The sequence below is a fragment of the Schistocerca americana genome, chromosome 6 (assembly GCF_021461395.2).
Source record: "Schistocerca americana isolate TAMUIC-IGC-003095 chromosome 6, iqSchAmer2.1, whole genome shotgun sequence".
NCBI lineage: Eukaryota > Metazoa > Arthropoda > Insecta > Orthoptera > Acrididae > Schistocerca > Schistocerca americana.
Window position 1 is genome coordinate 600,373,707 of NC_060124.1, and position 71,524 is coordinate 600,445,230.

At 51.5% G+C, this 71,524-nt stretch overlaps 2 protein-coding genes across 2 annotated transcripts; both read right to left on the minus strand.

The window, feature by feature from the left end:
- Nucleotides 1–22,398: 22,398 nt before the first annotated feature.
- LOC124620331 (male-specific sperm protein Mst84Db-like) lies at nucleotides 22,399–22,725 on the minus strand. Its single transcript, XM_047147005.1, has one exon. It carries the CDS (start codon nucleotides 22,723–22,725, stop codon nucleotides 22,399–22,401), a length of 327 nt encoding a protein of 108 aa, XP_047002961.1.
- Nucleotides 22,726–36,931: 14,206 nt separating this feature from the next.
- LOC124620332 (uncharacterized protein DKFZp434B061-like) lies at nucleotides 36,932–44,663 on the minus strand. The gene is made up of 5 exons (XM_047147006.1): nucleotides 44,617–44,663; nucleotides 38,643–40,231; nucleotides 38,019–38,279; nucleotides 37,455–37,838; nucleotides 36,932–37,359 (listed from the first exon to the last, which is right to left on the minus strand). Exons 1-5 carry the CDS (start codon nucleotides 44,661–44,663, stop codon nucleotides 36,932–36,934), a joined length of 2,709 nt encoding a protein of 902 aa, XP_047002962.1.
- Nucleotides 44,664–71,524: the final 26,861 nt, after the last annotated feature.

Genomic DNA, 71,524 nt, shown 5'->3' on the forward strand with positions numbered 1-71,524 from the left:
CCTTTTTCACTCTGTGTAGTCGTTTGACTGGCGTGGAGGTGGAAAAATTGTGACCACACTATTGCCATTTCATCTGGTAACTACTATATTGCTTGGCTTGTGACACTTGAAATAAATTGTTTCCTGAGCTGATTTCTTCATGTTGTTCTCGTTTAGTAGGGGGCATCTGAGATCAGCTTCCATCTAATTGTCCATGTATCTTGGATTCCTTTATCATATAATTCAATAAGGAGGGGGAAATGATGTGATGCAATTGTCAAAACCAGGGAAAATAGTATTTCCCCAAACTCAGCAACACTGAATAATACTGAAGAACGATACTTGCTCCTAAGCCCAATTGTTTGTAGTTCTGCAGTACAGTGGTATTTTAATTTGGGCAAGGATACACATTTTTAAAGTATCAAGTCCTTGCAGCTTCAGTCCAAGTTTTGTAGCCACACTATATTTGTTTTTCTACAATGAACTGCTTGCACCACTTTTTACTGAAATATGGCACCATTCTTTTATCAGTGCTATGATTTCCTTCATGGAGTGGATTGATTGTTTTGGAATCACTTGCCAAGCAAGTGAAATAACTGCCTCATGTCAGTCAGCCTGTTTCGCTTATTTAGATCATCACTCTGACATAAGTAATAAGTCTAATTTAGTTACTATGAATTTGAATCTGCAATGGGAAAAAAGTTGCAGCAACATGTTGCACCTCAATTCTTCAATATAACTGCTAACTGAAATTACTTCAATAAATGACCTAATTTCAGTTGAAGTCACATCACCGAGTCTATTAAGCTGGAAACATATTGGTTTGTGACTGTAACAGTCATTATTTAAAATGACCAAATCATTTGAAACGGTCTTCAATTGTTGGGAACATAATATTGGTGAGACCAATCTTTATTAAACTCAGCCAAGTTACCTTCCTCCCAGTAGCACCAATTTCATTCTGTCTCCTTTCCCTTGCACCTACCATTTCTCCTCTTGTTCCATTCATTCCCCAAGTGTGTTCACATTCGATATCTAGTTGTTGTCCTTTAACACATTCAATTACTCTATCTGCTTTACCAGTTCTCAATAGTTTTCATGGAGAATTATCTAAATCTGCACTATTTTCATCACCTGAATCCTCATCAGTCACACCATTTCATGGATTAGTGGGACAGAGTGCTGTTAGTGAAATTTGCCTGCTGGTGTTCATAGTGTCGTCACTCTATACATCATTTCCAAGGATTCTCTGAGACTGATCCAAATTGAAACACATATGTAAGAAAAATTATAGTACATTAACATTTACTATAAATGAACTCCCTTTTTTGTGACTGACACAGTATATGTAATAGGGCAATATATAACACTGAACGCTGTGTATCACTGTTGGCAACATAATATTTTAACACAACATAATAAATTGTTTTGCTTTCAGTTTGCGGATATAAAACTAACAGTTTCACACAAGTAAAGTGTAAATTACACAAAAGTGTTTGTATAGAATGAGGTGCCACTCTGCCTGTTTTGAAGCATGGGAACATTAACATGGAAATTAATCAAATATGATTTATGATGCCAGTAAACTCCACTGCAACAAAGCTACATGTAAAACATCACTATGAAATAGAGGAACACTAAAAACTAGATCCAAAGGGAATGACAAACTTACCTAAGATAACAGACGTCCATGCTCTACAAGTTATCATCGGATGCCACAGTCACGCCACAGGCAAAGTCTAGTGGGTATGGTGGCAAAGCTGCAGGGTCAGCCGTATCAGGTGCGGTTGGCCAGGCCACTCGAGCACAAAAAACTACTGGGGTCATATTAACCCAAGTCAGAACTACAAAACACAGATACAGAGAGGAGTTAAACAACTATATGTCAGCCCACAATGGACAGAATAAGAGAGAGCTAGAAATGGACGTGTAAAAAACTCTAAAAAAACACCATACGGAAATGTAGGTCATAAACTAAAAATTAAATGGCTTTTACTTTGGCAAATAAAATGTAAAAGCCAGTTACAGCCCGCAAACAATGATGGCTAAAAAGGCATTAACAATATGCTGCAGAGTTACAATAATCTCATCCCCACAGGTGAGATAACACCATCCATGATGCTGGGAGAGGCTTCATAAGCCGACAATGTGACAATGTTCCCGTGAAGCGAGCACCATTGGTGATGGAAAAAGGACACCACTGCCCGACAAACAACAACAAAGACCATCGGAGGGAACATAGTAACAAGTGGGCTGATGTATGAGCACTGCAGCTACCACTAACGGGTGCAATCGGCTGGGCGCAAGGCATTTCACTCACAATGAACTGCACTCACAAGGCACAGTGCTCGCGAGATACTGCACTCCTGAGGCAGTGCAGTTGACCAGAACCATCAGGTGTGGTTGTGAGGCAGTGTACTTGGCCAGACACAAGAGATGCAGTGGAGATGCTGTGCAGACGGCCAGGACAATCAGGGTAGGTCGTGAGGCAGTGCAGTCGAAAGGCCTTCAGGTGGGGTTGTGGGGCAGTGTGGTCAGCCCAGACAATGGGGTATGGTCAAAGGCAGTGCATTGGCCATGCCCTTCAGCTGTGGTCGTGAGGCAGTGGAGTCCGCCAGTCCCTTCAGGTGTGTTCACGAGGCAGTGCGATCAGCCAGGGTCATAAGGTGCTGGTTGGTTGGTTGGTTTGAGGATTAAAGGGACCAAACTGCAGAGATCATCGGTCCCTTGTTTCATAAACACAGACAGCACAGGGAAATCATCCATTAGTCATTCGAAGCACAAGATAAAAATTCCAGGGGACGAAAATCCCCAATGTCAATAATAAAGAAACATGGGAAACGGAGCACAGCAACAAAAACAACACAGAAAGGAAAGGCAGAAGGAAGTAAAACTGTACAGCAGAGGACTGAGGCTGGCTGATCACGAAAATAATAGGATGAGACAGCCACCCTGCAACACGTTAAAACCTCCAGCCTGAAAGTTTAGGGTGGAGTCGGATGACAACACAAAACTAATTAAAACATACAGCACAAAAGAGGGTAATGCAATAAAATTAGAGGGACCTATAAAACCCACTTGCTCGAATAAAACTTAAAACACGATCTACCATAGAGACATTGTCACCTAAAAGAGATGATAAATCACCCTGGAGATTAAAAGTTCGCCTGAGGGCGGTTAAAAGACGACAGTCCAACAATATATGGGCCACCGTCACATTCACACCACAGCGACAATGAGGGGTGTCCTCTCGACGAAGCAGATGACCATGCGTCAGCCAAGAGTGGCGAATGCGGAGCCTACACAGAACAAAAGAATCCCTGCGAGAGGCCCACATGGAGGAACCCCACACAGTTGTGGTCTCCTTTACCTGCCGCAGCTTATTGGGTGCAGACAGAGTGCGCCATTTGTCTCCCCACATTCCAAAGACCCGATGGCGTAACACCGATCGGAGATCAGTTGCCAGGAGGCCAATCTCCAACGGCAGTTTGGGGGTGGCTTCTTTAGCGAACTTGTCGGTGTGTTCGTTTCCCGCGATCCCAACGTGTCCCGGGGTCCATATGAACATCATCGAACGACCACGCTGTTCAAGAGCGTGAATGGACCCCTGGATGGCACCAACAGTGGGATGGCGCGGGTAGCACTGGTAAAGAGCCTGCAGACTACTGAGTGAGTCACTGCAGATGACGAATGACTCTCCAGTGCTGGTACAAATACGCTCAAGGGCACGAAAAATGGCTGTCAGTTCTGCGGTGTAAACAGTGCAGCCTTCCGGCAAGGAGCATTGGTCGACATAGTGCGCATGAGCATAAGCGTACCCCACACGGCCATCAACCATCGAGCCATCAGTATAGATAAACTCTGAGGCATGGTATGCGCCTAGGAGAGCAAGGAATTGGCGGCGCAAGACTGCACGAGGAACTGAATCTTTTGGCCATTGGGAAAGTTCCAGCCGAAGCTGCGGCCAACGAATACACCAAGGTGGTGTATGTTGGCGGACCTGGAAAGCAGATGGAAGGGGCAAACACTCGAGTTCACTAAGGAGCAACAAAACGCGGATCCCAATTGTATGGCCTGATCGCGGCCGCCGGTGTGGGAGATGGACTGTCGCATTAGCGAAAAGGAGACGATAGTTAGGGTGACGGGGCGAACAACAGATGTGGACAGCATAGTTGGCTAACAGCTGTTGACGCCGAATACGAAGTGGAGGAACCCCAGCCTCAGCAAGGAGGCTATTAACAGGGCTGGTGTGCTCCTGTCGCCTGTCGAATCCCACAGTGGTGAACGGGATCCAGCAGTTGCAACACTGAGGGCGACGCTGACCCATACGCCACACTCCCATAATCCAGTCGGGACAGCACGAGGGCATTATAGAGCTGCAGCAGCGTATTACGATCTTTTTTTTTTTTTTTTTTTTGTTTGTGGTTTTAGGGCGCAAAACTTCTATGGTCATTAGCGCCCAGCCCGTCACGTAGAAAACAGGAAAAAAACGAAATTTAAAATCAGCAGCAATGGGAACAAAGTCATAAAATTTGAGAAACTAAAGGCAGAAGGAATGCTTAAAAATCCACTATAGAAAGGGGTTGGTTGTCCCCCAAAAAGAGCTTCAAATGACGGACGTCATTTCACTGTCACTAATAAACTGTAGAACGTGGTCAGCTGAGCGCGTGTCATCTGCTAAAATCGACGATAGATCAGGCGATAGCTGTAGACGGGAACGTAACGGATTAAAATAGGGGCATTCAATTAAAAGGTGTCTGACCATCCACAGCTGAGAGCAGTGGGGACAGAGTGGGGGAGGATCACCGCTTAAAAGATGTCGATGACTAAAAAGACAGTGCCCTATCCGGAGTCTAGCTAAAATTACCTCCTCCCGACGACGCGTTCGGGAGGAAGAGGTCCAAGCGCAAGGAAGGGCTTTCACTTCCCGCAATTTATTATGGGGAAGTGTTGACCAATGCGCATGCCATAAATGAGCAACTTGGCGACATAAACCGCTCCGTAGATCGGTAAACGGAAGAGACTGAATAGCTGGCCGAGGAAGAGAGACTGCAGCCTTGGCCGCTATATCGGCCGCCTCATTTCCACAGATACCAGCATGTCCCGGGAAGCAGAGGAACGCCACTGAGACGCCCCCCAGGTGGAGCAAGCGCAGACAGTCCTGAATCCGGTGGACCAGAGGGTGCACAGGGTAAAGAGCTTGGAGACTTAGGAGAGAGCTGAGAGAATCTGAGCAGATTACGTACTGTATCCGCTGATGGCGGCGGATGTAGTGGACAGCCTGGAGAATAGCGTAAAGCTCCGCAGTATAAACCAAACACTGGTCGGGAAGCCGAAAGTGATTTGGGGTGTCGCCAACAATATAGGCACTCCCTACACCTAACGATGTTTTCGAGCCATCGGTGTAAATAAATGTGGCTTCCGTCATTTGTGCACATAGAGCAGCAAATGCCCGACGGTAAACAAGTGTAGGGGTACCATCCTTGGGAAATTGACATAGGTCTCTGAGCAAGTCGATCCGGGGACGGAGCCAAGGCGGTGCTGTACCCCAAGTTGTCAAGAAGGTTTTAGGAAAGAGGAAGGAAAGAGAATGGAGCAGTTGACGGAAGCGGACTCCCGGGGGTAGTAGGGAGAAGGAGCGGCCTGCATACCCGACATCAAAGGAGGCGTCGAAAAAAAGGTCATGGGCTGGATTAGCAGGCATGGAAGACAGATGGCTAGCATAACGACTCAGAAGGACTGCCCGCCGATTGGACAGCGGAGGTTCAGCAGTCTCAGCATAAAGGCTTTCCACAGGGCTGGTGTAAAAAGCTCCAGACACTAAACGTAATCCACGGTGGTGGATAGAGTCGAGACACCGAAGAATAGACGGCCGAGCAGAGGAGTAGACTATGCTGCCATAATCCAATTTCGAGCGCACTAAGGCGCGATAGAGGCGGAGAAGGACCACTCGGTCTGCTCCCCAGGAGGTACCATTCAGGACACGGAGGGTGTCAAGGGATCGAAGACAGCGAGCCGAAAGATAGGAAATGTGGGAGGACCAGCACAGTTTTCTGTCAAACATAAGACCCAAGAATTTAGCGACGTCGGAAAACGGAAGGTTGACAGGACCTAGATGTAAGGAGGGCGGAAGAAACTTCTTACGTCGCCAAAAATTAACACAAACGGTCTTACTGGGTGAGAAACGGAAGCCGGTTTCGATGCTCCACGAGTGGAGGCGATCGAGACATCCTTGAAGACGTCTTTCAAGAAGGCTGGTCCGTTGAGAGCTGTAGTAGATCGCAAAATCGTCCACAAAGAGGGAGCCCTAGACATCAGGAGGGAGACAATCCATAATTGGATTTATGGCGATGGCAAAAAGTGCAACACTCAGCACGGAGCCCTGGGGTACCCCGTTTTCTTGGGAGAAAGTACGGGAGAGAGTAGTGTTCACCCGCACCCTAAATGTGCGCTCTGCCATAAATTCGCGAAGAAAAAGGGGCAGCCGGCCTCGAAAGCCCCAAGAGAACAGTGTGCGGAGGATGCCTGTCCTCCAACAGGTATCATATGCTCTCTCCAGATCAAAAAATATTGCTACCGTTTGGCGTTTCCGGAGGAAATTGTTCATGATATAAGTGGAAAGAGCAACAAGATGGTCAACGGCAGAACGATGCTGTCGGAATCCGCATTGGGCTGGTGTTAAAAGACTGCGGGATTCCAGCCACCAAGTTAAATGGTAATTCACCATACGCTCCAAAACCTTACAGACACTACTCGTGAGAGAAATGGGGCGATAGCTAGAGTGGAGATGTTTGTCCTTTCCAGGTTTCGGAACGGGAACGACAATAGCTTCCCGCCATCGCCTGGGAAAGGTACTGTCGGTCCAAATTCGATTATAAAGGTGAAGGAGGTAACGCAGGCTATGGGTTGATAAATGCAGCAACATTTGGACATGGATACCATCCGGTCCTGGGGCGGAGGAGCGAGAAGAAGAGAGTGCATGTTGGAGTTCGCGCATGGAGAAAACAGTATTGTAGCTTTCGCGATTGTGAGAGGAGAAAGCAAAATGTCGCGCTTCCGCTGCACGTTTCTTCGGGAGAAACGCTGGCGGGTAATTTGAAGAGCTCGAAATCTCAGCAAAGTGCTGACCCAATGAGTTAGAAATTGCGACGGGGTCCACTAAGGTATCATGAGCGACAGTGAGCCCAGAGACCGGGGAGAAACTAGGTGCGCCTGAGAATCGTCGAAGCCGACTCCAAACTTCCGAGGAGGGAGTGAAGGTGTTAAATGAGCTAATAAAGAATTTCCAGCTCGCCTTCTTGCTATCGCGGATGACGCGACGGCATCGCGCACGGAGCTGCTTATATCGGATACAGTTGGCCAAAGTTGGATGGTGACGGAAAATGCGGAGAGCACGTCGCCGCTCACGTATTGCGTCACGGCATGCCTCGTTCCACCAAGGAACTGGGGGGCGCCGGGGCAATTCGGAGGTGCGTGGTATTGAACGTTCCGCAGCTGTGAGCATAACGTCGGTAAAATGTGTGACCTCATCGTCGACGCTGGGAAAGCGACGGTCATCGAATGTCGCTAGAGACGAAAAAAGTGTCCAATCGGCTTGGGCAAACTTCCAGCGTCGCGAGCGCATATATGGCAGTTGAGGCTGCAGTCGAAGAACACATGGAAAGTGGTCACTCGAGTGTGTATCATCAAGGGCGAACCATTCGAAGCGCCGAGCTAGCGGAATAGTACCGACCGCAAGGTCCAAATGAGATAAATTTGCCGTGGATGCAGACAAAAATGTGGGGACCCCAGTGTTGAGGCAGACTAGATCCGCTTGGTGGAAGACGTCTAGCAATAGTGAGCCACGTGGACAAGGATGTGGAGATCCCCAAAGCGGGTGGTGGGCATTGAAAAAATGGTTCAAATGGCTCTGAGCACTATGGGACTTAACATCTGTGGTCATCAGCCCCTAGAACTTAGAACTACTTAAACCTAACTAACCTAAGGACATCACACACATCCATGCCCGAGGCAGGATTCGAACCTGCGACCGTAGCAGTCGCGCGGTTCCGGACTGAGCGCCTTAACCGCTAGACCACCGCGGCCGGCGTGGGCATTGAAGTCCCCAACCAGCAAATAGGGGGGTGGAAGCTGATCAAGAAGATGAAGGAGATCAGCTCGTGCCAGTGGTGTAGACGATGGAATGTATACAGTACAAAGAGAGAATGTATATCCGGAAAGGGAAAGACGGACGGCGACAGCTTGGAAGGAAGTGTTTAAGGGGATTGGGTGATAATGGAGAGTATCATGGAGCAGGATCATGACTCCTCCATGGGCTGGAGTGCCTTCAACAGAGGGGAGGTCATATCGGACGGACTGAAAATGAGGGAGAACAAAGCGGTCATGGGGACGCAGCTTTGTTTCCTGAAGACAGAAGATTATCGGCGAGTAGGATCGTAAGAGGATCGACAATTCATCCCGATTGGCGCGAATGCCGCGGATATTCCAGTGGATAATGGACATAGGGTGAACAGAAAAGGGAGAAACGTGACCAAGGGTGCTGTCAATTCAACGACTGCTCAGAGCTTGCGACCGACAGCATGGAATGGCATTCAGTCGACGGCAGAAGATCCTGATCCATAGGTTGGTCAGGAGCAGCTCCTGCCACCAACGATCGGCCAGTTGACCGGCCACCAGCAGTGCGCCTCGGCGACACAGAAGATGGCCGAGGGCGATTTCCGCCAGGTGGTGCTGTAGATGGGACACGCCTTGGCGGAGAAGGAGAGGAACTGTGTTTCTTCGTAGCCTTCTTGGAGGTATGATGTTTAGATGAAGGAGGAACCGATGGTGGTGAAGTTGCAGTACGTAAAAACTCTTCACGAGAATGCTCTTTTTTCGAAGACTTGGCGTCTGACTTTTGGGCTCGAGATTTAGCAGAACCCGACGAAGGATGAGCCATAGAGTGGGCAGGCGAAAGTGGTGAGGTTGAACGGGCGATCTTTGCACTGGCCGATCTGACGACCGTGGTACTAAATGTGAGGTCGCAAGTCTGCGTGGCCGCCTCCTTTGTTGGCCGAGGAGAAGCAAGGACAGTGCTGTATTTTCCTTTCTGAGGCACGGTGGGCTGTCGACTGGCGAGTAACTTTCGAGCAGCAAAGGTCGACACCTTTTCCTTCACTCTTATTTCCTGGATGAGCTTTTCATCCTTAAAAACAGGGCAATCTCGAGAGGAAGCAGCGTGGTCACCCATACAGTTGATGCAGTGAGGGGATGGAGGTGGACAAGCACCCTCATGGGAATCCTTGCCACACGTAACACATTTGGCCGGATTGGAACAGGACTGGCTGGTGTGATTGAACCGCTGACATCGATAGCAACGCGTAGGGTTTGGGACATAAGGGCGAACGGAAATTATCTCATAGCCAGCTTTGATTTTTGATGGGAGTTGAACTTTGTCAAATGTCAAGAAGGCAGTGCGGGTTGGAATGATGTTCGAGTCAACCCTTTTCATAACCCGATGAACAGCGGTGACGCCCTGGTCAGACAGGTAGTGCTGAATTTCTTCGTCAGACAATCCACCGAGGGAGCGTGTATAAACGACTCCACGCGAGGAATTTAAGGTACGGTGCGGTTCCACCCGGACAGGGAAGGTGTGGAGCAGAGAAGTACGCAGCAATTTTTGAGCCTGGTGGGCACTGTGTGTTTCTAACAACAGGGTACCATTCCGTAATCTGGAACAAGACTTTACAGGACCTGCAATTGCGTCGACACCTTTCTGAATAATGAAAGGGTTGACCGTGGAAAAGTCGTGACCTTCGTCAGACCGAGAAACAACAAGGAACTGTGGCAACGATGGAAGAACCGTCTGTGGCTGAGACTCAGTGAACTTACGTTTGTGAGCAGACATAGTGGAAGGTGAGGAAACCATTGCGGAAGAATCCCCCATGATTACCGGCGTCTCAGATGGCGCGCTCCTCCCTTGTGGGGGCCCTCACCGAGGGCACACCCGCCTTAGGTGATTGTTCACACCTCAGGTCACACCTCCCGACAAACGGACGGAGGGACCAATCGGCACTTTCGGAAGGTATCAGCTCGGGTAATCACCCCTCCCTGGGCCTGGCCGTTACCAGGGGGTACGTACGTGTCCTACCTGTCTACCCGGGGCGGGGAATTGCGCGTTACCCCGTCACCGGCTACGCATGGAAGTGCGTGGGTCGGCCTTCAGACACGCACAGGGAGGAAAAAAGAGAAAGGGAAAGGAAAGAAAAGGGGGTCTCAAACGCCGCAGCGGAGAAAAGGGCAAGGAGAAGAGGGAAGGAAAAGAGAAGGACAGAGGAAGGACGAGGACTTGCAAGTGTGAAAGCAAGGAATTTGGAACAGTTTCGAGCGTCCGTCTCCGGACGTAGGCACAAACCATACTCCCAGAGGGGGAGAAAGGGAAGGAAAGAGACAGAGGTGAGGGGGGGGGGGGGCGAAGATGGGGAACGCGGAGGGATGCGGAAAGGGAAGGGAAGGTATGCAGCCCGGAAAGGAAGGAGGGCCACATTAGCTCGGGGTCCCATGCTCGCTACGCACGTGTCCACAAAAGAGTTGTGGACCCCCTGGGGGGTATTACGATCTGCACCCCACGTTGTGTTGCTGAGGCAGCGGAGGGCATTCACATGCCACCAGCGCTGACGCTTGAGCTGACGAATATGTGGAAGCCAAGTAAGGCGGGCATTGAACAGCAATCCCAGAAAACGGTAAGTGTCAACAACCCTGAGAATGGCATCCTGAAGATAGAGCTCAGGGTGGGCATGGACAGTACGACGCCGACAAAAGTGCATAACACAAGTCTTCGCAGATGAAAATTGAAACCCATGGGCTAGGGCCCACGCCTGCGCCTTGCAACCGACGTTCTGCAACACCAATGGCGGAGGAGCTGAAAAAGATGCAGAAATGGTCAGCATATAACGTGGGTGAGACAGACGACCCTACTGCTGCTGGAAGGCCATTAATGGCCACAAGGAAAAGGGGCACGCTCAATACAGAGCCCTGTGGAACGCCGTTCTCCTGGATATGAAGTGAACTATGGGATGCGCCAATTAAAACGCGGAATGTCCGAATAGATATAAAATTCTGAATACAAATGGGGAGAGAGCCCCAGAGACCCCACCCGTGCAACGTGGCGAGAATATGGTGGCGCCACATCGTGTCATATGCTCTGGAGAGATCGAAAAAGACGGAGACGAGGTGTTGGCGCCTGGAAAAAGCAGTGCGGATTGCAGGCTCAAGAAAGACCAAAGTATTGGCGGTGGAACGGCCCTGACGGAAGCCGCTCTGGCACAGAGCCAGAAGACCCCGAGAATCGAGCAGCCAACACAGCCGTCGACTCACCATGCGTTCCAATAGCTTGCACAGAGTATTTGTCAAGCTGATGGGCCGAGAGCTATCCACATTAAGCGGGTCCTTACCAGGCTTCAGCACCGGAATGACGGTACTCTCCCGCCACTGCGACGGAAAGATACCATCGCCCCATATGCGGTTGAAGACAGCAAGAACACACCGCTGACAGTCTGGGGACAGGTGTTTGAGCATCTGATTGTGGATGCCATCTGGCCCAGAGGCTGTATCGGGGCACTGTGCCAGGGCACTCTGGAGTTCCCACAAACTAAATGGGGCGTTATAAGCCTCAGGGTGGCGAGAAGCAAAAGAAAGCCGTTTGCCTTCCTCCCGGCGTTTGAGCGCGCGAAACGCAAGCGGGTAATTCCCCGACGCAGAGGCCCGAACATAGTGCTGTGCGAAATGCTCGGCGATTGCATCGGCATCGGTGGATACCGTCCCGTTGAGGGTAAGCCCTGCGACACCTGTAGAGTGCTGCAATCCAAAGATACGCCGAATCTTCATCCACACCTGGGAGGGTGAAGTACGGGAGCCAATAGTGGAAACGTACCTCTCCCAGCACTCCTGTTTCCGCCTTTTGATGAGCCGCCGTGCCTGAGCATGGAGACGTTTGAAAATAATGAGGTTCTCCATAGACGGGTGCCGCTTATGTCGCTGAAGAGCCCGCCGACGTTCTTTAATGGCTTCAGCGACCTCTGGAGACCACCAAGGCACTGACTTTCGCCGGGGGCATCCTAACGAACGAGGAATGGTACGTTCTGCAGCGGAAGCTATCGCTGCAGTCAGTGTCTCAACAGCTTCATCGACGGTACTGTGGGGGAGAGTGTCAACAGTGGCAGCAGAGTAGAACGTTTCCCAGTTCGCCTTGCTAAATGCCCATCTAGGCAAGCGTTCATGGGAGCGAAGCTGGGGTAGTGAAAGGAAGATTGGAAAATGGTCACTACCACACAAGTCGTCATGGACTCTCCAGTGGACCGATGGTACAAGCCCTGGGCTGCAAAATGACAGATCAATGGCCGAGAACGTGCCATGCGCCACACTGAAATGTGTGGTGGCGCCAGTGTTTAAGAGGCAGAGGTCGAGTTGGGAGATGAGATTCTTGACATCTCTGCCTCGGCCAGTAATCTTCGTTCCACCCCACAGGGGATTGTGGGCGTTAAAATCCCCCAAAAGAAGAAAAGGCGTGGGAAGTTGGGTGACAAGTGTAGCCGATTCGGTCAGGGAGACTGTACCACCTGGAGGGAGACAGACACTTTAGACGATTATGTCCTGGGTAGCCCTATCGCGGACAGCCACAGCTTCCAATGATGTTTGAAGGGGCACAGGAGCAGTATATACAGAGGTAAGGACATACACGCAGGCTCCACCTGACACACTATGGTAAGTGCTACGGTTGCAGTAATAACCCCTGTATCCACGAAGGACAGGGGTCCGAATTTCGGAGAACCAGGTTTCCTGGGGGGCTATGCAGAAAGCAGGTGTCCTGCTTAGAAGCTGACGTAACTCAGGTAGATGGCTAAACTAACTGCCACAATTCCACTGGAGGATTGTACAAAGCGTTTCCTGTAGGGGCATGCAGGCACTGAAAAATCAAATTACTTTCCAGGGTCACATGCTGCCGCCGACTGAGAGATGGACGTTGCTACGTCCATCGTTTCTGAGGAGACGGCGAGATCTAGGTCATCAGGGGACGCAAAGAGCTCGACCTCATCCTCAGAGGCTGAGCTGACAGGAGGCGGTGGCGCGGGAACCACTGGGTCCTTAGGCTTCTTAGAGAGCTACCTCTTCTCTCTCTTGTCTTTTGGAGGAGGGTTTACATACTGGGAGGGCTTTCCTGACGCATTATCAGGAACAGATGAAGAGCGTGAAGGCCTTCGAAAAGCAGCTGGTAGCTTCTTCAGCTACTGGCTAGTGTCTTGTGAGACACTGGGGAAGTCCTTGGAAGGGACTCCCTCAAGGGATCCCTTCCGAACAAGTGAGGCCGGAGAAGGCCCGCGCGTCACCGGCTGATCAGCCGGAGACGGCCGTCGCCCCTCCGGCTGAGAAACCTGAGAGGGCCGTCGCCCTCCGGCTGAGAAGCCTGAGAGGGCCGTCGCCCCTCCGGCTGAGAAGCCTGAGAGGGCCGTCGCCCCTCCGGCTGAGAAGCCTGAGAGGGCCGTCGCCCCTCCGGCTGAGAAGCCTGAGAGGGCCGTCGCCTCTCCGGCTGAGCAGCCGGAGAGGGCGGTCGCCTCTCCGGCTGAGCAGCCGGAGAAGGCGGTCGCCTGTCCGGCTGAGCAGCCGGAGAGGGCGGTCGCCTCTCCGGTTGAGCAGCCGGAGAATGCAGTCGCCTCTCCGGCTGAGAGGTGGGGACTGACGTCCCCAGTTGTTCAGGGCGCACTGCTCCCAAACTGTGTGTTTTGGGAGCAGTGGAAGAGAGAGTGGCCCCCACCTGTTGTGGGACAGGCGTAACTTGACTTTTCGGTGGACCAACTGTGAGAGGAACCGTTGCAGGAACTGGTGGCGGCAGTGTTACAGCAGCATAACTCCTCAACATAGGTGTGGGGTTGAGCCGTTCTAATTTCTTCCTCGCCTCTTGGTAAGTTAAACGGCCCAGGGTCTTAATTTCTTGTATCTTCCGCTCTCGGTGGTAGACTGCACAGTCTGGCGAGCAGGGAGAATGATGCTCCCCACAGTTAATGCAGATGGGAGGCAGAGCACACGGAACATTGGGATGAGAAGGTCGTCCACAATCTCGACACGTGGGGCTGGCAGTGCATCTGGAGGACATGTGTCCGAAGTTCCAGCACTGGAAGCATCGCATAGGGGGCAGGACATAGGGCTTGACATCGCACCGGTAGATCATGACCTTGACCTTCTCAGGCAAGCAGTCACCCTCAAAGGCCATGATGAAAGCACCGGTAGCGATCCTATTATCCTTGGGTCCCCTAAAGGCACGACGAACGAAGTGTACACCTTGTCATGCCCAGTTCTCCCTTATCTCTTCATCAGACTGTAGCAAAAAATCTTTATGAAAGATAATCCCCTGGACCAAATTCAGTGACTTATGAGGAGTGACGATAATGGGTATGTCACCAAGCTTCTCACAGGCGAGTAACGCCCTTGACTGTGCAGAGGAAGCTGCTTGTATCATAATCACCCCGCTCCACATTTTGGAAAGAGATGCCACTTGCCCAAACTTATCTTCAAGATGGGTCACAAAGAACAGAGGCTTCGTCCCCAAAAATGAATCCCCATCAGTTCTGCTGCACACAAGGTATCGCGGTGAATATGGCTCCTGTCTATCCGCAGCCCTGCGTCCCTCCCAGGGCGTGGTTAGGGAAGGGAACGATTTGGGGTCATATGCCACAGCATTAAAGTTGACTTTACCGCGCTTAGAGACGTTGGTGGTCGTGCGACCACCGGATTGAGACTTTACCCGCTTCATTGCGGGGTATCCGCCCCGATGGCACCCACTCCGACATGGGGCTCTCCCCACGGGCGCCACCCAGCTACAGCAAAGGCCACCTGGCAGGATGGCCGTTGCCGGGAGTCCTGATGCCCCAGACAGACGAGCATCTACTCCTTGGCTTACATGGGGAGGTGTCAGCGAAGGCATCGGCAGTACGATCCCTGTGTTGTCAGGGGGCTACAATCTAGAGGGTACATGACGACCCCACCACAACGGGCTGGCTACCGTGCTGGATTTTGGGTGCCATTGGCAGTCCATAGTGATCGTGGGTGCAGATGGTAATGCACTAAGGGCGTAGCTGACACAATCCATCAGGTGTGTATGCCCAAAATGAGGGATGGAGGGTGCAGTTACGACGCCAAGATGATAACGTGTGCCGAGGTCTTAGGGCACAGAGGACTCATGGTGCACCACGTAAGGTGACCTTCCCCAAAAGGCTCATTCTTCTGTTGAATTTGGAAAAATGGAGGTCAAACCCCCAATGAGGACCATCACATTAAGGCCGAAACAGTTGAGGCACCTTTTAGTCGCCTCTTACGACAAGCAGGAATGCCGAGGGCCTATTCTTACCCCTGAACCCGCAGGGGGGGCCATCAGGCGCTGTGTTGAGGTGTGGTGGGCAGCCAGGCCCATCTGGTAGGGTCATGAGGCAGTTGGGTCAGCCAGGCCCATCAGGTGAGGTTGTGAGGTGATGCAGTTGACCAGCCCCATCAGGTGGGGTCGAGAGGCAGTGCGCTCAGGCTAGGACCATGTGGTGGAGCATAGTGAGGTGGTGCAGTCGACACAGCTCATCATGTAGTGTCTGAGCTGGTTCAGTCGGCACGGCCCATCAGATGGAGTCTAAGGCGTTGAAGCCAACATGGCCCATCAAGTGAGAACGTGAAGCAGTGGGGTTCTGAAGCGGTGCACTCTGCCAAGCCCATAAAGTGACGTTGTGAGGGGGGCATTTGGTGAGTCCCATCAGGTAAGGACATGACGATGCACAATTGGCCAGGTCCATCAGGTGTGGTCGTGACGAGGCGCAGTCGGCCAGGCCCATTAGTTGGGGTCGTGAGGTGGCATGGTCGGCCAGGCAAATCAGGTAGGGAAAAGAGGCAGCATGGTCGGTGAGGCACATCTGGAGGGGTTGTGACGCAGTGCGACCAGCCAACCCTATCAATTGGCGTCATGTGGCAGTGAGGCAGTGCAGTCAAACAGGCATATCAGTTGAGGTCATGAGGCAGTGCGGCACTGCAGTCAGCCAGACCCATCAGGTGTGCCCGTCATGTGGTCTGGCAGTGTGGATGGCTGGGCCATTCATGTGGGGTCATAAGCTGAAGAGTTGGCATGGCATATCAGGTGTGGACAGGAGGCATAGCAGTCAGCATGGCCCAACAGATATGGTTGCGGGGCAGTGTGGCAGTGTGGTCTGCAGGCACACCGGTTGCGACGTGAGGCACAGTGGTCGGCCAGGCCCATCAGGTAGGGTTGTGCGACTGAGTGGTCGCCCAGGCAAACCGTGTGCAGTACTGAGGCAGAGCAGTGGTTCAGGCAAGTCTAGTGGGGAAACTATGCATAGCAGTTAGCCAGACAAAGTAAATGTGGCCACTAGGCAGAGTGTTTGGCAAAGACTATCAGTGAGGGGTCGTGAGGAGGTGCATTTGGCCAGGCTCACCGAATGGGGCATGAGGCAGGGTGGTCAGCATAGCCCATTAGGTAGGGTGGTAAGGTGGTGCAGCAGTGCAGTCAGGAGACCCATCAAGAGTGGTCGTGAGGCGGTAACACAATGCGCTGGGCCAGACCCATCAGGTGGGGCAGTGAAGTGGTGCGGCAGTGTGGATCAGTGCTGTCTGTGAGGCCAATTAGTCGCGGTCATGGGGCAGAGCCATCAGCCAGGACAATCAGTTGCAGACATGGGGAAGTGATGTCGGCCAGGCCAATCAGTTGCAGTCGTGGGACAGTGACTTTGGGCAAGCCTAATAGTTTCGGTCGTTGGGCAGTGACTGTGGCCAGGCCCATCAGGTGCAGCCATGGATCAGCAACGTCGGCCAGGCCCATCAGTTGCAGCCGTGGGTCAGTGATGTCAGCCGGACATATCAGTTGCAGCCATGGGTCAGTGACGTCGGCCGGACAAATCAGGTGCAGCCATGGGTCAGTGACGTCGGCCGGACAAATCAGGTGCATTCCTGGGGCAGTGCTGTCAGCCAGGCCCCTCAAGTGCAGTCGTGCGGCTGTGCCATCAGCCAGGACCATCAGGTGCAGCTGTGGGGCTGTGCCGTCGGCCAAGCCCGACAGGTGTGGTCGTGGGGTAGTGCTGTCGCCCAGGCCACTCAGGTGCTCTCAGGGAGCAGTGCTGTTGCCCAGGCCCATCAGGTGCTGTCAGGGGTTCAGTGATATACCCAGGCACATCAAGTGCTTTCGTTTGGCAGTGCCGTCAGCCAGGCCAATCAGTTACGGTCGTGAGGCAGTGCAGTCGGCCAAGCCCATCCGCTGTGTTCATGGGGCAGTGCCGTCAGCCAGGTCCCTCAGGTGCGTTCTGGTGAAGTGCCGTAGGCCAGGCCCATCAGTTGCTGTATTGTGGCAGTTTGTCGGCCAGGCCCATGGGACGCAGTTGTGGGGCAGTGCTGCCGGCCAGGCCCATCTGCTGCGGTTGTGGGGTAGTGCCTACGGCCAGGCCCATCTGCTGCAGTTGTGGGGTAGTGCCTACGGCCAGGCGCATCTGCTGCGGTTGTGGGGCAATGACGTTGGCAAGGCCAATCAGTTGCGGTTCAGGGGCAGAGCCGTCAGGCTGGCCAATGAGTTGCAGTGGTGGGGCAGAGCCAGTGGCCAGGATAATCAGTTGTGGTCATAGGGCAGTGCCGTCCAACAGGCCTATCAGTTGCTGATGTGGGGCAGTGACCTCAGGCAGGCCCATCAGGCGCGGGCGTGTAGCAGTGTCGTCGCCAAGTCCCATCAGTTGCGGTCATGGGGCAGTGCTGTCAGTCAGGCCAATCAGCTGTGATCGTGGGGCAGCGCTGTCACCCAGGCCCATCAGGTGTGTCTGTGGGGCAGTGCTGTCTGCGAGACCAAGTAGGTGCATTCTCATGAAGTGTCATAGCCCAGGCCGATCAGTTGCTGTCATGGGGCAGTGCGGTTGACCAGGCACAAGAGGTGCAGTCGTGGGGCAGTGCCGCCAGTCAGGCCCATCTGGTGCAGTGGTGGGGCAGTGCCGTCGGCCAGGCCCATCAGGTGCTTCTGTGGGGCAGTGCCGTCGGCCAGGCCCATCAGGTGCATTTGCCAGGCAGTGCTGTTGGCCAGGCCAATCAGGTGCGTTTGCCAGGCAGTGCGTCGGCCAGGCCAATCAGGTGCGTTTGCCGGGCAGTGCCGTTGGCCAGGCCCATCAGGTGCAGTCATGAGGCAGTGCTGCCGACCAGCCAATCAAGTGTGGACTTGGGGCATTGCCATCAGCCAGGCACATCAGGTGCAGTCATCTAGCTGTGTCGTCACCCAGGCCCATCAGGTGGGGTCGTGGCCCTGTGCTGTCGGGCAGGCCCATCAGGTGTGGCCTTGGCGCTGTGCCATCGGCCAGACCAATCAGGTGCGATATTGGGCCAGTGCCGTCAACCAGGCCCCTCAGCTGCGGTCATGGAACAGTGCCGTCTGTCAGTCCCATCAGGTGCGGTTGTGAGGCTAAGCAATCAGTGAGGACGATCATGTGCGGTTTTGAGAGAGTTTGTTCAGCCCGGCCCATCCGTCACTGTAGTTTAACACTACAAATAGCCATGTCCTTTTGGTGAGTTTGTGAGGCAGTGCAAATTTGACAACGCCATTAGTTCAGGTCACAAGGCAGAGCAGTCGGCGAGGACCAACATGTTCGGTCATGATGCGACAAGTCCGCCATGCGCATCATGTGGGATTGTGCGGTGGTTTGGTTGGCTAGGCCCATTTTATCCATTCATCTGGTGGTGCAGCAATGCGATCATCTAGGGCCGTTAGGTGGGAATCTGAGGAAGTGGTACCTTGCAGTCAGCCAGCACCATGTGTTGCGGTCATGAGGCAGTGTTCTCGGCCAGGCCCATCAGGTGTGGTCGTGAGGCAGTGTGGTCGGCCAGTCCCATCAGGTGTGGTCGGCCAGCCCCCTCAGGTGTGGTCAGCCAGGCCCATCAGGTGCGGTCGGCCATGCCCCCTCAGGTGTGGTCAGCCAGGCACATAAGGTGCAGTTGGCCAAGCCCATAGGGTGCATTCGTGAGGCAGTGCGGTCGGCCAGGCCCATCGGGAGCGGTCGCCAGGCCCATCGGGAGCGGTCGCCAGGCCCATCGGGAGCGGTCGCCAGGCCCATCGGGAGCGGTCGCCAGGCCCATCGGGAGCGGTCGCCAGGCCCATCGGGAGCGGTCGCCAGGCCCATCGGGAGCGGTCGCCAGGCCCATCGGGAGCGGTCGCCAGGCCCATCGGGAGCGGTCGCCAGGCCCATCGGGAGCGGTCGCCAGGCCCATCGGGAGCGGTCGCCAGGCCCATCGGGAGCGGTCGCCAGGCCCATCAGGTGCAGTCGCCAGGCCCATCTGGTGCAGTCGCCAGGCCCATCTGGTGCAGTCGCCAGGCCCATCTGGTGCAGTCGCCAGGCCCATCTGGTGCAGTCGCCAGGCCCAGCTGGTGCAGTCGCCAGGCCCATCTGGTGCAGTCGCCAGGCCCAGCTGGTGCAGTCGCCAGGCCCAGCTGGTGCAGTCGCCAGGCCCAGCTGGTGCAGTCGCCAGGCCCAGCTGGTGCAGTCGCCAGGCCCAGCTGGTGCAGTCGCCAGGCCCTTCTGGTGTGGTCCGGGGCAGTCGTGAGGCAGTGGGGTCGGCCAGGCCCATGAGGTGCGGTCAGTGGCGGTCGTGAGGCAGTAGGGTCGGCCAGGCCCATCAAGTGAGGTCGTGGGGCAGTGCGGTCGGCCGGGCACATCTGTTGATGTCGTGAGGCAGGGCTGTCGTCCAGGCTTATTAGCTGACTACGTGTGGCAGTGCATTCATCAAGCCCCTTCAGGTATGGTCTTGATGCAGTGCTGATGTTCAGGACCATCTGGTGGTGTTGTGTTGCCATGCTCTCATCGTGATCCTTCAGGTGCAATAGACCTTCCCCATTATGTGCAATAGACAAGGCCCATTATGTGGAATTACCAGGAGCATCAGGTGAATTCGGTCAGGCCCATCAAATGTGGTTATGTAGTATTGATGTCGCCTATCGGATGCGGTCGTCTTACAGAGCGCTCTTCCTTTCCCGTCATATTTAATCATGAGGCTAAGCAATTGGTCAGGCTGATCACATGTGGTATTGATGCGATTTGTTCAGCCCAGCACATCCATCACTGTAGTTAAACACTACAGATGGCCATGCCCTTTAGGTGAGTTTGTGGGGCAGTGCAATTGGGAATCGGCACATCACAAAGCGGAGCAGTCGGCGAGGACCAACATGTTCGGTCATGATGCGGGAGTGTCCGCCATGTCCATTATGTGTGATTGTGCGGTGGTTTGGTTGGCTAAGTCCATTTTCTCGGCTCTTGAGGTGGTGCAGCAATGCCATTACGTGGGAAATTGAGGAAGTGGTGCCTTGCAGTCAGCCAGCAGCTTGGGTTGCGGTCGTGAGGCAGTGCTGTCAGCCAGGCCAATCAGATGTGATCATCAGGCAGTGCGGACAGCCAGGCCCATCAAGTGCAGTCATGAGGCAGTGCAGATGGCCAGGCACATCCGGTGCGGTCATGAGGACGTGGGGTCAGCCAGACCCATCAGGTGAGACAGTGGGTTCGGCCGGACCCATCAGGTGAGGCAGTGGGTTCGGTCCGACCCATTAGGTGAGGCAGTGGGGTCAGACATGCACATCAGGTGCGTTCAGCCAGGCCCATCAGGTGCGTTTGGCCAGGCCCATCAGGTGCGGTCATGAGGCAGTGCAGACCTCCAGGCCCATCAGGTGCAGTCGTGAGGCAGTGCAGTGTGCCAGGCCCATCAGGTGCGGTCATGAGGCAGTGCTGTCAGCCAGGCCCATCAGGTGTGTTCATGAGGCAATGCTGTTGGCCAGGCCCATGAGGTGCGGTCGTGAGGCAGTGCTGTCGGCCAGGCCCATTATTTGCAGTCATGGGGCAGTGCTGTCGGCCAGGCCCATTAGGTGGGGTTGGTCAGCCCCATCAGGTGTGGTCGGCCAGGCCCATCAGGTGCAGTCATGAGGCAGTGTGTCGGCCAGTCCCATCCTGTGAGGTTGTGAGGCAGTGTGTCAGCCAGGCCCATCAGGTGCGGTCTTCAGGCAGTGCGGTCACCCAGGCGCATCAGGTGCAGTCATGAGGAAGTATGGTCGCCAGACCCATCAGGTGCAGTCATGAGGAAGTATGGTCGCCAGACCCATCAGGTGCGGTTGTGAGGAAGTGCGGTTGGCCGGGCCCATCAGGTACGGTCGTGAGTCTGTGCGACCAGCCCGGCTCATCACTTGCGGTCGTGAGGCAGTGCTGTCGGCCAGGCCCATCAAGTGAGGTCGTGAGGCAGTGTGTTCAGCAAGGCCCATTATGAGCTGTCATGAGGAAGTGCAGTTGTCCAGGTCCATCTGGTGCTGTTGTGAGGCCGTGCTGTTGGCCCAGTCTATCAGGTGCCCTAAGCCAGGCCCTACAGGTGCAATAGTCCAGGTATGGCAGGTGTGCTTGTGAGGTAGAGATGTCGCCCATCAGGTGCAGTCATCATACAGAGCTGCCTTCCTACACCGTCATACGCGTTCGTGAGGCTAAGCGTCCGGTCAGACCCATCACGTGTGTTTTCGAGGCAATTTGTTCAGCCCAGCCCATCTGACAGGGTAGTTTAACACTACAGAAGGCCATGCACTTAAGGTGTGTTTGTGAGGCAGTAATTTTCCAACGTCATTAGTTCAAGTAACGAAGCAGAGCAGTCGGCTTGGACCATTATGTTCGGTCATGATGTGGCAGGCTCCGCCATGTCTATCAGGTGCGGATGTGACACGGTTTGGTTGGCTAGGCCCATTTTTCAGTTCATGAGGTACTGCAGCAATGCGATCATCTATTATCATTAGGTGGGAATGTGAGGAAGTGCTGCCTTTCAGTCAGCCAGGGCCATCTGCTGCGCTTGTGAAGCACAGTGGACAGTCATTCCCATCAGTATCAGGCGTGTAGCAGTGTGGTCAGCCATTCCCATTTGGCATGAGTGTGAAGCAGTCTGATGAGCCTGGCACATCATATAGAGTCTTGAGGCTAAGCTTTTGGCCATGCTCAATACCTAGTTAGTGACGTAGAGCAGTCGGCCTAGGAAATGAAGTGTGGTCTCGAAACGAAAAGGGCCAGCCATGCATATGAGGGGTGGTCGTGAAACTGTGAGGTAGGCCAGGCTTATCAGTTGCAGTACTGTGGCACCATGGCCCGCAGGTAGTGTGTTCACCTAGGCCTTTCAGGTGCGGTTGTGAGGCAGTGTGGTCACCTAGGCCCTTCAGGAGGTGTTGTGAGGCAGTGTGGCCACTTAGGACCTTAAGGTGCGGTCGTGAGGAAGTGTGGTCACCTAGAAATTTAGGTGCGGTCGGCCAATCTCACTGGGTGTGGCAGTGAAGCACTTCGTTCGGGCCAGGCCCATTAAGTGAAGCGACGATGCACTGTGGTCGGGCCAGGCCCATCAAGTGTGGTGGCGAGGCACTTAGGTCGGGCCAGGCCCATCAGGTGCTGTTGGGAGGCAGCGAAGTCCGCCAGGCCCATCAGGAGCAGCTATGAGGCAGTGCAGTCCGCAAGGCCCATCAGGAGCAGTCATGATGCAGTGCAGTCCGCAAGGCCCATCAGGAGCAGTCATGACGCAATGCAGTCTGCAAGGCCCATCAGGAGCAGTCATGAGGCAGTGCAGTCCGCAAGGCCCATCAGGTGTGGTCGTGAAGCCGTGCAGTCCGCCAGGCCAATCAGGTGTGGTCGTGACGCAGGTGTCGTCGTGATGCAGGTGTCGTTGTGCGGCAGGTGTGTCGGCCAGGCCCATTAGGTGAGGTCGTGAGGCAGTGTGTTCATCAAGGCCCTTCAGGTACAGTCATCATGCGGTGCTGATGTCCAACGCAATCTGGAGCTGTTGTGAGGCTGTGCTGTCAGCACAGTCCATCATGTGCCATGGACCAGGCCCATCAGGTGAGATAGACCAGGCACATCAGGTGTGGTTGTGTGGCAGAGATGTCGCCCATCATGTGCAGTCGTCATACGGAGCGATCTTCCTTTCCCATCATAAGAGATCGTGAGGCTTAGCAACCGGTCAGCCCCATCACGTGCGGTTTTGAGGTGGTCTGTTCAGCCCAGCATAGTTTAACACTACAGACGGCCATGCCCTTTAGGAATCACCCATCGCCATTAATTCAGGTCTGGAAGCAGAGCAGTTGGCAAGGACCATCACATTCAATCGTGATGCGGCAGGGTCTGCCATGTCTACCAGGTGGGGTTCTGAGGCAGTTTGTTTGGCTAGGCCCATCATCTAGTAGCATGAGGTGGAAATGTGAGGAAGTGCTTCCTGGCAGTCAGCCAGAACCATATTATGGGCTCGTGAAGCACAGTAGACAGTCATTCCAAACTGTAGCTAGCGTGAATCAGTGTGGTTAGCTATTCCCATTTGGCATGAGTGTGAAGTAGTGCGATGAGCCGGTCACTTCAGGTACAGTCTTGAGGCAGAGCTTTGGCCAGGCTCAATAGCTCGGTAGGGACATAGAGCGGTCAGCCAGGGAAACGAAGGTTGGTCTCGAAACAAAAGGGCCAGCCATGCATATGAGGTGTGGTCGTGAAGCTGTGAGGTAGGCCAGGCTCATCACATGCAGTCCGGACGCAGTGCGAGCCTAAGATAGTGTGGTCACCTAGGCCCTTCAGGAGCGGTTGTGAGGCAGTGTGGTCAGCTAGGCCCTACAGGAGTGGTTGTGAGGCAGTGTGGTCACGTAGGCCCTTCAGGAGTGGTTATCAGACAGTGTGGTCACCTAGGCAATTATGGTGGAGTCGTGAGCCAGTGTAGTCACCTAGGCCATTAAGGTGGAGTCGTGAGCCTGTATGGGTACCTAGGCCTGTAGAATAAGACCGTGAGCCTGTGTGGTGAACTAGGCCCTTAAGGTGCGGTCGGCCAGGCTGACGGGGCGCAGTGGAGAGGCATTGCGTTCGGCCAGGCACATCAGGTACAGCAACGAGGCACTGCAGTCGGACCAGGCCCTTCAGGTGCGGCGTCGAGGCACTAGGGTCGGGCAAGGCCCATCATGTGCGGCAGTGAGGCAGTGCGGTCAGGCCAGGCCCTTCTGGTGCAGCGGTGAAGCACTGCTGTCGGCCAGGCCCATCAGGTGTGGCTGCGATGCACTGCGGTCGGAGAAGCCAATCAGGAACGGGGGCAAGGCACTGCGGTCGGAGAAGCCAATCAGGAACGGGGGCAAGGCACTGCGGTCGGAGAGGCCAATCAGGAACGAGGGCGAGGCACTGTGGTCGGCCAGGCACATCAAGCACGGATGCGAGGCAATGTGGTAGGTGAGGCACAGCAGTTCCCGCACGGAGGCGATACGGTCAGGAACGCACATCAGGTGCGGCGGCGAGGCACTGCGGTCGGCAAGGCACATCAGGTGCTCCGGCGAGAACGTCCGTCTGGGCCATGCAATCAGGTGCTGCGGCGAGGCTATGTGGTTGACCAAACCCATGAGACGCGGCGGCGAGGCACTGCTGTCAGCCAGGACTATCAGGTGCGCCTGAGAGGCAATGCGGTTAGGCCAGGCCCATCATATGCGCTGATGGTGCACTGTGGTCAGGCCATGCCCATCAGGTACAGTCGGGCCAGGCCCATTGGTTGCGGTCGGGCCAGGCCCATTGGTTGCGGTCAGGCCAGGCCCATCGGTTGCAGCTGCAAGGCACTGCGGTCGGGCCAGGACCATCAGATGAGGCGCCGAAGCACTGCAGTCAGGCCAGACCCATCAGGTGCGGCGGTGAGGCTCTGTGGTCAGGCCAGGCCCATCAGGTTTGGCAGCGAGGCAATGCAGTCGGCGTGGCTCATCAGGTGCGGCGGCGAGGCTCTGTAGTCAGGCCAGGCCATCAGGTGCGGCAGCGAGGCACTGCGGTCAGCAAGGCCCATCAGGTGCGGTGGCGAGGCTCTACAGTCGGCCAGGCGCAACATTAGCGGCTGCAAGACACTACGGTGGGGACTGGACAATCTGGTGCGGCGGCAGAACACTGCGATCGGGCCAGGATCATCAAGTGCGGTGGTAAGGGACTGCGGTTGGGCCAGGCCCAACAGGTGGGCCGGTGAAGCACTGAGGTCTTGGAGGGCCAACAGATGCGGCTGCGTGGGAATCTGGTCAGCATAGCCCACGAGGTGCAGGGCAAGGCACTGCGGTCGGCCAGGCCCATGGGGAGCGGCTTCGAGTCACTGCGGTCATCCAAACACACGGGGTGTGGCAGCAAGGCACTGTGGTCGGCCAGGCCCATGAGGTGCGGCGGCGAGGCACTGCAGTCCTCCAGGCCCATGAGGAGTGGCGGTGAGACTCTGCGGTCGGCCAGGCCCATCAGGTGTGACAGTGAGGCACTGCGGGCGTGCCAGGACCATCAGGTGCGGCGGCGAGGCACTTCGGGTGGTCCAGGCCCATCAGGTGCGGCGGCAAGGCACTGTGGTCGGGCGAGGCCCATCAGGTGCGGCGGCGAGGCGCTGTGGTTGGGCCAGGACTATCAGGTGTGGCAGGGAGCCACTACTGTCCTACTGTCGGGCCAGGCCCAACAGGTGCACCGGTGAGGCACTGTGGTCGGGCCAGGCCCATCAGGTGTGGCGGCGAGGCACTATGGTCAGGCCAGGCGTATAAGGTGCGGCAGCGAGGCACTGTGGGTGGGCCAGTCCCTTCAGGTGCGGCAGCGAGGCACTGCGGTCAGCCAGATCCAACAGGTGAGCGCGCGAGGCACTGCTTTATGCTAGGCCCAACAGGTGTGCCGTCAAGGCACTGCGGTCGGACAGGTGCATCGGGAGCAACTGCGAGTCACTGCAGTCGGCCAGGCGCATGCGGTGCGGCGGTGAGGCACTGCAGACGGCCAGGCGCATGCGGTGCGGCGGTGAGGCACTGCAGACGGCCAGGCGCATGAGGGGCGGCGGCTATGCACTGCGGTCGACCGAGCCCATGAGGTACGGTGGCGAAGCACTCCGGTCAGCCATGCCCATGAGGTGTGGCGGCGAAGCACTGCGGTCAGCCGAGCCCATGAGGTGCGGCGGCGAAGCACTGCAGTCAGCCGAGCCCATGAGGTGCGGCGGCGAAGCACGGCGGTCTGCCGAGCCCATGAGGAGCGGCGGCGAAGCACTGCGGTCAGCCGAGCCCATGAGGAGCGGCGGCGAAGCACTGCGGTCAGCCGAGCCCATGAGGAGCGGCAGCGAAACACTGCGGTCAGCCGAGCCCATGAGGAGCGGCAGCGAAACACTGCGGTCAGCCGAGCCCATGAGGAGCGGCGGCGAAACACTGCGGTCAGCCGAGCCCATGAGCTTCGGCGGCGGAGCACTGCTGTCAGCCGAGCCCTTGAGGTGCGGCGGCGAGGCACTGCGGTCAGCGAGGCCTATTAGGTGTTGTAACAATCTAATGCGGTCGGCCAGGCGGATGAGGTGCGGCGGCGGGGCACTGCAGTCTGCTAGCCCCATGAGGTGCGGCGGTAAAGCATTGCGGTCGGCCGGTCCCATGAGGTGCGGCGGCGATACACTGCGGTCGGCCGGGCCAATAAAGTGCGGCGGCGAGGCACAGCGGTCGGCAGGGCCCATAAGGTGCGGCGGCGAGGCACTGCGGTCGGCCAGGCCCATAAGGTGCGGCGGCGAGGCACTGCGGTCGGCCGGGCCCATAAGGTGTGGCGGCGAGGCACTGCGGTCGGCCGGGCCCATAAGGTGCGGCGGCGAGGCACTGCGGTCGGCAGGGCCCATAAGGTGCGGCGGCGAGGCACTGCGGTCGACCGGGCCCATTAGGTGCGGCGGCGAGGCACTGCGGTCGACCGGGCCCATAAGGTGCGGCGGCGAGGCACTGCGGTCGGCCGGGCCCATAAGGTGAGGCGGTGAGGCACTGTGGTCGGCCGGGCCCATAAGGTGCGGCGGTGAGGCACTGCGGTCTGCCGGGCCCATAAGGTGTGGCGGCGAGGCACTGCGGTCGGCAGGGCCCATAAGGTGCGGCGGCGAGGCACTGCGGTCGACCGGGCCCATTAGGTGCGGCGGCGAGGCACTGCGGTCGACCGGGCCCATAAGGTGCGGCGGCGAGGCACTGCGGTCGGCCGGGCCCATAAGGTGAGGCGGTGAGGCACTGTGGTCGGCCGGGCCCATAAGGTGCGGCGGTGAGGCACTGCGGTCTGCCGGGCCCATAAGGTGTGGCGGCGAGGCACTGCGGTCGGCCGGGCCCATAAGGTGCGGCGGCGAGGCACTGCGGTCGGCCGGGCCCATAAGGTGCGGCGGCGAGGCACTGCGGTCGACCGGGCCCATTAGGTGCGGCGGCGAGGCACTGCGGTCGACCGGGCCCATAAGGTGCGGCAGCGAGGCGCTGCGGTCGGCCGGGCCCATAAGGTGCGGCAGCGAGGCGCTGCGGTCGGCCGGGCCCATAAGGTGCGTCAGCGAGGCACTGTGGTCGGTCGGGCGCATTAGGTGCAGTGGCCAGGCCTATTAGATGTTGCGACGATCCACTGTGGTCGGCCAGGCCCATCAGCTGCAGCGGCGAGGCACTGCGATCGGGCACGACCATCAGATGCGGCGGGGAGACACTGATGTCAGGCAAGGCGCATCATTTGCAGCGGCGAGCTATTGCGGTCGGCCAGGCCCGTCAGGTGCAGTTGGGCCACGCCCGTCAAGTGCGGTCGGGCCATGCCCATAAGGTGCGGTCGGGCCAGGCCCATAAGGTGCGGTCTTGAGGCAGCGCAGTCCGCCAAGCCCATCAGGAGTGGTAGTGAGGCAATGCAGTCTGCAAGGCCCATCTGGTGCGGTCATGATGCAGTGCAGTCCGCAAGGCCTATCAGGTGCGGTCGTGATGCAGTGCAGTCCGGAAGGCCAATGCGGTGTCATCGTGTGGACAGCTGTGTCAGCCAGGCCTATTAGGTGAGGTCGTGAGGCACTGTGTTCATTGATGCACATCAGGTACAGTCTTGATCCGGTGCTTATGTCCAGGTCAATCTAGAGCTGTTGTGAGGTCGTGCTTTCGGCCCAGTGCATCACGCGCCATAGACCAGGCCCATCAAGTGTGGTTGTGTGGTAGAGATGTCTCCCATCATGTGCAGTCGTCGTACAGAGCGGTCTTCCTTTCCCATCATAAACGTTCATGAGGTTAAGCAATTGGTCAGGCCCATCACATGCGGTTTCGAGGCGGTTTGTTCAGCCTAACCCATCCATCATCATAGTTAAACACTACAGATGGCCATGCCCTTTAGCAATGGCCATTAATTCAGGTCTGGAAGCAGAGCAGTCGGCAAGGACCATCACGTTCAGTCATAATGCGGCAGGATCTGCAACGTCTATCAGGTTTTGTTTCGAGGCGGTTTGTTTGGATAGGCCCATCAACTTGTACCATGAGGTGGGAATGTGAGGAAGTGTTTCCTGGCAGTCAGCAAGAAGCACACGTTGGCCTCATGAAGCGCAGTAAACAGTCATTCCCTTCAGTAGCGTGTGTAAATCAATGTGTTCAGCTATTCCCATTTGGCATGAGTGTGGAGCAGTGCGATGAGCCGGTCACTTCTGGTACAGTCTTGCGGCAGAGTTTTGGCCAGGCTCAATAGCTCGGTAGGGATGTAGAACAGTCAGCCGGGGAAATGAAGGTTGGTCTCGAAACAAAAACTCCAGCCGTATATATGAGGTGTGGTCGTGAAGCTGTGAGGTAGCCCAGGCTCATCACAAGCAGTCCAGACGCAGTGCGGGCCTCAGGTAGTGTGGTCACTAGGCACTTCAGGAGCGGTTGTGAGGCAGTTTGGTCACCTAGTCTCTTTAGGAGCGGTCGTGAGGCAGCGTGGTCACCTAGGGGCTTCAGGAGTAGTTGTGAGACAGTGTGGTCACCTATGCCATTAAGGTGGTGTCATAAGCCAGTGTGGTCACCTAAGCCATTAAGATGGGGTCGTGAGCCAGTGTGGGTACCTAGACCCGTAGAGTAGGATCGTGAGCCAGTGTGGTAACCTAGGCCCTTAAGGTGCAGTCGTGAGCCATTGTGGTCAATTACGCAGTTAAGCTGCGGTCAGCTAGACTCATGGGGTGCGGCGGCGAGTCACTGCAGTCGGACCAGGCCCTTCAGGTGCGGCGGCGAGTCACTGCTGTCGGCCAAGCCCATCAGGTGCGGCGGCGAAGCACTGCCGTCGGCCAAGCGCATCAGGTGCGGCGGCGAAGCACTGCTGTCGGCCAGGCCCATCAGGTGCGGCGGCGAAGCACTGCCGTCGGCCAAGCGCATCAGGTGCGGCGGCGAAGCACTGCCGTCGGCCAGTCCCATCAGGTGCGGCGGCGAAGCACTGCCGTCGGCCAAGCCCATCAGGTGCGGCGGCGAGGCACTGCGGTCGGCCAGGCCAATCAGGTGCGGCGGCGAGGCACTGCGGTCGGCCAGGCCAATCAGGTGCGGCGGCGAGGCACTGCGGTCGGCCAGGCCAATCAGGTGCGGCGGCGAGGCACTGCGGTCGGCCAGGCCAATCAGGTGCGGCGGCGAGGCACTGCGGTCGGCCAGGCCAATCAGGTGCGGCGGCGAGGCACTGCGGTCGGCCAGGCCAATCAGGTGCGGCGGCGAGGCACTGCGGTCGGCCAGGCCAATCAGGTGCGGCGGCGAGGCACTGCGGTCGGCCAGGCCAATCAGGTGCGGCGGCGAGGCACTGCGGTCGGCCAGGGCAATCAGGTGCGGCGGCGAGGCACTGCGGTCGGCCAGGCCAATCAGGTGCGGCGGCGAGGCACTGCGGTCGGCCAGGCCAATCAGGTGCGGCGGCGAGGCACTGCGGTCGGCCAGGCCAATCAGGTGCGGCGGCGAGGCACTGCGGTCGGCCAAGCCAATCAGGTGCGGCGGCGAGGCACTGCGGTCGGCCAGGCCAATCAGGTGCGGCGGCGAGGCACTGCGGTCGGCCAGGCCAATCAGGTGCGGCGGCGAGGCACTGCGGTCGGCCAGGCCAATCAGGTGCGGCGGCGAGGCACTGCGGTCGGCCAGGCCAATCAGGTGCGGCGGCGAGGCACTGCGGTCGGCCAGGGCAATCAGGTGCGGCGGCGAGGCACTGCGGTCGGCCAGGCCAATCAGGTGCGGCGGCGAGGCACTGCGGTCGGCCAGGCCAATCAGGTGCGGCGGCGAGGCACTGCGGTCGGCCAGGCCAATCAGGTGCGGCGGCGAGGCACTGCGGTCGGCCAGGCCAATCAGGTGCGGCGGCGAGGCACTGCGGTCGGCCAGGCCAATCAGGTGCGGCGGCAAGGCACTGCGGTCGGCCAGGCCAATCAGGTGCGGCGGCGAGGCACTGCGGTCGGCCAGGCCAATCAGGTGCGGCGGCGAGGCACTGCGGTCGGCCAGGCCAATCAGGTGCGGCGGCGAGGCACTGCGGTCGGCCAGGCCAATCAGGTGCGGCGGCGAGGCACTGCGGTCGGCCAGGCCAATCAGGTGCGGCGGCGAGGCACTGGGGTCGGCCAGCCAATCAGGTGCGGCGGCGAGGCACTGCGGTCGGCCAGGCCAATCAGGTGCGGCGGCGAGGCACTGCGGTCGGCCAGGCCAATCAGGTGCGGCGGCGAGGCACTGCGGTCGGCCAGGCCAATCAGGTGCGGCAGCGAGGCACTGCAGTCGGCCACACCAATCAGGTGCGGCAGCGAGGCACTGCAGTCGGCCACACCAATCAGGTGCGGCAGCGAGGCACTGCGGTCGGCCACGCCAATCAGGTGCGACGGCGAGGCACTTCAGTCGGCCAGGCACATCAGGAAAGGATGAGAGGCAATGTGGTGCGTCAGGCATATCAGGTGTTGTGGTGAGGCAATGCAGTCAGCCTGGCCCATCAGTTGCAGCGGCAAGCTACTGCGGTTGGCCAAGTCCATCGGTTGAGGCAGTGAGTTACTGCGGTCGGCCACGCCAATCATGTGCGGTGGTGGTGCACTGTGGTCGGGCCAGGATAATCAGGTGCGGTCGGGTAGGCGCATCAGGTGCGGTCGGGTAGGCGTATCAGGTGCGGTCGGGTAGGCGTATCAGGTGCGGTCGGGTAGGCGTATCAGGTGCGGTCGGGTAGGCGCATCAGGTGCGGTCGGGTAGGCGCATCAGGTGCGGTCGGGTAGGCGCATCAGGTGCTGTCGGGTAGGCGCATCAGGTGCTGTCGGGTAGGCGCATCAGGTGCGGTCGGGTAGGCGCATCAGGTGCGGTCGGGTAGGCGCATCAGGTGCGGTCGGGTAGGCGCATCAGGTGCGGCATCGATGTACAGCGTTTGGGCCATGCCCATCAGGTGCAGCGCGAGGCACTGCGGTCGGGCCAGGACTATCAGGTGGGGCGGCGAGGTTCTACGGTCGGGCAAGGCCCATCAGGTGTGGCGGCGAGCCACTACTGTCCAACTGTCGGGCCAGGCCCAACGGGTGTGGCAGCGAAACACTGCAGGTGGGCCAGTCCAATCAGGTGCGGCGCCAAGGCACTGCTGGTGGGCCAGGCCCAACAGGTGCTGCGGCGAAACACTGCCGGTGGACAAGTCCAATCAGATGCAGCGCTGAGGCACTGAGGGTGGGCCAGGCAATTGAGCTAGGCACTGCTGTCGACCAGGAAAATTGGTTACGGCGGCTCGGCACTGCGGTCGGCCTGGCCAATCAGGTGCGGCAGCGAGGCACTGTTGTCGGAACGGGCATACGGGTCGTGGCGGCGAGGCACTGTGGACGGCCAGGCCCAACAGGTGCAGCGGCGAGGCAGTGTGGTTGGCGACGCCTATGGGGCTGCGCGGCGAGTCACTGCCGTCGGGTCAGGCCACATGGAATGTCGGTGAGGCACTGCGGTGGAGCCAGCACCATGTGGTGCGGCAGCAAGGCACTTCAGTCGGACCGGGCCCATCTGGTGTGGAGGGAGGCACTGCAGTCGGACCAGGCGCATCAGGTGCAGCGGCGAGGCACTGCGGTCGGACCAGGCCCATCAGGTGCGGAGGCGAGGCACTGTGGTCGAGCCAGGACCATCATGTGTGGCGGCGGGGCACTGTGGTTGGGACACGCCAATCAGGTGTGGCGGCGTGGCACTGCGGTCGGGCCAGTATCATCAAGGGTGGAGGCAACGGTCTGCGGTCGGGCCACGTCCATCATGTCCGGAGGCGAGGCACTATGGTCAGCCAGGCCAATCAGTTGCGGCGGCGAGGCAGTGTGGTCGGGCCAGAAACGTCAGGTGTGTCAGCGAAGCACTGTGGTCGGGCCAAGCCTATCAGGTGTGGCGATGAGGCACTACTTTCGGGCTGGACCCCATCATGTGTGGCGGCGATGCACCACTGTTGGGCCCGGCACATCAGGTGTGGCGGCAAGGCACTACAGCCGGGCCAGGCCCATCAGGTGTCGTGGCTTGGCACTACAGTCGGGCCAGGCCCATCAGGTGCGACGGCGAGCACTACAGTTGGCCAAGGCAATAAGGTGCGGTGGCGGATGGGACAGGCCCATCGGGTGCGGATGTGAAGCAGTGCATTCCGCCAGGCCCATCGGATGCGGTCGTGAGGCAGTGCAGTCCGCCAGGCCCATCTGGAGCAGTCGTGAGGCACTGAGGCCCGCCAGGCGAATCCGGGGCGGTGGTGGGGCACTCCGGTCCGTCAGGCGCATCAGGGGCGGTCGTGAGGCAGTGCTGTCGGCCAGGCGCATCAGGGGCGGTCGTGAGGCAGTGCTGTCGGCCAGGCGCATAACGACTGGTCGTGAGGCAGTGCTGTCGGCCAGGCCCGTGAGGTATGGTCATAATCCAGTGCTGCCGGCCAGGCCCGTGAGTTGCGGTCGTGAGGCCGAGCAGTCTGCCAAGCCCGTGAGCTCCGGTCGTGAGGCAGTGCTGTCGGCCAGGCACTCGAGTTGCGGTCGTGACGCAGTGCTGTCGGCCAGGCCCATGAGGTCCGGTCGTGAGGCAGTGCGGTCGGCCAGGCCCACGCGGCGCGGCGGCGAGGCAGTGCGGTCGGCCAGGCCCACGCAGCGAGGCGGCGAGGCAGTGCGGTCGGCCAGGCCCACGCAGCGAGGCGGCGAGGCAGTGCGGTCGTCCAGGGCGAGGCGACGAGGCAGTGCGGTCGTCCAGGGCGAGGCGACGAGGCAGTGCGGTCGTCCTGGCCCACGCTGCGAGGCGGCGAGGCAGTGCGGTCGTCCTGGCCCACGCTGCGAGGCGGCGCGGCAGTGCGGTCGGCCAGGCCCACGCGGCGAGGCAGTGCGGTCGGCCAGGCCCACGCGGCGAGGCAGTGCGGTCGGCCAGGCCCACGCGCCGAGGCAGTGCGGTCGGCCAGGCCCACGCGCCGAGGCAGTGCGGTCGGCCAGGCCCACGCGCCGAGGCAGTGCGGTCGGCCAGGCCCACGCGCCGAGGCAGTGCGGTCGGCCAGGCCCACGCGCCGAGGCAGTGCGGTCGGCCAGGCCCACGCGCCGAGGCAGTGCGGTCGGCCAGGCCCACGCGCCGAGGCAGTGCGGTCGGCCAGGCCCACGCGCCGAGGCAGTGCGGTCGGATAGGCCCACGCGCCGAGGCAGTGCGGTCGGCCAGGCCCACGCGCCGAGGCAGTGCGGTCGGCCAGGCCCACGCGCCGAGGCAGTGCGGTCGGCCAGGCCCACGCGCCGAGGCAGTGCGGTCGGCCAGGCCCACGCGGCGAGGCAGTGCAGTCGGCCAGGGCCACGCGGCGAGGCAGTGCGGTCGGCCAGGCCCACGCGGCGAGGCAGTGCGGTCGGCCAGGCCCACGCGGCGAGGCAGTGCGGTCGGCCAGGCCCACGCGGCGAGGCAGTGCGGTCGGCCAGGCCCACGCGGCGAGGCAGTGCGGTCGGCCAGGCCCACGCGGCGAGGCAGTGCGGTCGGCCAGGCCCACGCAGCGAGGCAGTGCGGTCGGCCAGGCCCACGCGGCGAGGCAGTGCGGTCGGCCAGGCCCACGCGGCGAGGCAGTGCGGTCGGCCAGGCCCACGCGGCGAGGCAGTGCGGTCGGCCAGGCCCACGCGGCGAGGCAGTGCGGTCGGACAGGCCCACGCGGCGAGGCAGTGCGGTCGGCCAGGCCCACGCGGCGAGGCAGTGCGGTCGGCCAGGCCCACGCGGCGAGGCAGTGCGGTCGGCCAGGCCCACGCGGCGAGGCAGTGCGGTCGGCCAGGCCCACGCGGCGAGGCAGTGCGGTCGGCCAGGCCCACGCGGCGAGGCAGTGCGGTCGGCCAGGCCCACGCAGCGAGGCAGTGCGGTCGGCCAGGCTCACGCGCCGAGGCAGTGCGGTCGGCCAGGCCCACGCGCCGAGGCAGTGCGGTCGGACAGGCCCACGCGGCGAGGCAGTGCGGTCGGACAGGCCCACGCGGCGAGGCAGTGCGGTCGGACAGGCCCACGCGGCGAGGCAGTGCGGTCGGCCAGGCCCACGCGGCGAGGCAGTGCGGTCGGCCAGGCCCACGCGGCGAGGCAGTGCGGTCGGCCAGGCCCACGCGGCGAGGCAGTGCGGTCGGCCAGGCCCACGCGGCGAGGCAGTGCGGTCGGCCAGGCCCACGCGGCGAGGCGGCGAGGCAGTGCGGTCGGCCAGGCCCACGCGGCGAGGCAGTGCGGTCGGCCAGGCCCACGCGGCGAGGCAGTGCGGACGGCCAGGCCCACGCGGCGAGGCAGTGCGGTCGGCCAGGCCCACGCGGCGAGACGGCGAGGCAGTGCGGTCGGCCAGGCCCACGCGGCGAGGCGGCGAGGCAGTGCGGTCGGCCAGGCCCACGCGGCGAGGCGGCGAGGCAGTGCGGTCGGCCAGGCCCACGCGGCGAGGCGGCGAGGCAGTGCGGTCGGCCAGGCCCACGCGGCGAGGCGGCGAGGCAGTGCGGTCGGCCAGGCCCACGCGGCGAGGCGGCGAGGCAGTGCGGTCGGCCAGGCCCACACGGGGAGGCGGCGAGGCAGTGCGGTCGGCCAGGCCTACGCGGCGTGGTGGCGAGGCAGTGCGGTCGGCCAGGCCGACGCGGCGAGGCAGTGTGGTCGGTCAGGCCCACGCGGCGAGGCGGCGAAGCTGTGCGGTCGGCCAGGCCCACGCGGCGAGGCAGTGCGGTCGACCAGACCCACGCGGCGAGGCAGTGCGGTCGGCCAGGCCCACGCGGCGAGGCAGTGCGGTCGGCCAGGCCCACGCGGCGAGGCGGCAAGGCAGTGCGGACGGCCAGGCCCACGCGGCGAGGCGGCAAGGCAGTGCGGACGGCCAGGCCCACGCGGCGAGGCGGCGAGGCAGTGCGGTCGGCCAGGCCCACGCGGCGAGGCGGCGTGGCAGTGCGGTCGGCCAGGCCCACTCGGCGAGGCGGCGAGGCAGTGCATTCGGCCAGGCCCACGCCGCGAGGAGGTGAGGCAGTGCGGTGGGCCAGGCCCACGCGGCGAGGCAGTGTGGTCGGTCAGGCCCACGTGGCGAGGCGGCGAAGCTGTGCGGTCGGCCAGGCCCACGTGGCGAGGCAGTGCGGTCGGCCAGGCCCACGCGGCGAGGCAGAGCGGTCGGCCAGGCCCACGCGGCGAGGCGGCGAGGCAGTGCGGTCGGCCAGGCCTACGCGGCGAGGCGGCGAGGCAGTGCAGTCGGCCAGGCCCACGCGGCGAGGCGGCGGGGCAGTGCGGTCGGCCAGGCCCACGCGGCGAGGCGGCGAGGCAGTGCCCTCGGCCGCGGCGAGGCGGCGAGGCAGTGCGCTCGGCCGCGGCGAGCCGGCGAGGCAGTGCGCTCGACCGCGGCGAGGCGGCTAGGCAGTGCGTTCGGCCACGGCGAGGCGGCGAGGCAGTGCGGTCGGCCATGCCCATGCGGCGAGGCAGTGCGGTCGGCCAGGCCCACGCGGCGAGGCGGCGAGGCAGTGCGGTCGGCCAGGGCCACGCGGCGAGGCGGCGAGGCAGTGCGGTCGCCAGGCCCACGCGGCGAGGCGGCGAGGCAGTGCGGTCGGCCAGGCCCACGCGTCGAGGCGGCGAGGCAGTGCGGTCGGCCAGGTTCACGCGGCGATGCGGCGAGGCAGTGCGCTCGGCCGCGGCGAGGCGGCGAGGCAGTGCGGTCGGCCAGGTCCACGCGGCGAGGTGGCGAGGCAGTGCGGTCGGCCAGGCCCACGCGGTCAGGCGGCGAGGCAGTGCGGTCGGCCAGGCCCACGCGGCGAGGCGGCGAGGCAGTGCGGTCGGCCAGGCCTACACGGCGAGGCGGCGAGGCAGTGCGGTCGGCCAGGCCCACGCAGCGAGGCGGCGAGGCAGTGCGGTTGGCCAGGCCAACGCGGCGAGGCGGCGAGGCAGTGCGGTCGGCCAGGCCCACGCGGCGATGCGGCGAGGCGGCGAGGCGGCGAGCCAGTGCGGTCGGCCAGGCCCACGCGGCGAGGCGGCGAGGCAGTGCGGTCGGCCGCGGCGAGGTGGCGAGGCAGTGCGGTCGGCCAGGTCCACGCGGCGAGGTGGCGAGGCAGTGCGGTCGGCCAGGCCCACGCGGTCAGGCGGCGAGGCAGTGCGGTCGGCCAGGCCCACGCGGCTAGGCGGCGAGGCAGTGCGGTCGGCCAGGCCCACGCCGCGAGGCGGCGAGGCAGTGCGGTCGGCCAGGCCCACGCGGCGAGGCGGCGAGGCAGTGTGGTTGGCCAGGCCCACGCGGCGAGGCGGCGTGGCAGTGCGGTCGGCCAGGCCCACTCGGCGAGGCGGCGAGGCAGTGCGTTCGGCCAGGCCCACGCCGCGAGGCGGCGAGGCAGTGCGGTGGGCCAGGCCCACGCGGCGAGGCAGTGTGGTCGGTCAGGCCCACGCGGCGAGGCGGCGAAGCTGTGCGGTCGGCCAGGACCACGCGGCGAGGCAGTGCGGTCGGCCAGGCCCACGCGGCGATGCAGAGCGGTCGGCCAGGCCCACGCGGCGAGGCGGCGAGGCAGTGCGGTCGGCCAGGCCCACGCGGCGAGGCGGCGAGGCAGTGCGGTCGGCCAGGCCTACACGGCGAGGCGGCGAGGCAGTGCGGTCGGCCAGGCCCACGCGGCGAGGCGGCGAGGCAGTGCGGTCGGCCAGGCCCACGCGGCGAGGCGGCGAGGCAGTGCGGTCGGCCAGGCCCACGCGGCGAGGCGGCGAGGCAGTGCCCTCGGCCGCGGCGAGGCGGCGAGGCAGTGCGCTCGGCCGCGGCGAGCCGGCGAGGCAGTGCGCTCGACCGCGGCGAGGCGGCTAGGCAGTGCGTTCGGCCACGGCGAGGCGGCGAGGCAGTGCGGTCGGCCATGCCCATGCGGCGAGGCAGTGCGGTCGGCCAGGCCCACGCGGCGAGGCGGCGAGGCAGTGCGGTCGGCCAGGGCCACGCGGCGAGGCGGCGAGGCAGTGCGGTCGGCCAGGCCCACGCGGCGAGGCGGCGAGGCAGTGCGGTCGGCCAGGCCCACGCGTCGAGGCGGCGAGGCAGTGCGGTCGGCCAGGTTCACGCGGCGATGCGGCGAGGCAGTGCGCTCGGCCGCGGCGAGGCGGCGAGGCAGTGCGGTCGGCCAGGTCCACGCGGCGAGGTGGCGAGGCAGTGCGGTCGGCCAGGCCCACGCGGTCAGGCGGCGAGGCAGTGCGGTCGGCCAGGCCCACGCGGCGAGGCGGCGAGGCAGTGCGGTCGGCCAGGCCTACACGGCGAGGCGGCGAGGCAGTGCGGTCGGCCAGGCCCACGCAGCGAGGCGGCGAAGCAGTGCGGTCGGCCAGGCCAACGCGGCGAGGCGGCGAGGCAGTGCGGTCGGCCAGGCCCACGCGGCGATGCGGCGAGGCGGCGAGGCGGCGAGCCAGTGCGGTCGGCCAGGCCCACGCGGCGAGGCGGCGAGGCAGTGCGGTCGGCCGCGGCGAGGTGGCGAGGCAGTGCGGTCGGCCAGGTCGACGCGGCGAGGTGGCGAGGCAGTGCGGTCGGCCAGGCCCACGCGGTCAGGCGGCGAGGCAGTGCGGTCGGCCAGGCCCACGCCGCGAGGCGGCGAGGCAGTGCGGTCGGCCAGGCCCACGCCGCGAGGCGGCGAGGCAGTGCGGTCGGCCAGGCCCACGCGGCGAGGCGGCGAGGCAGTGTGGTTGGCCAGGCCCACGCGGCGAGGCGGCGTGGCAGTGCGGTCGGCCAGGCCCACTCGGCGAGGCGGCGAGGCAGTGCGTTCGGCCAGGCCCACGCCGCGAGGCGGCGAGGCAGTGCGGTGGGCCAGGCCCACGCGGCGAGGCAGTGTGGTCGGTCAGGCCCACGCGGCTAGGCGGCGAAGCTGTGCGGTCGGCCAGGACCACGCGGCGGGGCAGTGCGGTCGGCCAGGCCCACGCGGCGATGCAGAGCGGTCGGCCAGGCCCACGCGGCGAGGCGGCGAGGCAGTGCGGTCGGCCAGGCCCACGCGGCGAGGCGGCGAGGCAGTGCGGTCGGCCAGGCCCACGCGTCGAGGCGGCGAGGCAGTGCGGTCGGCCAGGTCCACGCGTCGATGCGGCGAGGCAGTGAGGTCGGCCAGGCCCACGGGGTCAGGCGGCGAGGCAGTGCGGTCGGCCAGGCCCACGCGGCGAGGCGGCGAGGCAGTGCGGTCGGCCAGGCCTACGCGGCGAGGCGGCGAGGCAGTGCGGTCGGCCAGGCCCACGCGACGAGGCGGCGAGGCAGTGCGGTTGGCCAGGCCCACGCGGCGAGGCGGCGAGGCAGTGCGGTCGGCCAGGCCAACGCGGCGAGGCGGCGAGGCAGTGCGGTCGGCCAGGCCCACGCGGCGATGCGGCGAGGCGGCGAGGCGGCGAGCCAGTGCGGTCGGCCAGGCCCACGCGGCGAGGCGGCGAGGCAGTGCGGTCGGCCGCGGCGAGGTGGCGAGGCAGTGCGGTCGGCCAGGTCCACGCGGCGAGGTGGCGAGGCAGTGCGGTCGGCCAGGCCCACGCGGTCAGGCGGCGAGGCAGTGCGGTCGGCCAGGCCCACGCGGCGAGGCGGCGAGGCAGTGCGGTCGGCCAGGCCCACGCCGCGAGGCGGCGAGGCAGTGCGGTCGGCCAGGCCCACGCGGCGAGGCGGCGAGGCAGTGTGGTCGGCCAGGCCCACGCGGCGAGGCGGCGTGGCAGTGCGGTCGGCCAGGCCCACTCGGCGAGGCGGCGAGGCAGTGCGTTCGGCCAGGCCCACGCCGCGAGGCGGCGAGGCAGTGCGGTGGGCCAGGCCCACGCGGCGAGGCAGTGTGGTCGGTCAGGCCCACGCGGCTAGGCGGCGAAGCTGTGCGGTCGGCCAGGACCACGCGGCGGGGCAGTGCGGTCGGCCAGGCCCACGCGGCGATGCAGAGCGGTCGGCCAGGCCCACGCGGCGAGGCGGCGAGGCAGTGCGGTCGGCCAGGCCCACGCGGCGAGGCGGCGAGGCAGTGCGGTCGGCCAGGCCCACGCGTCGAGGCGGCGAGGCAGTGCGGTCGGCCAGGTCCACGCGGCGATGCGGCGAGGCAGTGCGCTCGGCCGCGGCGAGGCGGCGAGGCAGTGCGGTCGGCCAGGTCCACGCGGCGAGGTGGCGAGGCAGTGAGGTCGGCCAGGCCCACGGGGTCAGGCGGCGAGGCAGTGCGGTCGGCCAGGCCCACGCGGCGAGGCGGCGAGGCAGTGCGGTCGGCCAGGCCCACGCGGCGAGGCGGCGAGGCAGTGCGGTCGGCCAGGCCCATGTGGCGAGGCGGCGAGGCGGCGAGGCGGCGAGGCGGCGAGGCGGCGAGGCGGCGAGGCGGCGAGGCGGCGAGGCGGCGAGGCGGCGAGGCAGTGCAGTCGGCCAGGCCCACGCGGCGTGGCGGCGAGGCAGTGTGTTCGGCCAGGCCCACGCGGCAAGGCGGCGAGGCAGTGCGGTCGGCCAGGCCCACGCGGCGAGGCAGTGCGGTCGGCCAGGCCCACGCGGCGAAGCAGTGCGGTCGGCCAGGCCCACGCGGCGAAGCAGTGCGGTCGGCCAGGCCCACGCGGCGAGGCAGCGAGGCAGTGCGGTCGGCCAGGCCCATGCGGCGAGGCAGCGAGGCAGTGCAGTCGGCCGGGCCCACACGGCGAGGCGGCGAGGCAGTGCGCTCGGCCGCGGCGAGGCGGCGAGGCAGTGCGCTCGGCCGCGGCGAGGCGGCGAGGCAGTGCGCTCGGCCGTGGCGAGGCGGCGAGGCAGTGCGCTCGGCCGCGGCGATGCGGCTAGGCAGTGCGCTCGGCCACGGCGAGGCAGCGAGGCAGTGCGGTCGGCCATGCCCATGCGGCGAGGCAGTGCGGTCGGCCAGGCCCACGCGGCGAAGCAGTGCGGTCGGCCAGGCCCACGCGGCGAGGCAGCGAGGCAGTGCGGTCGGCCAGGCCCATGCGGCGAGGCAGCGAGGCAGTGCAGTCGGCCGGGCCCACACGGCGAGGCAGTGCGGTCCCCCAGGCCCACATGGTGGGGCGGCGAGGCAGTGCGGTCGACGAGGCCCACGCGGTGAGGTGGCGAGGTAGTGCGGTCGGCCAGGCTCACAGGGCAAGACGGTGAGGCACTGCGGTCGGCCAGGCCCACACAGCGCGGCGGCGTGGCAGTGCAGTTGGCCAGGTCCACTGGGTGCGGCGGCGAAGCAGTGCAGTCGGCCAGGCCCACGGGTGAGCAGTCATCCCATCAGATGTGGAGGTATGATGGAACAGGGACTCAGTGAACTTGGCCCACCACTTGTGCAGACAGTTGGAGCAGATGGTACTTCAGCTGCAGTGGCAGGATTTTCAATGGCACCTGTAATGTGCAGTTTCATGAATAGTTTTTATCATATTCCTGTTCAAGCTGTAGTTGAGGGAGGAAAGGGTATTTAAATACTGATGCCTTTAATGATGTCTCTGAAGACATGTACTTGTGATGTGAGACGCCTGTCAGAGAAACTACAGAAAAATAAGTTGTTTAAAGTAAAATAATATCCTTGCTAGAGCACTGAAGTGCAGTATATGAGATGATTGTCATGGTTATGATAAGATAGATGTGATAATGACGGTATATTTTGTCTATGTAATTTGATACTTACTAGTATTTTTTAAATGACACTGTGCATCACAATCAACAAAATGTAGCGAGGAGTATGAAGCACTGGAGTAAGATGAATTTGTAGTAAAGAAAATTAATAATATGGATTAGGAGAAGTGAAACATGAAGTAGTGATGTTCAGAAACCCATCTTTGTAGTAATTTCTTTTGCAGATGCACTGCTACAGTCAACAAGGTTGTATGGAAAGAATTTGATGAAGTATCTGACAAACAACTACATAGAAGCAACTATGTTGTTTGTTGACATATAACACCTACGTAACTTGAATAATATATATTATTTATGGTAGTGTAAGTAAAAGATAGAACGAAATTATAACTCACAGAACAGGTAATGAAACTTATATTGCTGCCTGCACATACTGTTTTCAAAAGTAATCTAATGCTTAAATGATTTATGCAGTTAAGACACAAGTACCCAATCTCAAAAAGCAATTAATTACTGATCACTTCCAACAAACGAATATAATGTTTAATATTCCAACAAGAAGAACAACAAGAATGTGTTTCTTAGTAACACAGTAAAGTTCAGGAATAGCTCCCATACCCATATTCCATCAATGATGAGAATTAATTTGGACCTTGCCATTGGTGGGGAGGCTTGTGTGCTTCAGCGATACAGATAGCTGTACCATAGACGCAACCACAACGGAGGGGTATCTGTTGATAGGCCAGACAAACGCGTGGGTCCTGAAGAGGGCAGCAGCCTTTTCAGTAGTTGCAGGGGCAATGGTCTGGAAGATTGACTGATCTGCCCTTGTAACACTAACCAAAACAGCCTTGCTGTGCTGGTACTGCGAACAGTTGAAAGCAAGGGGAAACTACAGCCATAATTTTTCCCGAGGGCATGCAGCTTTACTGTATAATTAAATGATGATGGCGTCCTCTTGGGTAAAATATTCCGACGGTAAAATAGACCCCCATTTGCATCTCCGAGTGGGGACTACTCAAGAGAATGTTGTTATCAGGAGAAAGGAAACTGGTGTTCTACAGAATGGAGCGTGGAATTTCAGATCCCTTAATGAGGCAGGTAGGTTAGAAAATTTAAAAAGGGAAATGGATAGGTTAAAGTTAGATATAGTTGGAATTAGTGAAGTTCGGTGGCAGGAGGAACAAAACTTCTGGTCAGGTTGCAATGTCTCTTGCAGCGGTCTCTCCGTGATATTTTTAGAAATTTTATAAATTATATAACTCGGTAAATATCTCGAAATATCTCTTCTTATCTTACCGATTATCAATGCAAAGTAGTTTCAAGCCCAATTATTCCTTGGAGCGTCCATTTACTCCATGGAATAGCTTTTCTGCTATCTATGATTTCTCTTATGAAAAGAATAGGGACTTCTTGCCGATTAGTCGTGAAAGAAGGAGGTATATGTATGTATTGTTGAGCTAGTCGCCAACTTGATGAGATTCTGTATGAGAAGGAATTTAATACATGAACTAAACTAAAGTAAGTGTGTTCGCATATTATTTAAAGGATTATTATTGTTGACAATGTCTGCCTACTACGCTGTGTTGCACGGGATTTGTGGGAAACGTCTGATATACACTGGACGAACCTGCCGTTTTGTATGCTCAAGATATCCAGTTACTTCAAATAAATGGGCTAACACGGTCTTACCAGCAGATCTCTGGTCTTCCCCATGTGATCACCGAAAGTTAATAATTAATACAAATGTTTCCACGAGATCGACTGACAATTTTCGTCGCACCGAGACTTCGGCATTGCTTCACTGCCTTATGGAATTTAAGTTAAGCTTCATTTAATCAGGATAGAACAGTATTGAACTGTGTGAATGTGATAAGCCTGCTTTGTCAATGAAAATTCCCTTAATATACTCATGTTTTTACTATCCTGATCAGTGAAGCTAACTCAGGCCGGTGTGAGAGAGGTTTTTAAATTTTAGATATATTAAAAGGTGACTACAGGTTTGTTGTTGTTGTTGTTGTTGTTGTTGTGGTCTTCAGTCCTGAGACTGGTTTGATGCAGCCCTCCATGCTACTCTATCCTGTGCAAGCCTCTTCATCTCCCAGTACCTACTGCAACCTACATCCTTCTGAATCTGCTTGGTGTATTCATCTCTTGGTCTCCCTCTACCATTTTTACCATCCACACTGCCCTCCAATGCTAAATTTGTGATCCACTGATGCCTCAAAACATGTCCTACCAACCGATCCCTTCATCTGGTCAAGTTGTGCCACAAAATTCTCTTCTCCCCAATCCTATTCAATACCACCTCATTAGTTACGTGATCTACCTACCTTATCTTCAGCATTCTTCTGTAGCACCACATTTCGAAAGCTTCTATTCTCTTCTTGTCCAAACTAGTTATCGTCCATGTTTCACTTCCATACATGGCTACACTCCATACAAATACTTTCAGAAACGACTTCCTGACACTTAAATCTATACTCGATGTTAACAAATTTCTCTTCTTCAGAAATGCTTTCCTGACCATTGCTAGTCTACATTTTATATCCTCTCTACTTCGACCATCATCGGTTATTTTACTCCCTAAATAGCAAAACTCCTTTACTACCTTAAGTGTCTCATTTCCTAATCTAATTCCCTCAGCATCACCCGATTTAATTTGACTACATTCCATTATCCTCGTTTTGCTTTTGTTGATGTTCATCTTATATCCTCCTTTCAAGACACTGTCCATTCCGTTCAACAGCTCTTCCAAGTCCTTTGCTGTCTCTGAGAGAATTACAATGTCATCGGCGAACCTCAAAGTTTTTATTTCTTCTCCATGGATTTTAATACCTACTCCGAACATCGTCAGCAACATTTTTTTATAAGTCATTCATTTTGTTTATATTTCATTTATATGACAACAGTAAATGTTAAAATCACTTTTCTCCCCTCAGTGTTACTGATATGTTTTATTTTATCAAAATATGCTAAGTCAGTTACCATTGGTTTTAAATCAGTGCAATACCAAGCAACATATGGTTGCCCCAGGCTGAACAGAAATGAAGAAAACACTGGATTAGGGTCACACGGTTGTGGAGATACCCAAGATGTGAACATAAAATTCTGGAGCAATTATTTTCCACCTAAATTTATGGACAGCTCACAATGTCCTCATGGCTAGTCACAGCCTGCTTCAGCCAGCCCTGACTGGAGCTGTGCAATCAGATGCCAAGGTGCCAATCTGGGGGACAGCTTCAAACTGACAGTAGGGTATACCAGAGAAAACTACATACGAGTTGCAAATTTATCCTGTTTGACTTGTGGTGTAAGCTTGTTATAAGTAAACTAAATATGTGTGTAAAACTACCTTGTCCAAAATGGGACTCAATGTTCTACTAAACACAGTCAACACCTGAACAAGAGAGGGTAAGATACGTAGCCTGATCTCCTTACAGAAAATAGAGCATGAGATACCATCACACCACTCAACATCTCTGTGTTTACTGGTGTCATAGAGGTACCTGTGTTAGCTTAGAATTATGATACAGGCACCATGTTTTGAAATAACTCAAAATAACTGAACAGACCCACAAAATATGCAAGTATCCACAGGAAAGTAAGGCTAGCTTATTTCATCAGAATATTAGAGGATGGAGTAACAAGACAATACAGCTTCTTTATCTCTTTGGAAATTTAGAGACCTCTAAAAATAATGATGTCCAGCATGTATCTCAGTACCACCCCAACACAGGGTTGGATAAATTAAATACTTTATGATTACATTCTAGCATCTTATTCAAGTAAAACTAAAGTGGGAAAAGAATTAGTTGTTATGTGATTACATTCTAGCATCTTATTCAAGTAAAACTAAAGTGGGAAAAGAATTAGTTGTTATGTATATGAACACAGAACATACAATTAGAAACACTGAGACATGTTGATTTTGTGATCATCAGCACACATGAGGGCATGCTAATGAAGCAACACTGAGAATTACCTTGTAGAAAAGTTCTTGTAGAATGACTGCTGCACAACATCTGTCATTTGGATCCTTCCTACCAACACCAGCTTTTCTGAACTGTGCAGGTGGGAGACATCCTGCAATATATTGTACATTCCATAACCGTTCTGGCCTCAACCTTTGTTAATCATTGTCCTTTACCCACCTATCCCCTTCCTGGTCCCATTCCACCACTACACAGCTTCCACTCCACCAATGCACCTATAGTCTATTTACTTCTCTGCTTTTCAGAATTGCACCCCCCCCCCCTCCAACTGCCATCCATCTAACCTGCCAACTCCACCTACCTACCCTAACCTCTCACCACCTTGTTCCTGTATATGCCCAAACACAGCACTTTACCATCTCCCACTCCGAACCTGCTGTCCCTCCCCCTCCCACCCTCCTTGTTGCTCCCACCATCCAGATCATTTCTCCCGTCATGCAGCATTACTCACAGTATGGCCTCAGTAGCCAGAGACAGTAGTCATTTTGAAAGTATCTTTTCTGAAGGATTATGGTAGGAAAAATATTCTGGGAATCTTATTTGGATTCAACAATTCATTTAATCAGTTAATTGCTCGCCAGTTTCATTTTCTATAGATCTTTTGAATGATAAATCACTAAAATGTGGAGCTTGTCATATTAAGTCACATCAAAATTTAATTTGTAAATATAGATACATGCAGAACATTCTGAAGACTTTTATAACGTGCAGATCTGTGTTAGTAACTCCTGTCCATCACCTTCTGTACATTACAATAACAAACTATTTGTGGAATAGAAGGAATTGCCAAGGAGAAGCTTTTTCACTTTGCTTTCAAATTTGATTCTGCTGTCTGTAAGACATTTTATATCACTGAGTAACAAATGTAATTGTTTTGCTACAGCATTGTGCACCACTTTCACTGCTAAGGACAAGCTATGTGTGGAGTAATGGGTGTTACTTTCTTCCATCTCATATTATACTTATGTACATCAATGTTCATTTTGAACGGCAGTGGATTATACACAATGAACTCCACAAGGAAAGAAATATACAATGAAGCAGTAATTGGAATGCCCAACTCTTTATAAAGATGTCTCAGAAGATGATCACGTATGAGCATCATATATTATTCTTACAACACATTTTGATTTCTCCCCAGTTAGAAGAATCTCCCCTGCTTACATGGATTGGATAGTGATGTACAGATTTCTGCACTTTTTGGTCAGCTGTGACGTCCCATTCTGCTATGACATTCGGTTTGATAAAGCCTCAGTTTCTCTTGGAGAATATTGTGATTTAAACAATTAAATGCATTACATTGACTGCATGAAATACCAGCCTCTGCTATTTTGTTACTTAATGCTTGTAAAATTTGGCGGCTGGAGACCTATATAACAATCTCAGCAGAGAAACTCTTCTGAAATTACAACTGTTATTTACTGAGGGAATGACTATTACATATCAGACACTTAATTTTAATGAAAACCTATCTGGAAGAAGACCAAAAGCTTTTACTACAAACTCACTTCCTCATCTCAGAGTTTCAAGTGTTCACAAATGATGGAACAATAAACATACTCCCATTGGGATACTACAGTTTGATTACTCAGTGACCCCCTCATGCTGTTTTGGACAAAAGTTAAATTTTGGTGTGCAGGTCTTTAGAAGGGGAGCTGGCTACTCATATTGAGCCTCCTGCATACAAGTGTCAAAACTATGGATATTTCTTTAATGCATTGCTTTCACTCTACAAGTCACAAGCAGAGCAATTTTGTGTGAAACAACAGCATCATGCTCAGAAATTCCCAACTAGCTGACTTTCACAGTCATCCCAGCTTCTTCAAACACATGGTTTCAGAAGTATCAGTTTTTGGATAATCCATGTAATCCTGCAGAACTCATAAGCATATTTTCAACAAAGTTACTTGTACAATTGAGGCATATTATTCTATAGAGACATTGTAAGCACAATATTTATGCATTTCAGAGGTTTGTACAACAACTAGACTAGGACAACTATAATTCCTGATCTTGGTTCTTCAGTCTATGGATGAAATTACCAGAGGTCCAGCCTCAGCAATACAAGCAAAATAAATGGCAACCTAAGGGTAAATTTCATAACTAAGCAATATTCAGGGATCCTTGGAACCCACAAATGCATTACAATTGTGTGAGCAGGTTCATTAGAAACAGTCAAAACCAGAAAAGTTTTGTGGAGTTTAGATCCACAAACTTAGAACATAGTCCTAGTGGGTGATCCTCACAACAACAGTGACAACACAGACGGTAACTGATGCAACAGATAGGGTGAAGAGAGCAGATTTATGAGCCTTCATTCCGAAAAGCCTACAAAATGCCACCCACCTGAATTAGTAAGGGGAAAATGTGGATCCAATAAAATGATTGTTTATATCATAAATAGATGTGTGTAATAGAGGACACATCTTGGGACTATGTCAACCATTTTAATCAGGGCTTATGGAACACCAAATACTGAGACAAGGCTGATGAAGGCAATGAATAGAAGATATTTCAAAACTCAGAGTGAATATCTAGATTGAGGGACACATGAATACCAGCATTCACTGGGAAGATGGTACAGTGAGTGATTTATTTCAACAATTCTCCAACATATGGGTCACCCAATAAATGTAGGTAGGAAGTAGTAGTTTGGGTTTATTTATGGTTCCATGTACTAGCTATTAAGAAGAAAATAAGACTGTAATGCAAGTGGTATTTGTCTGCAAACACACCTGTTACTGGGGAGATAAAAATGCAAAGTGATGTCAGCTCACATTTTTGCATCATTAAGTTTTATACCTGTGAGCTCTATGTAAGTATTGTTGATTAATCATAAGCACAAGAAATGCTAGAATAATAAACTAACTTGTGGTAACCATATGCAATGTCTCTGAACTCTGATGTTCAAATGTCAAAAACACTGCAGGCTATATTCCATCATCCATATATTAATTTAGCAAGTAATATTTGGGTCTTCCAGCAGAAAAAGGGAATGAGAAGTACGTAATGTAAACTGGATACCAATATACCTTGTGGAGGCCATTCCTCTTGATAACCAGCAAAATGATGTCTGAAGCAGAATTTGCTTCTTATCATTGGGACAGAGTATGCAAAAAAAATCAAACTAAAGATTCCCATTGTTCTTCACACTGCTATTGCCCTTTACATAAATATTTCTGTCAAGAAGCTAAGTTAGAAGCCACAGGGAAATGTGTGAGGAGAAGGTGGCAGCTCTGGATCTCATCTGCACCTGTTAAATCCCAACAGCGTCTGGAGCACGCTACACTAACAGTGGTCTTCACTGCATTAGACCACTGACTTACATTCCCTGAGCTGTAACACTTCAGACATGACACTTTTATTTGGTTTGTTGAGTCACAAAGTAAAATTAATGGTTCATATGCCACAGTATCTGTGGCACAGAGCATTTTTCATGTAATCACAGTGCCACACCATGAACAGTCCTTGTTGTGCCATCAGGTGCTCAAGCCAAGGGGAAGCATTTCCACCAGATAGATCATGTGTGTGTTATATTCACCTCTCTGGTGAATGCCGGTGTACACACACCATACTAGTGTCTGAAACTAGCTCAAGTCCTCACACAGAAGAAACTGCTGTACCATAACCATTATCTGGAGCCAGCAAGTCACAGGCAGAAGCCACTGCAAACCCATGTGCTGACAGAGCCAGGGAAAATCCACAGTGTAGTCCAAATGAAAACAGCATGTCCGCAGAAAAGCAATGAGTTAATAACTAATGACTTCTCCCAGATACTATAGTAGAGTGTCTTAAATACGAGGGATACCTGTCAGTTACAGACCCTACTTAAAGTGTCCCCACAGTCGTTGTCAAATGTGTGGTGTCTGGGAAACCTGCATGCTTAGTACACTAGACAAGACACTCAAACAATTCTTATTAATGGGTTTTGTTACAAAATGAAAAGATACAATACTTAATTTTGCAATTACACAGATGAGTCACATGCAAAGGGTCAAAGGGTGACATACAATATAAGCAATCTTCATCAGTATAGACAATCCTAAGTCTGTGCTACATAGTATGAGCGAAATGATTGGAATTGACACTCCTATCCGAGTCACTAGTCTCTAAGCTGCTACTTGACTGGCCCAACACCAATTGATTGCTGCACTAACATCCTCTTCACATAGGCACTGCAGCCGTCACATCGTCGTCCTGAAGAGGGGTCAGTCAGCGTGAGATCGGCTGATGTCTTCCCGCAGCTGTATCGCCTCTACCATTGCCGACTGCCATGCTGGTGCTTGACCTTACACCGAAACACTTAATATGAAAACTGAGGGCACGTTCTGAAGGAGAGATTTAGAGCCACAGCAGGGGCATTTTCCTTGGCATTTTTAAAGGCTTCAGAAATTGTGCAGTTAATCCAACATGTATGAAGTATGATGGGCATTGTTTAACTGTGAAGCCTCTCCAGGTGCTCCAGCCAAGTACACGGAGTGCAAAGAAAACAACCCTGCCGAGTGCTGAAAATGTAGCTACTTTCTGGAACAAATGGGCAATTCCTAGAGCAGATAAAAGAAGACAACAGCTGCTGTACACGTTATCGACGCTCTCTTAGAACTCACCTAGAGGCTCCACTCTGCAGGACTGAACATGTCACATTTCAAAAGTTAATTTTGAATGTTAGTTGTATAGAGCCAGCTGATCGATCTCTTGTACAGACTCAATGCCAATGACGACAAAATTGCCGTGGTGGGCAAATCGTCAGAAAGTCAGTTCAAGATAATAGCAATTTTTTAAAATCTGCAATAGGAAAGGAATGTTTTGACACTTGTTCATGAGTGGTATCAGATGTGTGGCAATTCACTGCAAGTAATCAAAATTTAAATGTGGTACTCAGACATCTGATGTGGTACTAAGCAAAATTAATAATATCCAGTTTAAACATTTCTGCAGCTGCAAAGATCTATAATGCTAGGAATACATTGGAGTATGCACACTTCAAGTAACTCAAATTTCAGAACTAGGTATGCAAGATGTGTGAACAGAATGTCTTTGGAGTTGGTGGGTCAACAGCAGTCATACTTGACAGCATTTTTTTCCACATCCATAATGAAAATATGGGAGAAGTGTGCGTTATGTAGCTATATAACTACATTCATATGTGATCTCACTTTTGTATCCAGGAGTTCTATATCAACTTAAGTGGCGCCAACAAACTTACTATGTGGAACTCTGTTCATACTTGTTAAAGTTTATTTGGGAAAAGAAGTTGCTAACATAATTTAATTTCAAATACTTTAGTGCATGCCACACTTTATTTATTGAATTCAAGCATAACAGAAGTATATTATCTGAGAATGATAACAAAAATGTATTTGTTGGAATAATAATCTTAAGAATTAGTGTACTCAATTACATACCATGTTTCAACGATGGAACAGTAATCAGAAATGAAGTTTTTGGGAAGATAGAAATAATATTGTAAGAGAAAATTGCTGTTAAAACTAACAAATGAAGCTAGAACACAGGGAAGATTGGATAAAAGAAGAAAAGAAGATCATTTATCATGGAATGAAGAGGACTAAGGTGTAGGACTATCCTGATGTCAAGTAAGTAAATCAGACATATGGTTGTAGTTTTTTTTCCCAATTTTTCCCAAGATTTTCACAGCTTTAGGTACCATTCTGTCAGAAACTACTTGCAATAGGGAGTCAATATTATACACCAAGCTTTAGTTGTAACAAATGAGCAGTGTAACGGCCAGCCTCCTCATTGACTCTCCGCCTCGTGTACTGCCAATGCTGCTGAACCCGCCACTCCCCTTGGGGAGAGGGTGGCCCAACTTCGCCCGGTACCCGCGAAGATGTGTAGACAGCAGGGACATTGGGTGAAGCCTGTAACATCTAGGGTGTACCATACAACCCACCAGACTCCCCACTGCAGCTACACTCTGAGGCAGCAACCTGAAGACAGCTGACTGTGGCCATCAACACGTTCAGCTGTTCGCGAACAGTGGCCAGCTCCTCCAGTTTCCATAGACAGCAGTCACACATCCCATCTATCCCAAGAAATCAATTTACTGTAGAGAGTTAATCAACTTTTAACTAGACTGCTAACTCACTAAAGACAGCTGATAGTTGACTAAACTGTGGTTACTAGACACTTCTTCCAGAAAACAATGAAAATAGCACTACCTGTCTCTGGACTGTATTCAAAATAAACATTAGCACTACTGGCACTATGGCTGACTAAAGGGACTCTCTCTGACTGTATTCAAAACAAACACAAAATCTATGGAACATTATTACTAGAACTCGACAATTAAAACTCCCTAAAAGCAAAAACACACAGAAGAAGAAGTGGCCAGTAAGAAAAATACAGTTAATACTTAAATTAACGTAGCTCACTGCACAGCAGATATGACGCAGATGGCAGTTACGATGTCACTGATACTTACGTTTCATTCTTTTAATGTTAAGTTCACACCATTTGAAGGAACAAACAGGTCGTTTCACCTTATAATAATGGCTAATATCCACCTGCTAACTCCACTCTACTAAAATATCTCCTGTTCATGTATTACTGTACTGCTACATCTCTCAGTCAGGTAGCACAAACCAACTCCATGAGCAACAAATACTATAAATACGTTATGCCTGATGTACATCTTATTCAGACAATTTTTGTCAATGCTGCTTATGAGAGAACTTTGATTAAAACTAATGGAAGCACCTCACAATGGCAATCACATGATTGAGGTCAAAGTCCTATCCAACGCATACACATCTACATGTTATCATCCACAATTGAGTCCATAAAATTACACACAGCAGGAACACATGGAAAGTTACCTCACCATAGACCTGATACTCTGGCATAACATTGTGATTTTATGAATGGACTGACTGACCTTAATTACAGTATTAAAATTACAAGACATTATTTAGAACACACAACAACCATCCTCCCCAGATCACTACGCAGTGAATTTCTGAATTTAACACTGACCCCAGTAGCAGAAAGATGATGATCCCCTGAGACACATGTGTCTCCCTCCAATATTTAAAAAATTAAATATTATGAGTTTAGATTAACAAATGCGGAGGTAAGAAATCATGGGAACAACTGAAATAGCACATTGCTTCACTGCAATTTGCATTTATTGTAACATTTGATAACAGACCAAGGAAATGTCACATGTTACACTTGACAGATAATATCACTAGAACAATAATAAACATCTTGTTCAGTTTTCTGCACTTTAACTATAGTTCAACAGGGGAACTTACTTTAAGTTCTTCCATAAATATAAATATGTGCATAGGCACATTAAGTCACTTATAACATCAAGGCAGGCACACTCCATGTAAAGAGAAAATAATTAGCAGCAAGTTTGCACATTGACTAGAACGAAATGAATACACACACACACACACACACACACACACACACACACACACACACACACACACACACACACACACAGAGGAAATTGACAAATCTATACTCAAAGGAGCCACACTCCATCCAAATACCCAAAAATGGCAACTTATTGGCTACCTAGAGTAACAAATTTAGAATAGCGTAGTTATAGATTAACTACAATACAGGAATAAATAACACATACCCAGCTTCTGATGGCCAACAAACTGGTTTGGCTATTGAGCAGTGATTTATTTAAAATAGCCACAACATATGCTAACTAGATTAGCGGCATTTTTAAAGACAAGCGTTGAGCAACAACCCTGGTCAGAAGGTAATCAAAACTAGCAGTATTCCCTTACATGGCAAATGTGCCAGCACATCTGTTCACACCCCAGAATCAACTAGCACAACATTAATCATTGAAAAATTTCAAATAATATTTTAAAACAACATACTTAAATACCTTTTTTTTTTTACCCAAGCCTTAATTGGTTATCAGGTTAGGCTCTGTTACTGAAGCCATGCAAATGAGGTAGCAAGTTAAGTTCTACAATTCTACTTTGCCATTTAACATGCATCGTGACGAGGAAAGGAAGAATCCAGTTAATTAATTGAAAGTCACTAAATATATTCAGTATTTGACGATGTGCTCAAATTTGACAGACAAAGGTAAGATTCAAGTTTACACTCGTAAACAGTGCAAGCAGAATATGAGCATAAGGTGAAAATTAAATAAACTGCCCTTGTTCAGTCATTTACACATCAACGAAACAAATAATCTTAGCCGAACTACTGCAGATGCTGGAATCCCCAGTTGCTTCAAACAACACAAAATAATGGTCAAAATGTCTTTTTTTAAGTCTGATGACATCCACAGGATAGGAGTTTCAATGGACAACCAGGCCTCATCCCCTTTAATCCATATGTGATTGAGATAGTAACATGGCTGGTATCACTGTCTTAACAATGCATCACACCTGACACAAGTCGCGCCAAACATCAACAAAATGACATGGCCTCCCGTACGCTCTCAGATGTCCACAATTAGAGTTCCTCCTCCAGACAAACACTCTCTCACAAACGCGACAGGCAGCCAGCCATAGCAATGCCAAAGCACAATCTGACTAGGGTAAGGAAACAGCAGAGCGCAAATCAGGAATTTCAAAGGGAATGAGCTATGGACTAGGAGGAAACGCAGAGAACCAACCGTGACATTTCGCCATGGTTCACCTCCTTACAAAACAAAAAATTGGAATTAGGGTCTCCACAGCAGTACTGAGGTATAGCCAATTAATACTAGCCCTTTCCAGGATGATAATTCACCTACTTTAAGAAGAGACTAATTATTAACTGCAGATAAAGACCAGGATTAATCACTTATGTCAAACACTGGGTGTCTCAAACGCAGAAAGTGCCTCATCTCCAGCCACATTCCCTTCCCGTGCAAGACATCACAAACGTTTTTTACATATGCAGACACCTGTGGAAAATGAGAAAAGCTTCATTTCTTGTGGTGATTTAGCAGTGGCATTTCTATTCTCTGAAAGAAATATCAAATTGTCTAATGACATTGACAATTGCATGTCATTTGAAACACATTATTCTTAAAGAAGTTCTGATTGCATTTTGGTAGAAAGTGTTCTTGGTACAACCAAGTAAGAATACACACACTTCCCACAGTAATTTGTGAAGTGGGGGAAAGCATGTGAAGTCATACAGTCAAACAGCATTTCAGCTCGCGGAGATGAAAATATTGCAGATATTACAGCTGTCCTGCCCAACTCTTTGCTACATACTGTATGAGCTTGGCAATCTGAGAAGCCTAGGCAGCCAAAGGACATCACATGGAGATAGGTACCATCATTCCTGTGACTGCACATGATTAAGTATAAAACTAAGTCACACACAAAAGCCACTATCCAGGGAAATGAGACAACAAAATACACCAACTGGAGAGCCTTAAATGTAGACTTGGGACACGGTGGAGTGTTCAGGACAGCTTCCCAGACAGAAAGAGCTGTCCAAGTGACATCTTCAATGCCTCATGACAGCACGACTAACACTGGCCAGTCTCACATAAATCCTGTAATTTACAGTGTAACTAACTCTGTCTGCAGCCCACCTCCCCAGAAGAGGGACATACGCCGGTCCGTCAATAACCTGTCTGTCTGTCTATCTGTCTACAAGCTTCTACGGTGTATCAGTTCCCAGCTAGGAGACTCAAATTCCATTTCTGCAACATCTCCGCCCATGCCAAATCTGAGGAGACCAACTTTCGCATCTTTGACTGGCAGACTAATTTGAGGGCTCTGCTGCAATTGCTACTGCCTGGTACCCTGAGGATCTCCCACTGCTCTTCCATCATCACAAAGGGAGAGCTATCTCACCCGACTGCCTGCCTGTTTCCAGCTCCCGAGGGCACTCGACACTTCAAGTTGCTGCCCTACCCATGTGCAACCTACAAGGTGACCACAGTGATAATGTGCACCATGACCACGCATTCCGAAAGTGTCTAAGTGTCTTTGACAGTATGGACGAAACTTCATGTCTGATGTGAAGGCTGACAGACTCGTGCTGTGACCAGCGTCCGTGATGCTTCCACACCCACGAGCCTCACCTCGGTCAGTGCTTGAGGGGCAGATGTCTCCAGCCAATGCGCCTACCAATACTAAGACCATGGAGTGTCGAAACATGAACCATTGTACTTTCTGAATGGCAAAAGTTTAGTGTTTCATAATTGTTTTACAAATGCCAAATGGCATCAGAGAGAAATCCACTCACTGAGCCACTATCCTCCCACACCTGGGGTGACAGGTTGACAGCCTCCTGCCACCTACTGTCCCCATGTGCCATCTAAAATAATGTCCAGCCCCACGGATGTTATGTCTGGTGTCAGAAGTCATCTGGCACCGGAGGTGTAGTGAGCCATTATCACAACTTTGGTCTCACCTTTCTTACAATTTTGGTGAGTGATTCCCACTCTCGGCCTCTCCTTTTTCAGTGTTACAGGTGTACGTAGTAGGCAGGACATCCGTTGTAACTTAAAACTGACTTTAGTCTGTAAGGCGTTGGAGAAACTGTAAAGAATGCTTTTATGAATGCCATAATTTTTCTGGGTACAAGATGCGCTATACAAAGACAGGGCCAGTTACGTGCAGTACTTGTAGAAGTTTTTGCACAATGCACAGCAGAGCTCTGAATCTGTCAAGGCTAAATCTTACTGTATCACCCGTGGTATGTTGATGGTGATTATCCTTCATGTTTTTGTATTATTAAGTGGAGGTTGCACAAATGCCAGAATCAAGAATAGCATTGACACACAAATTGACTGAATTTTTATCTGGGCAATAAACTGAGGTGCTCAAAAATAATGCGGTGCTGTGGCAAAGTTATACTGCATTACAGGAGCAAGTAGGAACTTTGCTAGCCATTAATGAGCATGGACAGGCTGAGCCAGTACAGGTAAAATCCTTGTCAGATGTCCCTATCCCTCCTACTGATCCTTTCACATCTAATTTGCTGACTGATGTTTTGGGCTAACTGACTGTAGGTGTGCCAGAATCTGTTAGTGATTTAAAAGCTAACGCTAAGTTTGCCATATGCGAGCAGATCAGGTCCCATCTGGCCAATTTCTTACATTAAATTATGATGCAGAGATGTACTTCGTGTATTGTGAGGGATAAAGTGAGCCACAGGCATTTGAATGACTTTCAGGAAACTCATTACAGAACAGCTTACTAGTTTGTCACAGAAATGGAATGAAGCAATAGAAGCATTTCTGGATAGAACTATGAAAGTCAATGGACAGACTTACGAGTTACTACCAAATGCTGAAGCAGACTGAATCATTTTGCAGGAGACAGAGTATAGAGTGCCGGATGTATTTCCATAAGATATGCTGAGAAGCGTGAGAATGGAACCCCCAAAAGACTAACACGCCACCACTAGATTGACACACTACCACAGGAAATTGACACTGTCAACTGAGGACCAGACAATTAAAGTGTGTTTTCCCCTGCGATGAAATGTTACGGGTGTGGACATTAAGGCCGCATTAATAATTGATGCCACTAACCTCTGTGTTATTAATTCAGTGACGTAGTGCATCAGACACAGGGCTGTCAAAACGAGAGACAGAATGGAGAGAGTGCTGGGACATGCATTTATTAAATGCCAGAAGAAATTCCTCAACTTCAGGGCAGCATTCACAATAAAACAAAGGACTGCAGAAACTCTCACAGAGGCAAAATGCTATTTGTAGGCCACGGAAAACATTTTTAGTGGACACAGGGGCCAAGTCTGTATCTCATCTGTTCCTCTCGAGTACAAAGAGATTGAAGACTGACAATATAGGCTGCACAGTATGGGGACAATGAAGCAGCATCACTGGAGTTAAGGCATTCAGTTTCGGTGTTGGAGCAATAGATTTTTAAAATAATATGGAAGTATTTCCACATGTCGGTGATTGGTATTGCTTAATATCAAAATCTATACTGAGCTCACGCATTAAGAAGAAGTTGATGTTTCAGTGTCTACAATCAAAGTAAGTGAGGCACTGTTACAGCTGCCAATGACCAGTAAAGTGTTACACCATCCAAAGTTTCGTCTGTTGTGAAGGTAGTACTAAATAAACTGTAGATGTATCCACTAAAGCTCACTTTGCATGATAAGATCCCAGGACAAATAGGAAAGACAGTCATTGTGAGTGTTGATACTGAAACACCAAGTGAGATGACGTGTGCTAAAAAGACATTTGAATATAATGACAGAATGCATACACTGCACAATTTTGTGCGCAGTGGTATAGTACGTATAGGAGAAAAAGATGGAGGCTATTTATTTCCAGTGAGTTGGCATTATTTGAGCACAGATGGGTCTGTCAAGGAGTTTGCCAATTACTACCAACTCGGACAATTCAGAGCAGAATGGGTTAGGTATATCAAGTGGAGATATATGCCATAAGCAAACCGTCAATGCATCGGGATGTGAAAACCTTTATCACTAATGGGAAGAACTAACAATGGTGTAAGACTTTATTCATATAATTTACAGATTTATGTACTCCTGGTGGAATATTACCAGCAACACCAAAAATATAATAAACAAGTCATAACACTTCAGTTTACAAAAAACCATACAGGGTCCAACACCTACAACCAGTAATGGAAGAGTTCCTCCACCAGCTGTTACCTGATGGCATTATTAAACATAGTGTCAGTCAGGGGGGTGGGCATCTGTTTGGATTCTTCACCAAAAAGTCATCATCAGATGGTACAACACAGTATATGTTTTGGTGTCACTACAGGTATCTTAGTGCAGTAACTCAAACCAATGCATATCCTAAACCAGTTATAAGAGAGAATCTGGACAGTTTGGGACAGTATAAAGGCTTTATGATGATGAATTTAAAAGAGGTTATTACAAGTTTTAAGTAGTTCCAGCAGACTGGGAAAAAACTGCATTCAGTCCGAAGAGTGTGCTATCAGTATTGTTTGGACTCAAGGATGTTCCAGCAATGTTACATGGAGTGCTCAAATGACTAAAACTGAAACAATGCATGGTTCATATTAGTGATATAATTTTCCTTTCCAAAGACATGGAAGAGCATGTATAATGCTTGGAGAAGATATACGAAAGGGTGTGTTAAGCATGTTTAACAGAGAGTGTTGATAAATGTCACTTTGCAGCAACACGAGTGCAATATATGGGTTATTTAATTCATTAAGAGGGGTGAAAACCACAGTGCAATTGATTTATGCTGTGTATTATTTCTAGCAACAACAGACAGGAAAGGTACATCAAATATTTCTAGCACTTTGTAACTACTATATATAATTTGTGACATATTTTGTGTAAGTTACTGGATCTTTAAACCCTCTGTTAAGGAAAGAGGGTGAAAATTCAATGGTGTACTAAATGTCAGACTGTGTTTGGAAATTTAAAATGAACATTAACAATAGTTTTGATATTGGTGTTTCCAAACTTTGAGAGATAATTTTATCATGAGATATCACCAATTTGGTGATCGGATGCATTCTCAGCCAGAATATGGATGCCAAGGAACAACTGGTGGCATATGCACCGAGGCAGTTAAATAATGCAGTACAGAATTATTCGACAACAGAGAAGGTGTTGCCAGCCATCATCTAGTGTATTATGTACTTCCACTGTTACCTGTGGGGAAGAAAATATAAAGCTGTGACAAACCATGCTGCACTGATATTCTGGAGTTAACAGCATGCTCAGGCATGTACAAGCAATAGTGGATGCAAATAGGGCAATGGTGGACTGGCATACTACACAACTGATAAATTTGTAACACAATACATTGAATAATACCAAGGTAGTTCAGGAATTGAATATGGAATTGGTGTGAAATATGAAGGATAGTATTGGGAGTAAAGCACAGGCATCGAGAGAAAACTATTTTAGAAGGGGCGGAAAAATCTTAAAATTTTGTGCAGATCTCTGTAGCTTGATAACTACTGCAACCTACATCCATATCAATCTGCTGATAGTATTTATGCCTTCAGTTCTTTCCAACACACTTCCAACGGTTACTGAAATAACTATTTATTGATGTCTGAGAATAAGTTCTATCAACTAATCCTTTGTTTTAGGTATGTTGTGCCACAAATTTCTGTTCAATCCATTTCAAATCATTAACTCCTTAGTTATGCAGTCTGTCCATCTGAACTCCAGTATTCTTTTGCAGACCACATTTCAAAAGCCTCAGTCTAACTTGTCTGAACTGCTTATTGTCTACAATTATTTTTCACATAAATACCTTCAGGAAATACTTCTTAGCACTTAAATTTATGTTTGAATTTCACAAGTATGTCTTCTTCGGCAATGCTTTTCTTGCCATTGCCAATCTTCATTTTTTAACCTGTCTCCTTCCAACATCATTTATTTTACTCCCCAGATACATATGTGCAGACTGAGAAGGGAGTGAGTCAGGGTTGTCACCTGTCCCCTGCATTAGTCACCCATTGCTTCCATTTTATGCCCTTCAGCTGACATTCAGTTTTTATGTGAACTGTATTCAGAAACAATCAATAACTTTCTTCAAGTCTACAAATGCTATAAACATCTGTTTGCCTTTCCTTCATGTATCTTCTAAACTTAGCCATAAGGTCAGTATTGACTCAAGTTCCTACATTTCTTTAGAACCTGAACTGATATGCCTCACTTTTCTATCCTTCAGCAAGTAAGTTTGTAGTGCTTCGAGAATTTCAGCGTTAATTCTAGAACCACTAGGCCTTCCACCGTCTTGAACACACAATATTTTAGATGTGAGTGGGGAGAAAGGAACCCTATCTACTGCGTGTCACCTGTCTGTGTGTGAAGGTCAGAAGTTTAACGTGAGGAGACTGTAGATACAGTGGTCGAACAGCACCGTCAAGTACTCATCAATCATGCCACCTAAGTTGTAACGAAAGAGCACGGCAGAACCAATGAACTTTTGTGTTATTCTGTGCTGTTTTATAACTGTGACTATTGTTAGTGACAAAAAAACATTTGAGCTGAAAAAAGATTTTGAGTAACTTTTAACTTTAACTTGCTAGAGGCAAGACAGGTGTATGATTTCTGTATAATAGTAGTGGTTAGAAAGCCAACTCTGTTGTAAATGTAACTGCATTTCTAACAATTGGACATTCAAGGAGACTTACCTAACAGTATTTATTCATGTGGACAGTGAGACTTTTAAAAGTCTGAAGTTTAAATATACGATGTTAAGTGAAGCAAAAGAAACTGTGTATGTCTACTTATTTCTATTGGCAGAAAGTCCAGAAATTCCTGTTCCCAGCAATATATTGCAGAGAAGAAGAGAAACGGAGTTTGCAGCAGCAGGCTAACCAGCTAGGAAGGTCAGACAACCATCTCAAATAAGTCGTATTGTTAAAGAAATTGAAGTTTTCACACATACTTCACCACTTCAAGTCATCCAAAACGTCAGAAGTTGAGCCAATCTTCCACAACCATAACTTATTAAATTGGAAATTCAGTAATATTCATGTATGTCAGCAGCTGCTTTCTTTGGAATTATTATGTTGTTCTTGAATTCTGAAGGTATTCCATCTGTCTCATACATCTTACACACTAGAATATCAGTAGTTCTGCTAGAATTTCTTCTATTCCAGGAGCCTTGTTTCTACTAAAATCATTCAGTATTGTGTTCAATTCTTCTCCCATCATCTTGACTCCTATCTCTTCCTCTCCCCATTCTATAATATAGCCTTCAAATTCATTTCTCTTATATAGCCTCACCACATATCACACTTGAATTTCTGTTTTCCCATCCTTCCTTAGTATCAGCTTGCCATCTGAGCTCCTGACATTCATACAGCTCTCTTCTTCTCTCCAAAGGATTCTTAATTTCCCTACATGCAGAACCCATCTTCTCCCTAGTTTCTAAAGACTTACATTTGTCCTCTAGCCATTCCAAGTCATTTTACACATCCTATGAATGTCATTTTTTAGATTTTTATTCCCCTTTGTTTGCTTCATTCACGACATTTTTATACTTTCTCCTTTCATCAGTTAAACTGAACATCTCCAGTTACATACAATCATTTCTAAAAGGCCGTGTCTCCTTACCTTTTTCATCCTCTGCTGACTTTACTATTTCATCTCTGAAAGCTACCCATTTGTCTCCTTCTGTATTATGGTTTCAGTCAACCATAGCCTATTGTTTCTTTTCAAGCTCTCAGGTATCTCTGCTCACCTCAACTTGCCCATGGTTCATCTCCTTAATTGCCTACCTTTTTGCAAGTTACTAGTTTTAGTCTACAGTCCATAACCAATGAATTGTGGCCACAGTCCACATCTGTCCCAGGATAAATGTTACAGTTCATATGAATGCCACTATTCTGAAATTGCATAGCAGAAAAGCCAAATTATTACTCCCACAAGTCTAGAAACAGACATAAATTTTCAAAATCAAAAATTCTCTTCCCTTTAGGTGTATAAACATAACTTTAAAAAAAAGAAAGGAAGAAAGAAAAAACAATCAAAGAAATTCCGATTGCACTCAGTAACGCTAAATCTGTGATGGTGTAGAATCACAGGCAATCACTCTTATAAATTTGCAAAAGCAAGGTCTGTACTTTTAGATATCATGGGGGCAAACTAGACTAAATTTTCTGCATGAAAGAAGAATTACTACTCTTGCCTGTAGGAAGTTTTATCGATGCGAGCGTTGTAGTAGTACCATTCTAAGCAGTAAATCGTCATGTAATAAAGGATGGCTATAATTTATATTTCAATACTTCAGAGCAACCTCATAAAAACGACTGTAGGGTAATCAAACTTTGTAGAAACACTTGCAAGGACATGCAGAAGAGAAATAATGACACCACTGAAAGAAACACGTTTTAATTTCAACTCAAGACTGTAACATCTGTTCCTTACATACCATGTGTAACTTTCAGGTTATAAATTTTGCTCAGTGTGATGACCATTTGCATTCACAGCAGCCCAAAATCAGAGCAGAGATATCAATTCACAATTGTTTGCAGCACTTTTCAGCTAGTGGACTGTGGAAAATTTGGCTGTTGTGACACAGCTCATGGAATCCTTGTGAATCACATACTCTGTCCAGAATCCTCAGCCAAGGCAACAGTAATTTAGCAATTTATGGCACAATTGGCCTTTGGCCATACCCAAGCAATTCCAAAATTGTCAGTTAATTCAATGTTCCAAATCACACTTTTCAATACTGATGCAGAAAGAGGACCTTTCCCTATTCCTTTAATGCATCAATACTCTTAATGAGCAGCAGCACTACTGATGCTGTGTCAGTGTAACAGCTTTGTGAGTAAAGCCTCACTCACCTTGCCCAGACCCCACATGAACCATCTGTGACTGTAATGTACAATGATGCATTTATTTCAACCCTAACCACCATACTGGTATCACTGTCTAATGGCAAGTTATGACACCAACACTTCTAACAATTCAAATCCTGCATTGCACAGTCTGAACATTAATCCTACAAAATTGGATGCTTGTATGGTAAATAGTTTTCCCAGTTAAACTCATTGAAGTGGCCCAATTGAATTATAACCATCCCGTTCATATACATTTGAGTCCTACATTGTTACCATCACATCGGCTCTTACCCAGGTGAAGAACACCACAGCAATGCTCAACAGTTGACTTACAGCACATATGGGAGCCAAAGGAACAACATTTGTTTCTATACTACCATGTTAAACAGTTATAATTTTGCTTATCTGCATTAATTCCACATATCAGCACAGTTTTTGAGTGGTGAGTATACATGCAAAATACCACTAATATGTGGTTCATCCTATGCAGTGAAGTGAAAAGCTATGGGAAAACTGGTAGAGTTTAAAACAGTTCAAGTGTTACTGAGATTGGAATGGAAGGTATGCTGTATTATGGTCTCTGTGGAAAAGTTACGAAGATGACAGAGGGAGAGTGTTTGCATGACAAGGACGGTTCTAAAGAGTGTTCAGGTACGTGAGGTATAACTGTAACTGGGCAATGCAAAAGCAGCCAAATACGAGAGGAAAGTTTTGTCACCACACCCACACATTCAGAATGTGGGCGCATCAGGTTTACTCAGCATTTCCCCCAAACGTACAAACAGTAAGTCACTAATGGCAAGAAAAGCCAAAGGGTTGACAAGGATGGAATTATGAGACAGTGAGATGCTAATTAATGGTATGACTTTTGACATGGGAGGCATGATACTCCATCACCCAGCTACTGTCACAGGACCATCTGATGTAAATTTGATAACCTACATCAATTTGGCCCAAAAATCTGCTAGTGCATTGTCAACCCAGAAACTTACCATCCTAAATTAGACTCTAAAAATAGACCTACATCCCTTATATGATATGTGTAGCATCACAAAAGTGACAGATCACAGCCGAACAAGTGCTTCAACACTTCTAACAATACTGTTAAAGTGAGTGCCATTAACAGCATTAATGTAAGTGTCACAGCAATCTTAAAATTTTGTATGTGGCTGGAGTAGGAACCACAGAGTGAAATCATATTGTAGAACCAGTAAACTGCCAATCAATTGCAAATGTAGTTTCAACATTTGTAAAAGTGCCTTCTGCAGAAGAAAATACTCACAACCTAAACAATTTAACAGACAAAACATTTACATATCACACATAATCATATCTCATTACAAACACAAAAACCTATTCAGACTTACTGGGTTAAACATTGTGGCAAAGGTACATTAAAATATAACTGAAGGCACCAGTAAAAAATAAAATTTCGCTTCCATAATAAATTAAAACAATCACAAAAATGGTCTTTCTCATTTTGTACTTTCTAACCAATGCACACAGCTAGTGCACTACCATAACATATGTGATGCTTGCACTAAGGAAAGCTTCTGGCAAGAGAGGGGACTATTAGTACATGCAACGAGGGTGCACAATAGTGAATGAAACGTATCGCGCTAAACATGTTTCAGATGTTAAAATTAAAATTATTACATTAAAAATCATATCACATTTAGCTGTGTGCATATTCAACATTTTAAAAAATGGCACCAAATATTAAGTTACTATCTAAATAGTTCATTGTGGTAAAAACAAAAACCATGAAGTTGTGAATAGTGCAAATAGATGCAATAGCAAAAAGAACCAGGACAGGACATGACAGGGAGTGGCAGAAGGAGAGGGAGAGGGAGAGGGAGAGGGAAAACACAACAAGAGGGAAGGAACTGGGGGGAGAGGGACAGAGAGATGCAGGAAAGTGGTGGTAGTGTAAGGGGGGGGGGGGGGGGGGGGGGGGTAAAACATGTGTAACTCTAAAAGGCAACACACCTGAGAAACTCTGAAAATCAACTCTCTAGAAATATGTGTTACGTGATAACACTTGCATTAACAAATGACAAAGAGACATATCCTATAGTCATATGGAAAATTCAGTCATTTCTCTATTACCTTAACAAAATTATGGGTCTGAAAATATCTATAAAATTTCTATTTTTGAGTTGCAAATGTTCTGGTATTTAATGTCAATTTTAATTTTTGAAGCAAGGAAAGGAAGATAAAGTTTCATTCACTACTGTGCACTCATCTTGTGCATACTACTAGTGCCCTCTTTTACCAGAAGCTTTCCTTTGTGCAAATATTGTGTATGTGATGCCAGTGCACTAACTGTACATTGGCAAGAAAATATAAAATGATAACAACCATGTTGTGCATGTTTTGATTTATTATGGAGGTGAAATTTTACATTTGACTGACCCTTTTCAGTTATATTTTAATGTACCCCTGCCACAACATAAAATCCAATAATTCTAACTTTTTTCAATTCATAATGAGAGATCTCTCCCCCCCCCCCCCCCCCCCTCTCTCTCTCTCTCTCTCTCTCTCTCTCTCTCTCTCTCTCTCTCTCTCTCTCTCTCTCATGAAGAGATTTTTATCAATATTGAAACTGTGGTAAAGGGGTATTAACAAACCTTCCAACTGGCAACTCCTTGGTTGGTTACTATTTCTACAACAAAGAGACACTTCTAGTGCTGTATTACTTCAGCTCATATTTTTAGCAGCCTACCCTAAGGAAAGACCTGCAGGTACATAAGACAACTGCTGACTGATTTACCAGAGGAAGTAAGGAATTAGTTGAATTGGATTACCTGTTAATCAAGGAGAAGTGAGTGAGATAGTGAATTCTAGAATGCTTTTAAGTGGCACATGAAAAACAATTTTACTACTGTACAAGTAATGGTTTAGAAGAGAAATGTTTCTGGAAAATAAGTATAAAATGCAGATTTATGGTATTGATGACAGAGTCTCACACATTGTCATGCTGACTGGATGGCCCTTTCTTCATTTTCTGCTATTGCACTGAACGGGCATTTCTGTTTTGATCTGTACTGCAGCCCAAGGTCTATGTAACTGTAACATCTCCCAACTTGAAGTACTGGCTGTGATAAGTAGGCAGTAATTTAAGAATCACCAATAGCTTTCACATGTGCTACACAGATTGATCTGGATGGAGCAGCCCCACAGGGATGTCATAGGGGTCATATATCGCTAACCCAAAGAAAATTTTAGCAAAAATATTTATATTTTTAGATATTATCATCTTTCAATTTTCTGAGTTATATTTCTCAGTCTTTAAACATCTTAGGAGGCAGCCATACTTGTTAATGCTGCACCTGGTGTTCTTCAAAGTAGCAAATGAGAAATAGTAAAACAAGTGACAACAGTCTGAGGAAGTTCTCTATTTTGAGTGGATAATACTTCTTTCCACTGTGATGCTACAGCATGAAAATGACTTCATTTCTGTGACTTAATCCTTGTAGATTATGAGGGTGAAATTATGCGGTGAATATCACACTGATATATAGCTAGTGCTGGAAAATGGGAATGAGATCGAGTTTCTATCCTCGTCATTCGTAGGAAAGCTACAGATGAGGTGCAGTGGATCTGCAAAAAGGGTGACTGTACAATGACTTGCAGCATTCATAAAAGCTCTTTATTTGTAGGCAGCTAAAAGGGCCTTGTAAGCATGATTAAATTAATGTATCTCTGAGTAAATGCTGTAGGAACTTTATCACGTGTGAAGTGCATGTAACAGAGAAGACTGCAGTGGACCAGAAGAGCTTTTGCAGACAAGCATGTATAGAAACATGTCTGAAACAAAGTGAAACACCTGATGACCACATTGTCACTATTAAAATACACAAAGCAACATTTGGCAGAAGAAAATTTGGCACAGAAAATTAAGTAAAAGAAACATGGATAATCATAGAAGTAGAAAGAGGAACCGTGTGATTTTTGTGATTTGTGTGCATTTCAGTTCATTTAAGTTTTTTTGACTCAGTCACATGTTAAAATTGTTGATCATTCAAAGTGGCATTGAAGTACCCCAAAAACAGATCCACGTACAAATAGTATTTGAGGCATCTGATTGGCCATAAGATGATCTCTTCACAGAACTAGTCAGTACACAAAAATGTTTGTTACTATGCTGTACAGATCTGCATTCCTTTTATTTAAAAAGCATTATCAGCATCCTGTATGATAAATTACATTTTGTTAATAAAGAGAAATGAAACATGTAGCATAAAAACAAAGTGACATATTTAGTTGCATAAACAGACCAAATCTGCAGGAATATAATAATGGTAAAACTCTGTTGTAAATCATTTATTACATGTTAGTGTGGTGAAACAGACTTTTCACAGAATAACACACTTACACACAGTGGTACTTGCTATGCTAACGGACGGCATCTTACACACAATGTTTCTCTTTCCCACCAACAAAACTAAAAAATCATTGTTTGTGGCTATAAAAAGCAGCTACACTGTCATCTCATGTTTCCATGAATCACTTGCAGCAGGTGTTACCAATATACAGTTTAAGGGAAGAGAATGGATGTTACTGTAAAATGTTACCAAGAAACTTAAGCAAATCCACATTTGCAGCTGAAGGTGAAGTATTTGTAGGTTGAATGCTATGTCACTTGATGTTCATCTGGCTAACAAAGGTAAAAGAATGAATTTATTTGGAGAAATTTAAGGATTCACATTTGTGAGGATACATTTCATATTACATTCAAAATGACCTGATGGAGTTACCAAAGAAAATTTTTATCAGAAACTTCCATACTTTATGTATACAATCACAGACCATACAGAGTCCTGAAAACAAGTAATACCAATAATAAATAATAGACTGTAAGTTTCTGTTGTTATACTTCATTTGAGCCCATTCACCATACACTGTAGCTTTGCATCATGTCAGTTAGTTGTTTTGGTTTTATTCATTCTACATGTGACTCTGATGTGTCACGTATTTTACCTACATTCTATAAATTTAATATTAAAATTAAAAATAGTTAATGTATACATCCAGCTGATTACTTTGGTACTTCCATAATCTCTAAGCAAAATGTAACTTTGACTGTAAACACATTTTTCTAATGTAAACAAACTTATTAGTCATATTCGGTACATAGGAGAAGCTTATGGCATAGTGAATAACTGCTTGGCTTGGGTCCAAATTGTGTTGAACTTGTTGGATGAAAGAATGGTTGTAGTCAGATTACTAAGCTTGTTAATGGACAGTTTTAGTGATGTGAGCATTGAAGTGGAAATGACACAAACAGCAGCTCATAAAGCAATACATGGAAATTAAGTCCTGCATCCCTAAAGCTTCAACAGTTCCTAGCCAGACTACAAAAACCATGATAAGGTTCAAAACCAGAGTTACAGCACATAGGAGAGCTGAAGAAAGAACGTTTGCCACTATTGTACCACATGTGGAAAATTGTAATCTCGCCCTACCTGTGTTAGCTACACGTGTTGCTGTGACACCTAGGAGCAAGTGTAGATGCACACTACCAATGCTCCATGACACAACCTATGCAGTTAAGTGAACAGTTATAGAAAAATTGGTCCAAGTGAAGGCACAGGATGTGTTACAAGCACTGGAAGAATTATGATGATGACACGGATACAGTTTTATGGTTGGCCTGTCAAGGATGGTGTAGAATAGTGCACAGGCATGTGAAGTACAACTGTTCCTCAGTCAGACAGAAGCAGCCAGATGTGCACCAGGCACTTATTTCAGAAAGTGAGCATACACTGAGTTTACCAGTATTTCCTCTGGAGTTACTAATAGTAAACTGTTACAAGCAAGGAAATCAAAGGGCATGACAAGGATGGAAATAAGAACCAGCAGAATGCCAACAGTATGACCCACAACACAGAGGGCACAACATACTGTCTCGCAGCTACCATCATGGGTACCACTTACATATATCAGACACAACCTACATTGCATTAGCCAGAAACACAACTAGATGTGTTGCCAACACAGAATCTAACTTTTCTAAGAAAGACCCTAAAACCAGTTAGGTGAAGTCAAAGCATCACACAAACAACTTATCATGGCAGAACAAATGTGTCAACATGTGCAACAACATTGCAAGAGCAAACAGCATAACATATTGACTAATTTTCACAACTTCTAGTTCTGTATTAGTTCTGCTTGCATTTTGTGCAGCCTGTGTCTACTGTAAGCAAACACTTTTACCCTCTCCTGAAATTCTGATACATCAACACCTACACACTTTACTAATTCTTATATCTACTGAGAAATCAGGTAGACTTAGAATAACTGATTACCTGTTAAGTGAACTGATATTGTACATTCTAGACAGCCTTTAAGTAGTCCATGAAAATTTTTTGTACTTTTGCAAAGCTAATGGATTAGATGATAATTTTTTCTATAAGTGGTTCGTGGTGTGGTTTCTTGTTGTAATGTCCTAGTTCATGAACCATGGGCAACGTATGAGTGGCCAACTAAGTGGTCCTGACAGTCAGGATACCAGTTACTTTGGAATAAGGCTGGGCATCTCGGTCATATTCTGAGTCATGGTCACCTTTGTGCTCGGACGGCAAAGACTACCAAATCCACCGGTTAGTCCCCCAACTGTTAGGGGTAAAACACAATGGGACCCGGGGCAAGTAAGGCTAACAACCTGCTTCCCTGGTACTTTAAATATGTTGCTGGCAACAATCAGAGCAAAATGCCTCGGACCTTTGGAGGTGACGGAGTCCCACCTCTAACTAACAACCAGGGACTCCTAAGATATGACTTGTCAAACAAATGGTAATGAGATGGGGAGCTATTAATATCAATGGGGGCTACTGTGGGAAGAAGGTAGAGCTGGCAGAGGCTGCAAGTAAGATGGGGCTGGACGTTTTAGCTGTTAGTGACATTCGGGTAAGGGGTGAAAAAGAAGAGGAAGTGGGAGAATACAAGGTCTACCTGTCAGGAGTCAAAGCAGGAATAGCACAATGGGGTGTAGTGCTTTACATCAGGAAAGAAATTGAACCCAGAATAGTTGCAATAAGGTAAGTAAACAAATGACTGATGTGGATAGATTTGACTGTGTCTATCAAGAAAATTAGGATTGTGTCAAAATATTTGCATTTTGAAGGGACAGATCAAGATAAGATGGATAGTTTTTATGACACACTTGGTGATGTAGTTGTTAGAGTAAAGGACAAGGATAGTGTTCTGCTCGTGGGTGATTTTAATGCCAGGATTGGAAATCGAACAGAAGGCTATGAAAAGGTTATGGGTAAATTTGGAGAGGATATGGAGGCCAACAGGAACAGGAAACAACTCTTGGATTTCCGTGCCAGTATGGTCTTAGTAATCACAAACTCCTTTTTCAAACATAAGAACATTCACCTTTATACTTGGGTAGGTAGGGGAACCAGATCTGTCATTGACTATATAATAATAACAGATCAGGAATTCAGAAAGGCTGTGAGGGACACACTTGTATTCAGGTGATTCTTTGAGGAAACTGATCACTGTTTAATCTGCAGTAAAATTGGTATTGTGAGGTCGATATGTAGGAGGATAAGAGTGGAGAAACTGCAGAATAAGGAAATCAGGCACAAGTACATAACAGTGATCTCAGAAAGGTACCAGTTAGTTGGATGTAGTCAATTACAGTCACTGGAAAAGGAATGGGCAAGGTACAGGGACACAGCACTAGAAGTGGCTAAATAATGTCTTGGAACAGTAGTGTGTAAAGGTAGGATGAAGCAAACAGCTTGGTGGAATGGCACAGTCAAAGCAGCCTGTAAAAGGAAAAAGAAGGCGTATCAGAAATGGCTACATACTAGAACTCAGGTAGACAGAGAAAGTTATGTTGAAGAAAGAAACAAAGCCAAACAGATAATTGCAGAATCCAAGAAGAAATCTTGGGAAGACTTTGGAATCAAGTTGGAGACTTAGGGTCAAACTGCTGGAAAACCATTCGGGAGTGTAATTAGCAGTCTTCGAAAGGGAGGTAAGAAGGAAATGACAAGTATTTTTTGACAGGTCATTAAAACTGCTGGTGAATCCTGCTGAAGCCTTGGGCAGATGGAGGGAATATTTTGAAGAGTTGCTCAATGTAGGTGAAAATATGATCAGTAATGTTTCAGATTTCAGTGTACAATGGGATAGGAATGATGATAGAAATAGGATCACATTTGAGGAAGTGGAGAAAATGGTTAATAGACTGCAGTGTAATACAGCGGCTGGGGTGGATGAAATTAAGTCGAAACTCATCAAATACAGTGGAATGTCAGGCCTTAAATGGCTACACAGGATAATTGAAATGGCGTGGGAGTCAGGACAAGTTCCATCAGACTGGAGGAAAGCAGTAATCACACCAATCTTTAAACATGGAAACAGAAAAGATTGTAACAACTACAGAGGTATCTCTTTAATCAGCATTGTGGGTAAAATCTTCTCAGGTATTGTTGAAAGGAAAGTGTGAGTATTAGTAGAGGATCAATTGGATGAAAATCAGTGTGGGTTTAGGCCTCTTAGAGGTTGTCAGGACCAGATCTTTAGCTTACGGCAAATAATGGAGAAGTGTTATGAGTGGAACAGGGAATTGTATCTATGCTTTATAGATCTAGAAAAGGCATATGACCGGGTTCCTAGGAGGAAGTTATTGTCTGTTCTACAAGATTATGGAATAGGAGGCAAACTTTTGCAAGCAATTAAAGGTCTTTAAATAGATAGTCAGGCAGCAGTTAGAGTTGATGGTAAATTGAGTTCATGGTTCAGAGCAGTTTCAGGGGTAAGACAAGGCTGCAACCTGTCTCCACTGTCTTCGTATTATTTATGGATCATATGTTGAAAACAATAGACTGGCTGGGTGAGATTAAGATATGTGAACACAAAATAAGCAGTCTCGCATATGCGATGGCAGATTCGATTGAAAGTTTGCAAAGTAATATTTCAGAGCTAGATCAGAAATGTAAGGACTATGGTACAGAGATTAGCATCTCCAAAAAGTACTTAGGATGCATATTCTAACAGGATGGTAACATAGTGAAAGAACTGGAAGCGAGGTGTAGCAAAGCTATTGCAGTGAGCACTCAGCTACGATCTACTCTCTTCTGCAAGAAGGAAGTCAGTACCAAGACGAAGTTATCTGTGCACCGTGCAATCTTTTGACTAACTTTGTTGTATGGGAGCAAAAGCTGGGTGGATTCAGGTTACCTTATGAATAAGGTTGGGGTTACAGATATGAAAGTAGCTAGGATGATTGCAGGTACTAGTAGATGGGAACAATGGCAGGAGGGTGTCCACAATGAGGAAATCAAAGAAAAACTGGGAATGAACTCTATAGATGCAGCAGTCAGGGTGAACAGGCTTAGATGGTGGGGTCATGTTACACGCTTTGGAGAAGCAAGGTTATCCAAGAGACTCATGGGTTCAGCAGCAGAGGGTAGGAGGAGTCGGGGTAGACCAAGGGGAAGGTACCTGGAATCGGTTAAGAATGATTTTGAAGTAATAGGCTTAACATCAGAAGATGCACCAATGTTACCAGTGAATAGGGGATCACGGAGGAATTTTATAAGGGAGACTGTGCTCCAGACTGAATGCTGAAAGGCATAATCAGTCTTGAGTGGTGGCGATGATGATGATTATTATGATGATGAAATATGTA

Bases quoted from the DNA above. Each gene is read 5' to 3' on its own strand.
- LOC124620331 (XM_047147005.1), bottom strand. From the start codon at position 22,725: ATGGGCCTGGCCGACACACCTGCCGCACAACGACACCTGCATCACGAC.
- LOC124620332 (XM_047147006.1), bottom strand. From the start codon at position 44,663: ATGACAGATGTTGTGCAGCAGTCATTCTACAAGAACTTTTCTACAAG. The intron at 40,232-44,616 runs GTAATTCTCAGT...CGCCGCACCCAG, and splicing joins TACAAGAACTTTTCTACAAG to TGGACCTGGCCAACTGCACT. The intron at 37,360-37,454 runs GCCGCCTCGCCG...CTCGCCGTGTAG, and splicing joins CTGGCCGACCGCACTGCCTC to GCCTGGCCGACCGCACTGCC.